This window comes from Nicotiana sylvestris, chromosome 3 (genome assembly GCF_000393655.2).
Source record: "Nicotiana sylvestris chromosome 3, ASM39365v2, whole genome shotgun sequence".
In the NCBI taxonomy this organism is placed as follows: Eukaryota; Viridiplantae; Streptophyta; class Magnoliopsida; order Solanales; family Solanaceae; genus Nicotiana; species Nicotiana sylvestris.
In genome coordinates, this window is record NC_091059.1 from 38,157,846 (window position 1) to 38,229,934 (window position 72,089).

Below are 72,089 nucleotides of genomic sequence, written 5' to 3' on the forward strand. Positions count from 1 at the left end.
ATGGTAGCCTTATGCAATGTAGAAATGCAGATGGAGATAGAGGTTAGTGTCGGAAGGCAGAATAGTAGCCTTATGCAATGCCAGAATGCAGATGGAGGTAGAGCTTAACCTCGGAAGGCAGAATGGTAGCCTTATGGAATGTAGAAATGTAGATGGAGACAGAGCTTAGTCTCGAAAGGCAGAATGGTAGCCTTATGCAATGCAATAATGCAGATGGAGACAGAGCTTAGTCTCGGAAGGCAAAATGGCAGCCTTATGCAATGCAAGAATACAGATGGAGGTAGAGCTTAACCTCGGAAGACAGAATGGTAGCATTATGCAATGCAGAAATGCAGATGTAGACAATGCTTAGTCTCGAAAGGCAGAATGATAGACTTATGCAAGAAATAAAATGACAAATGGTGATACAGCTTTCTTAGCTGATAGCAGATTGCGGTATCATGACTGCTGGGGATATTGTGACACACGAAATATCATCGATGTGCGTGGATAGAAAATGTTGGTAAGTGCGATAGTTCTGGGAGTTATATTCCTGAACAACGTTTGTCTCATGAGTGTATAGTATGTATGATGCTTTCGCAATCCTAGTGGCTGCATCCAAAGAAAAATCGTGAGTTTTGTAAAGGGGGAAGGTTAGTTAGTATCCCCACTAGCTCCACTTGACTTGCTCGACTTTGATCTGGTGATACTATATGTATCATTGGGGTAGCGTTGCTAAACAAGGCAATTTCAGCAATAAACATGCATGATTTTGTAAAAAATATGACATAAGTATATAATCAAGACATTGCAACCTCTCTTGCTACAGAATTTTAAGGGTCCTCCTCAAAATTCTGCCCTAGTTTAATAGGTTGAATGCTTCTGACTGTTGTTTGCGACGATTGACTGAAATCACTTCGGAATTTTGAGGGTCCTCCTCAAAATTCTGCCCTAGTTTCCAATTTCGGGGGAAATGAAAATTTTATTGAATTATGACCGAACCCATAAGGCTGTCTACGTATCCCCTCTTAAAAGGAAATTAGGTCAGGCATAGTTCAATTTACATCATATGGGAAAGCATAAGAATACACATAGTAACGCTTGACTGCATCTGAATTGATCGGCTTTGGCCAGACTTCTCCGTCCATTTCTGCAAGTACGAGGGCTCCTCCTGTCAGGACCCGATAAACCATGTATGGACCCTATCAGTTGGGAGAGAACTTTCCTTTGGCTTCATTTTGATGCAGGAAAATTTTCTTTAACACCAGCTGCCCCGGTGTGAACTTCCTCGGCTTGACTCTTTTGTTGAAGGCTCTGGACATTTTGTTCTGATAGAGTTGACCATGCAAAATTGCATTCATTCTCTTTCCATCTATAAGGGCTAGCTGTTCATAACGACTTTTCACCCATTCTGCTTTGTCGAGTTCTGCTTCCTGTATAATTCTTAAGGAAGGAATTTCTACCTCAACGGGAATGACTATCTCTGTGCCATAAACTAGCATATTGGGAGTTGCCCCAGTTGATGTGCGGACTGTGTTGCGATATCCCATTAAAGAAAATGATAACTTCTCGTGCCACTGCTTATGTTTCTCTATCATTTTCCTTAGTATCTTCTTGATATTCTTATTGGCGGCCTCTACAGCCCCGTTCATCTGAGGTTTGTAGGATGTAGAATTACTGTGTCTGACCTTGAAAGTTTCACACATAGCTTTCATCAAGTCACTGTTGAGGTTGGAGCCATTATCAGTAATGATTGATTCTGGAATCCCGAATCGACAAATGATGCGGTCGCGGACAAAGTCTGCCACGACCTTTTTAGTTACTGCTCTGTATGATGCTGCTTCAACCCATTTGGTGAAATAGTCGATCTTTACCAGGACCTATTCTTATTGGAAGCGGCAGGCTCGATCGGACCAATAACATCCATTCCCTAGGAGGCGAAAGGCCATGGTGAGCTCATTGCATTAAGCTCATTTGGACATACCTTTATCATGTCGGCATGTATCTGGCAGTGGTGACATTTCCGGACATACTAGATGCAATCTGTCTCCATAGTTATCCAAAAGTAACCAGCTCAGATTATCTTCTTTGCTAAGACAAAGTCGTTCATATGTGGGCGGCAGATCCTAGCGTGAATTTCCTCTAGTAGCCTGGATGCTTTCTTTGCGCCGACATACCTTAGCAATCCTAAATCAGGAGTCCTCATATATAGGATTCCTCCACTGTGAAAGAAGTTGTTGGACAATCTCCGAAGTGTGCGTTTCTGAGTAGGATTCACAAGCTCCAGGTACTCTCCTTTTGCCAAATATTCCTTGATATCATGAAACCAAGGCTTTCTATCTGCTTCTTCTTCAACATGGGTACAATAAGTTGGTTGATCATGGATCTTTACTGGAATGGGATCAATGAAGTTTTTGTCTGGATGTTGTATAATGGATGATAGGGTAGCCAATGCATCGGCAAACTCATTCTGGACTCTGGGAACATGTTGGAATTCCGTCTTTGTGAACCTCTTTCTTAATTCCTGTACATGATGCAGATACAAGAGTATCTTGGAGCTTTTAGTTGTCCATTCTTCTCGGACCTGACATATAAGTAGGTCCGAATCTCCGATCACTAGCAACTCTTGAATGTTCATGCCAATGGCCATCTCGAGCCCTAAGATGCAGGCTTCATACTCGGCCGTGTTGTTAGTGCACGGGAACCTGAGTTTGGCCGACACAGGATAATACTGACCAGTTTCTGATATTAGGACTGCTCCTATGCCAGTTCCTTTGAAATTTGCTGGTCCATCGAAAAACATTCTCCAACCATTATAGGATTCTGCAACGTCCTCTCCTATGACTGATACCTCTTCATCAAGAAAATATGTTTTCAGGGGTTCGTACTCTCTATCCACGGGATTTTCCTCAAGGTGATCTGCCAATGCTTGTCCCTTGATCGCTTTCTGAGTTACATAAACAATGTCGAACTCACTTAACAGGATTTGCCACTTGGCTAGCTTCCAAGTGGGCATGGGTTTTTAAATGATGTACTTCAATGGATCCATCCTTGATATGAGATATGTAGTATAGGCACAGAAGTAGTGCCTCAGCTTCTGAGCTAACCAAGTCAAAGCATAATAGGTGCGCTCTAAAAGAGAATACCGAGCCTCGTATGGGGTGAACTTCTTGCTTAGATAATAGATGGCATGCTCCTTCCTCCCCGTCTTATCATGCTGCCCTAGAACGCAACCGAAAGCTCCATCCAATATTGCAAGGTAGAGTAATAAAGGTCTACCTAGCTCGGGCAGGACCAAAACTGGTGGTGTTGACAGGTACTCCTTGATTCTGTCAAAAGCTTTTGGGCAGTCATCAGTCCATTAGGTAGCGGCATCTTTCTTTAATATTTTAAAGATTGGCTCACAGATAACTGTAGACTGTGCTATGAACCAGCTGATGTAATTGAGTCTCCCCAAGAAACTCATCACGTCCTTTTTTTTGGTGGTGGCAATTCTTGAATAGCTTTGACCTTTGATGGATCTAGTTATATTCCTCAGCGACTCACAATAAACCCAAGTAGTTTTCTGACAGGAACCCCAAATGCACATTTTACGGGATTCAATTTCAGGTTGTACCTTTGCAGTCTGTTGAAAAATTTCCTCAAATCTTCCATGTGATCAGTGGCTTTCTTGGACTTGATAATAATATCATCTACGTACACCTCTATCTCCTTGTGTATCATATCATGGAAAATGGTAGTCATGGCCCTAATGTAGGTGGCTCCTGCATTCTTTAACCCAAACGACATCATCTTGTAACAGTACATTCCCCACGACGTAATGAAAGCCATTTTCTCAGCATCTTCTTCATCCATCCAGATCTGATGATACCCAGCGAAACAATCTACAAATGATTGCAACTCATGCTTGGCACAATTGTCAATCAGGATGTGTATGTTTGGCAAGGGGAAGTCATCTTTCGGACTGGCCCAGTTGAGATCTCGTCCATCATTGGTACTAGCACGATGTTGGCTAACCATGTCACGTATTCTACTACCTTGAGAACCTTAGCTTTGACATGCTTAGTGACCTCTTCCTTGATTTTCAAACTCATATCAGGCTTGAATTTCCTGAGCTTTTGCTTTACCGGCGGACATGTTGGATTACTGGCAGTTTGTGAGCCACAATAGACGTACTTAGACTAGTCATGTCATCATACGACCAGGTGAATATGTCCTTATATTCCCTTAGAAATTCCGTGTATTCCTTCTTTTCTGACAGTGATAAGTAGACGTTGATTCGTGTTTCTTTGACATTTCTGTATCTCCCAGGTTAACGACTTCTGTTTTGTATAGGTTGGACTTAGGTATGTTCTCAAAATTCTCTACTTCTTTAACAATCTCTTCTGGTATGTCATCTTCCTTTGAATCTATGTCCGTTTGTTGCGTTGTCTCGTTGCATATCACAGCCCTCGGCAACAGGATAAGTAATAGTAATACTGTATAAGTAAAGTAATGAAAGAAAACGATAGTAATAAGTGTTGATTCATAAGAAAAGTCAAAATGCTTTGATAAATTGCATAATAATTATTTTGAACATTGGATATCTTATTGCAAGAATTGAAAACATGCGAAAAATAAAAATCTTTTAGTAAATCAAAATAGTGCTTGTTTTAGCCTTGTTACCCCAAGGCTCGTCGGGCCCTGGTTGTCCTGATGGTCCAGTTATTGAGGCATGCTCCTCTGCTTACAGCCTGTACGGAAAGGCCTTCCTCCCTTCTTCCTCGAGAACAACACAAGAATCCATGTCATTGTCCTCTAAGAACACATTTTTCACAACTGCCAGTGTTTCCTCTTCTTCTGACCCATAGATAACATCGGCTGGTTGGAAAGTCTGCTCCAAATGTAGTAAAGTCTACTCCAGCAGATAGTAAGGACCGCGCCATGGTGGCGACCAGTTTTTGAACTCTTCCCAAGTGTACTCATATCCTAGACCGAAAGTGGTTCCATTCTTCTTGAGATTTATGGGCTTAGCGATTCCTTGGAGGTTCTTGCCGAGCCCTTTGCCAGGTTCGTACCCACTCTAATTCAGTATACTTTCGATCTTGTTATCCCACCATTTGTCTTTGTCAATAGCATTTACCCGCTCGATGTGATGGTAAGTCTCTCCTCCCAGCTTCTTTCTCCCCTCGATTGATGGAATGGTCTAGCGAATGTATATAGGATTGCTACCATCGCCGTAAATGATCACTTCCTGGTGATTCCATTCAAACTTTACTGCCTGATGCAGTGTTGATGCTATGGCTCCGGTAGCGTGAATCCATGGCCGTCCCAACAGTAGATTGTAAGATACCGGCACGTCTATCACCTGGAAATCAACATCGAACCAAGTTGTCCCCATTTGTAAACACAGACTAATCTCTCCAGTGGTGGACCTTTGGAAACCATCGAAAGCTTTCATGTTGATGGCACCATCCTTTATCTCGTGCAGTCCCTTACCCAACTTCTTGAGTGTTACCAGTGGACAGATCTACGCCGGTGTTTTGTTCAACTGGTCGATGACCGAGTATCCCTTGTCTTGTATCTTTCTCCAAAGATCGGCTGGACATGTCTCAATGATGGGCGACCGATTGGAGGCCTGCTTGCTTGACTCAGCTAGATGTTCTGGGGTATAGATCTTACCAGTCCTCGTCACACCCTATGCGGCAACAGTTTCCTCAAACCTAACCTTGCCTTTCCTCCTTGCCTCAACTGTATAGTCTTATGGTATAGCCTTTGTGTGGAATGGTGTCATGGTCAACATCGCCACTGGGATCGGCGTGGCTATCTTTTCTCCGAATGGAACATGGGCCTTGGGTGGAAAAACTGCAACTTCAAATGGCGCTGGAGACATGAATTCGACCTCAATTGGCGATGGTGTATTTCCAGATGACGTTGTTTCAAACTCAAGTGGCACATACATATTTACCTCGGTGCTCCCAGAGGGTTGAATCTGGACCATGGTCGGATTAAGAGTAACTATTGGCTTCTTTGGGTCATCACCTTCTGCGATCAACCCGATAGACCCCTCGGTATCCTAATCATCCTCTATTTCAATCATGTGAATGCCCTCACCCTTATGGTCTGGCAGAGGGTTGTTGCGGACATTCGGAGCAGGTTCCTTTGCAACAATAATTTTGTTGTCAATCAGAGCCTAGATTTTGTCCTTTAGAGAACGACATTTGTCGATGGTGTGTCCTTTCATGCCAGAATGGTATGCACAGGATTTGTTTGGATTGACTCACTGAGAAGGGTTCTTAGGAGTTATAGAAGGGATAGGGGTGACACAACCAGCAGCTTTGAGTCTCTCGTACAACTGGTCAATGGGTTCAGAAATGGCTGTATACTGTTTAGGATGTCTGCGGTAAAAATTTGGTCGAGGTCTAAAAAAGTTTTGGCGTGTAGGAGATGATTGATAGTGGGATGGTTGGGCATTTTAGGCTTGGTAAACATGTGCGGGTTGGGAATATCTGGGTGAAGTAGGGTGATATATGAGTGGTGGAGATGATTGATAAGTGGGTGGTGGAGTTTGGTAAGAGGGTGATGGTGTTTGGTAGTTTGGGGTAGGCTGATATGTGAGTGGAGGCATTGGATAGGTTTGGTATTTGATGGGAGATTTGGTTCTCTGTGCTACCATTACGCCTCCTACGTCTCTTTTCTTGGACACACCACTGGACTGTAAGGCCTTATTTGTAGCTTGCAAGGCCTCGAGGTTCGTAACCATACCACTTTTGATGCCTTCTTCAATTCTTTCACCCAGCTTGATAATGTCGGAAAATTTGTGGCTCTCAATCATCATCAGCCTTTCATAATACTGCGGGTCCTGAGCCCGGACAAAGAATTTGTTCATCTATTCCTCTTCTAAGGCAGGTCTAGCTTTGGTAGCTTCGGACCTCCAGCGAGTGGCATACTCGCAAAATGTTTCTGTAGGTTTCTTCTTTAGATCCTGAATGTAGAACACATCCGACACATTCTCCGTGTTGAACCTGAACCTATCCATAAAATCGGACGCCATGCCTACCCAACTTGACCACTTATTCGGATCTTGGCTAATGTACCAAGATAGAGCATCTCCTTTCAGACTCCTCATGAAAAACTTCATGCGGATTCTCTCGTCTTTCCCTACTCCAACCAGCTTGTCACAGTATGTTCTCAAATGGACCCTTGGATCCCCTGTACCATCAAACATCTCGAACTTAGGAGGTTTGTACCCCTCAGGCAGTTCGACATCGGGCTGTATGCAAAGATCTTCGTATCTCAGCCCTTCAATTCCCTTGCTTCCTTCAACACCTTGAATTCGGCTAGTTAATTTCTTATGTTCCTCAACCAGGTTCCTAATGAGAGAGTCTTTATCATCAGACTCAGGTGTGTTTGAGATGGGTTGGGTGGAATGTGGCATAGTCTCCAAATAGATGGGGGTGTTATGATGGGTGTGGAAGTGGTCATTTGTGGAGTTTTGGGGTTCCGGGATGAGCAGTGGAGTATTGTTGGAAGTATGGTAGGTGTTGCAGTGGTGGCGAGGAGCGGGATGGTTTTGTGGCTTCGGGATATTTTGTGGAGGTGTGTGGTTCTAAGCATTTGGGAAATTGATATCTGGAGTGGTGAGAGAAAACGACAGATTTGCCAGATTTCGAATCTGATCAAGTTCTTCTTTAAATTTCAGCAGCTTTTGTTCGAATTGGGATGCATTTTTTCTGAAAACCTGAGTACTATGACCGTGAGTGACCTCTACCCGTTCAGTTGAGTTCTTCTTTCTGGCGTTATTCAAATCTTCCTTCTTCCCTTTGTTCTTATTTTTGACAGGACTAAAAGGAGTAGTGGGTGGAGGGCCCCTGGATCTCGTGGAATGAGATGATGTTGCCAGAATGCATGAACTAACCTTTGGGGAGGGGAATAATGAAAATAAAAACAATAAAAACAGAAGGTAACCAAGTTAGTGAGGATTATAAAAAGGTATTGCAGTATTTAAACATATAATGCGAGAATGTAAACCGTGTCCTAATTTGAGGAACCTCTTTGTGCTCGAGGTAGGCCTAGTGACAAATTAATTTGGAGAACTTAAAATGCTAAATGCCTCATTTTATTGATAAAAGTAGACGGATCCCAATTCGACACTAAATAACAAGAAATAAAATGTCATTAATGGCCATTGGCCTTATTACATTTCATAAAGCAAAAAGAAAACTTCTATCTATTTGGTCCCAGAAGGACCTTCCCGAGGTTCGACATCCTTGGCTCCGTCGAACAGCTTTCCCAGCTCGCGAAGTCCCAGAAATAGGTAGGCTCGGGCTAGATGTCTGCCTTCGTTTCCTTCAACATTTTGGCAGTCCTCGACCCTCTTAAGAAACTTCCTTTCTAGCTCCACTATGCCTCGCTCCAAGTATCACAATCGCTTGTTAGCACTGACAGCCATGTCCTTCCAATCCTCAATCAGATTTTGGTTGGCTTCTTGTATCTCACGGTGCTCGCTTTCGTACTCCTGGATCCTCTTGTGCAGTTGATTGTATTTAACTTATGCCTCGGCCCTCTCATCTACGATCCTATGGCCCATAGCAAACCCTGGTTGACCCAGACCATCGTGATTATCTTCCAACCAGCCTGAATAATAGGGAGCATAACTAGAGTGGTATCTGTCTGGCTCGATGGTATCTCTCCCCATGACGATCTTGCAGTGCTGTATATGTTGAGCTTGACACTTATAAGGACCGTCATCAGCCTAGAAATCAGCCCGGAAATGACTCATCTTGTCAACCCTGGGTATAACCTGCTTCCTACCAGCTTGCCTCGTAACCCGGAGAGGGACGTAAGGGTATGTTCTTCTCAAACCGATCAATATCAGAAATTATGCGTCCCTGGATCGGGCGATGAATTCCTCGGTAGGGAACCACTCAAACATCCATTGTACTTGACCCTCAGTTAGATTATCGAATAACTCTACCCATCCTTTGGCATCTTCTGGCTGGGTGAACATGTTGGGCATGTAATTCATTCGCTTCGGATGATGGAAAGCGATATGATCACCCCAATCCCTTCGCTGAATTTCTTTTCGCTATTTACCCCGTTGGAGATGCTCCATGAGCCAGAGCTGAAGTAGCAAATTGCAGCCTTCGAAGTGTTTGGCTCCTCGTTGGCATTTCTCCATGGCTCGGTATATTTCTGCAATGATCATGGGCACAATGCTGAAAGGTTGTCCACCTATTCCTTCCATTAGAGTTTTAGTTACCATAGCTAACCTGGTGTGGATCCTTGCTTTCTTCATGGGAAACACGATCATACCCAGGAAACAAAACATGAATACAAAGACCCTTCGGTGAATATGCCCTAATGAGGTGATAGCAAACTTGTCCGGATAGGCACGGTAGGATTTGCTATGACCGTACCTCTCGTACAAATAATCAAAAGGGATATAGGATTCTTTCAGACATGTCAGTTCTGGATTCTTCTTTAAACCCATCATTTTGAGGAAACCTTTGCCCTTGCGGTTCTAGGACATTAACAAACCCGGAGTTTCCCATGGTATACCCGCCAATCCTCCTATTTCTTGTAGCAAGTGTGTCATTTCAATGTCCCCAAATCGGAACACAGATCTCTCACAATCCTAGTACAATGTGGCAGCTTCTATGATCTTGTTGTTGGGTTGGATTTCTAGGAGAGAAGGTAGGCTGCCTAGATATTTACGGACAAAGGTTTGATCACTAGAGTGAAGATACTCCCACCATCTTAGCAATTTTGGGTGGACGTTGGTGACCATGCCGAATCTGGGGACTTCGTGCCTCATATTTCTACAAGACAAAAAGGGTTAGGCCCTTACCCCCACCAGACTCGACTATTTAATATCAACAATCGGTATAAAAACATCTAGTGCTCCAAATTAATACACAGAATGTGGTAGTGTCCGTTTGGGTTTTGGGGAAACCCAGTGGACTTTGGACAAGGCGATCTTAAAGAGTCATTATGCGGACAACATAACTGACTCGGCTAGGTTTGACCAAGATGCATGCATAGCTTAAACAGAGTAAGGTTTCTATGGGGTTTTAGACTGGTACCCTTGAGCGGACAACTCAAGGGGAAAGGCACGAAACCATCGACTGCACCGTATCAACTAGTTTTACCACAAATACACATTTTCCGGATTTAGGGGTGATAATATCGGAAGAGCGCAAGCACTCATTATAAGCGTTGCTATGGGATTTGTCTGGCACAAGTGGAATATGATGTTGAGCATGATTATGCAACAATTAAAGGCATGTTGTCACGTATTTGCACGTTTAAGAAAGCAGTAAATATAACAATTTCATAATTTAAAGTGTTAATGAAGGAAAGCAGTAAAGGAAAGAAACAAAAAGATAAGTCAATTTCGCAATTGAAAAGAGAATTGAATGCTTAAGATATTAAACAAGTAATTGCACATAAAGAGGTATAAATTCACAATAATAGTCTGAAGTGGTAAAAGCCTAAAAATCCCCAGCAGAGTCGCCACGCTGTCGCGCCCCCTTTTTTCCATAAGAGAAAATCGAGGTTATGACATTTGGAAGGACAACTCGTTCATTTTGGGAACTAGGTTTGAAGAGTCGCCACCTAATGATTAAGGTGAATTAGGACACCAAGAGAGATTGATTTAGATAACCAGAGATAGGGTAAGGGCTTGAAATTATTCTAAGGGGAAGGTGTTAGGCATCCCTCAGAATCTACTAGTGTGGTTCCTGGCCAAACAATTATTGAATTTGGGAGCAATTAACATATAACCAAATAAGGCTCAAATGAGAGGGGATTTCAATACATAATGGTTTGAAAGTAAACAAAGCTTGGAAAAACAATTAGAAGGGCTGAAAAAAAATGTAATGCTAAAAGAATAAAGAATAAAGGAGAGGGGGGGGGGTCCTAGGTTTATTAGAAATATGGATCAACCCACACAACGTCCGGTAATCACTCCTCAATGAGGGGCTACACGTGACATTATTGCATGGTCATCATATCCATATCTACCTGTCCCACCCCGTTAAGGTATTAAAGCGCGGATTGGTCTCGATTACTTATTGCATGCTATTACTTGTCCCATTCCTATCAATCCCGGAGGCACTTAGGACTACTAATCCTAATAGGGAGGGATGCTGGGCTTATTTGGAGTTTCAAAGGTAAAAAATTCTAAAACGACATACAAAAACACATATTGCATATAAAAGGGGAAACACATAAGCATATAGGCTCAAGTAACCCCCTCAAACAAACACATAAAGTAGCATGTCTTACACATACTGCTTAGGTCTGATTTAAAAGCATTAAAGACGGGGGAAATGATATTGTTGAGGCAGTTTTAGTTTATTGCATAACTCATATAAGAAGTCCGAATCAGGCCTGCCTGTTGGTTATAATGATTAACAGAAGCAGATTCAGTTTACAGTTATTACCCTAAGGCTTGCCTAAGTGTTTAGACGGGGTTCTATAGGCATGATATTTACTGAATTCAGAAGGTGGTGAGATAGTAGAAACTTGAAATAACTTATTTGAAATCCTATAAGCATGTTTGCTAGACATTGTTGAGCGAGAGAATTAGGTTATTAAAAGAAACAGAATGTACAAAAATTGGACTAGTTACAGGTGCTGCAGGTGGTAGTATCTACTATTACTGATTTTATATCTATCATTGACTGTGAATGAAAAATGAATCAGATTGATTTAAGAAACCTTTATAGGCATGATTTCTATGCATTACTTGTTTTTAAACCTTATAGGCATGACATCTAAATGACGTTTGAATATGCATAATTAAAAGTACCCTATAGGCAGGTTTTCTAGATGAAGTTGTATATGCAGAATTAAAAGGCACTCTATAGGCATGTTTTCATGTGAAGTTGAATATGCAGAATTAAAAGTATCCTATAGGCATGTTTTCTAAATGAAGTTGGAACATGCAGAATTAAAAGTACTCTACTTGCATATTTTCTACCCTTGCATGCATAATTACCCAACCTTTTTCACTAGCCAACCCCAAGTTTTTATTACAACTTATTACAAACCAGAATAATAGATTACATTAGAAAAGAATACAAAGAAAGTACAATCAGAGGAGGCCTGATTCTTGACTTCCTCTCTAAGTTACAGGATAAACCAACTCAAAGACCATTGATCCAAAGCCTTTCTCCAATTTGAGTGTGTCAGAGTTCGCTAAGAGCCTCAATGGGACTCCGGGAAGTGCTCACACCCAAATTGTATTACCGGAATAGGGACAAGTGCAGTATGGAAGTGCCAGCCCTCAAGTGTCCAAGTTCAGAGGGAGCTCATGGGTCCCAAGGCAAGTCTCACAAGAGGGGGGCAGAACTTAAGTCTAAGAGAGAGTGTAGGTGAAGAAATAGAGTAAAGAAGAGGGAAAGAGGTGCTGGGAAACAGTTATAGAGTTAAGGACTTCAAATAAAAGGGTTCAGGGATTGGGGATTGCAAAAGGGCCTATGCACTTAGGCATTAGTTAATTCTGGGCATGCTATTACTTGTCCCATTCCTATCAATCCCGGAGGCACTTAGGACTACTAATCCTAACAGGGAGGGATGCTGGGCTTATTTGGAGTTTCAAAGGTAAAAAATTCTAAAACTACATACAAAAACACATATTGCATATAAAAGGGGAAACACATAAGCATATAGGCTCAAGTAACCCCCTCAAACAAACACATAAAGTAGCATGTCTTACACATACTGCTTAGGTCTGATTTAAAAGCATTAAAGACGGGGGAAATGATATTGTTGAGGCAGTTTTAGTTTATTGCATAACTCATATAAGAAGTCCGAATCAGGCCTGCCTGCTGGTTATAATGATTAACAGAAGCAGATTCAGTTTACAGTTATTACCCTAAGGCTTGCCTAAGTGTTTAGACGGGGTTCTATAGGCATGATATTTACTGAATTCAGAAGGTGGTGAGATAGTAGAAACTTGAAATAACTTATTTGAAATCCTATAAGCATGTTTGCTAGACATTGTTGAGCGAGGGAATTAGGTTATTAAAAGAAACAGAATGTACAAAAATTGGACTAGTTACAGGTGCTGCAGGTGGTAGTATCTACTATTACTGATTTTATATCTATCATTGACTGTGAATGAAAAATGAATCAGATTGATTTAAGAAACCTTTATAGGCATGATTTCTATGCATTACTTGTTTTTAAACCTTATATGCATAACATCTAAATGAAGTTTGAATATGCAGAATTAAAAGTACCCTATAGGTAGGTTTTCTACATGAAGTTGTATATGCAGAATTAAAAGGCACTCTATAGGCATGTTTTCATGTGAAGTTGAATATGCAGAATTAAAAGTATCCTATAGGCATGTTTTCTAAATAAAGTTGGAACATGCAGAATTAAAAGTACTCTACTTGCATATTTTCTACCCTTGCATGCATAATTACCCAACCCTTTTCACTAGCCAACCCCAAGTTTTTATTACAACTTATTACAAACCAGAATAATAGATTACATTAGAAAAGAATACAAAGAAAGTACAATCAGAGGAGGCCTGATTCTTGACTTCCTCTCTAAGTTACAGGATAAACCAACTCAAAGACCATTGATCCAAAGCCTTTCTCCAATTTGAGTGTGTCAGAGTTCGCTAAGAGCCTCAATGGGACTCCGGGAAGTGCTCACACCCAAATTGTATTACCAGAATATGGACAAGTGCAGTGTGGAAGTGCCAGCCCTCAAGTGTCCAAGTTCAGAGGGAGCTCATGGGTCCCAAGGCAAGTCTCACAAGAGGGGGGCAGAACTTAAGTCTAAGAGAGAGTGTAGGTGAAGAAATAGAGTAAAGAAGAGGGAAAGAGGTGCTGGGAAACAGTTATAGAGTTAAGAACTTCAAATAAAAGGGTTCAGGGATTGGGGATTGCAAAAGAGCCTATGCACTTAGGCATTAGTTAATTCTGGGCATGCACAACAATAGGAAGTGCTGTTATGCTTACAAAATCAACCAGAATACACAATCACATAATGATAACATAGAGGTTATGATCCTAAGGGAATCACGTTTGAGTCAGAGACAACAATACTTAATATTGTCATGCCTCAAACAAACCATCAGTATCAAATACATTGGGGTAGGGGTTTAGGACACATATAGATTCAAAACAGGTAGGAGGAAATTACAGCATGCTAAAATAAGTACTGGACTAAACACAAGCAGTAGGCAAACAAGAAGGCAAAAGTATTAAGTAAACATATTGTTGTGATGCTAAAATCTTAAACAGAACATACGAGTTCAAAGAAGAAAAATATAGTAAAAGTAGGTAGCAGGACTTTGAAGATAGGCCACAGTACGAGTAGTAAGAGAGAATATTTTGAGTGTAAGTGATTTCAGAACTAAGTATGTTCGTGTGTGTTAATGAAAGAGCAGAGTATTTATAGTTTGAAAACAGGCAGAAAATAAGGCAAGGATTATAGTTTAGCAGTAATTATGGAACTATGTACCAATTAAATCAAATCTGTATAAGGATTTCCTTTAATTAATGAGTTAAAATCAAACGGCAATGGGCAGAAAACATTTAAGGAAAGAAATCAAGTAAGCATCATGTGCAGAGTAGACAATTAGGGGTAAGTGCATATAGGTTCAATTAAGTAAACAACTAATGAAGAATCAGTAAAAAATACTCGATTAACCAAATAAGGTAAGAGACACAATAGATTTGCAAAATATGGAGACAATCTGCTCATAATAAATCACGGAGTCAAGGGTTTGAAATTACTGATTTAAGAAGAATCACACGGGTTCCCAAGAATAAGCAAATAAACCAAGTTAAAAATAGGAGAATCGAAAGTCTAAGGAAAGTTTTCCAATCAGGCCCAGAAACAAGGAGCTCAGAATCAATCAAAGAGAGGACCATGAGTCTTTTTTTAGCATATAAACAGAATGCACAAAAATATTAGGCATGTGAGGTTAAACTATGGCAAAGAGAAGCAACATGCAATAATAACTACAAAGTCAGTAGACAGTGAAACATGGTAGTCACATAGGTCAACTTAGTAATAGAGAAAAGAGGGTATCAGAAGCATGCAAAGGGACAAGTAAAAAGGCCCTTCTGAAAAGTATAGTCTAGTTTCAATGATTGCAAGAAACCAAATCACATAGAGAAACAAAAGTTGAAACAAAAAGGACTTCGAATCCAGTCGAGCTAATTCAAACAGATGAAGCAGTTTTCAGAAGTTCGAATAGGTCCAGAGAAATTAGGGTTTTGAAATCAATCGAATTCAGAGCATGACGAACAAGTAAATCACATAGCAAGTAGTCTCAGGACTCGAATGAACCCAAAATTTTAGGGTTTTCACCATCAATCGAGTTCTAGATATGAAAAGAAAGTAAATCGGACAAATACTAACACAAAATATATTCAGAAACCTCAAAAGAAACTAAGAGTCTTGACATGAAAACTCCAGTAAAAGAACGACATAAGGAAATAAAGTAGAACATATTGAAAATCAGAGAAAGTTTCGAAATAACTTAACCAAAACCTAAATCGGAAAAGATAAAGGGGTTTCGAAGGTAGAGTTTTGAAAGAAACCTTGAGAAAACATTTAGAAGTTTAGAGCAAACATAGATCTAAAAGAAATCGGAAGAACCTTAAAGGTTAGGGTTTCAGAAGATCCCTAGATGGTGAGAAGGGCTTGGAAAATCATCGATCTAAGCAGGAGAAGTCAAGAGTCAGGCTGAAATAGCCATGGCTGGCTAGAGCGAAGTCATAGATGACCGAAGATAGCCATAGAACTAAAATCAACCAAGGTCTGGACCAAACTTTTCCAGGATCTAGCCTTGAAACCATGACAATCGAGCATGTAGAAGCCAAAGGAGGTAGATACAGGCCTCCAATGACCTTGGAAGCAATGGATTTGGGAGGTTTTCGGGTAGTGGTTGTAGGCGGCGGCTAGGGTTTGAGAGAGGATGGAGAGACGAAGGGGGGTTTGAAGGCGGCTGCGGGTGAAAAATGACTAGGGTTTGGGGTAGGTCGGGATTAAAAAGGAAAGGGCTAAGATTAAAAGGAAATCCGAGCGGGTTATTTAAAAAGGGTCGTGGGTCGGGTAGATTAGGATTTGGGATGGGTAATTGGGTTTAAAAATTGATGTTCAATTCAGGCTACAATTGAAACACAATTGGGCTATATTTTAAATATCCACTCTTCCCTTATTTATTTTATAAAAAATAATAGAATAATTTCTGAAAATAAATTAAAGGTACTAAAATAATTAATAGTACATAATAATCAAATTAAAAATATTGGACCTACTTTTTATAGACATAAACGTAATTAAAATCTAAAAGAGGCTAATATTGCAATTATATGCAATTTAGCTTTTAATATACTAAATAAATTTGTAAAAATATGCAAAAATTAAATTAGCTATATTTTAGTATAAATATGAGATTCCAATAAAAGAATCACCAAAAATGATAATTTTGGGAATAATTATTGGGTTTTTCTTGATAAAATAGGGCAATAAATTGATTTAAAAATCTTTAAAAATTAAAGAAATATAATAAAATATTGGGACATACTTATAAATGCATATACATGCTATTTTGAAAGTATTTTTGTATATTAAAATATACAGAGAAAAATTGGGTATCAACAGTTATAATATTGAAATTTAGTCAAAATCACTTACCCAACAGTTAGATGTGAAAATTCTCACCAAAATCGCCTCTCACAAAGTCTAGGGTTCACAATATGAAAGAGTGAGCTGAAATCCCAAAATTCCAACTCTTAACCCAGCTGTAGATGTCGAATTTGTGATAAAAATTTCGCAATTGCGCGCTCGCAATTGTGACCAGAATTTTGCAAATGCGGTAGTTCGCAATTGCAACAAAATGTTCATAATTGCGAAGTACCAGCACTAGCAATCCCAAACATCACCAAAATGATCTAAAACCACCCCGAAACTCATATGGAACCCCCTCGGACACAAACCTTATGTGCATTTCAATCATAAAACATGCTACGGACCTGCTCGCATACTCAAAAAACTGAAAAGCGATCGTCTTGACCCGATCGTGACCATGATCAAACTCAACATTTCTTAACTTAACTAGTTTCACAACCGATGATCCAAAATACACCCAAGCCCCTCGGGACCCCTCATATAACACGGACCTACTCGAGCCTTCAAATGCCGCAGCATAACATCAAAACCACAAATCGCACCTTAATTCAAGCTTAATTAACTATTTCAAATTTCAAAATTTCAAACTTATGCAGAACACCTCTAAACAAACTGGAATCACCATAAATTTTGCACACATGCTTCAAATGACACGACGAACATTTTTCAACTTCCGGAATAACAATCCGAGCCCGATAACTCCAAAGTCCACTCCCTGTCAAACCTATGAACTTGCCAAACCTTCAAATTGCTCACATTCGCCAAATAGTGCCAAAACCTTCTAGAAACATCTAAATGCAAATTCGAGCATAGGTCCAAGTCCAAATTCGCCATCCAGACTTAATGTAACCATAAAAACTCCAATCTGAGGTCAATTTCACAAAAGTCATACTTAGTCCACCCTTTCAACTTAAAGCTTCCAAATTGAGAGTCATTCTTCCAGATCAATCCTGAATCACTCAATCACCAAAACCGACTATACACATAAGTTATAATACACCACATGAAGCAACCTATGACCTCGAACCGCTGAATGAAATAAAACACGCAAAACGACCAGTTCAGTCATTACAAATTATCCCTAATACAATTAAGAGAATAAAGTGCATCGAATGTAGCTACAAGTAGTTCAATCATATCCCTAGGTAAAATCTATAAAATAAGGATTAACACCTCAAGTTCTTGTTAATTAATCATTCTTAACCCCGGGTTTGCCTTTTCCAAGTCAAAATCGAAGTAAATGGACGAGTCCTAGGGTTAGTTAATCCCTTAAGAATCATTAAAGAACAAGATTAATTGTATAAATAATCAAATCACTCATAACCAATCAAAATCATTAAATACATAAGCATAATAAGAGATTTTGTCATGACCCCAAAATCCTACCTTGAGAATCGTGATGGCATTTAGTCTATAAGACTCGGTAAGCTCGGCACATAAAGTGATCTAACAAAAAATAAACAACTTAACTATAAAAGACATTAATTAATAAATAAGATAACATTAGAAAAACCAAACAATAGTTATACAACCCCAAAACCGGTAGTATAGAGTCATAAGCTCTACTGAAATATACTAGAATCTCTAAATACAGTACTAATCTAAAATGAATGTAAACAGTAATGATGATAATATCATAAGGTCACTTCAAGGCCTTTGAGTGTCAAGCAGGTATACCCTGAAGTCTCCAGTTGTAAGGACACTCCCAAAACCAATACGATCTAAAGTATCTGGATCAGCACAAAAATGTGCAAAAGCGTAGCATGAGTACATCACAGTGGTACCCAGTAAGTATCAATACTAACCTTGATGGAGTAGTGACAAGGTAAGTCAAGACACCCACTAAACAATAACATGTGTGACCATATAAATGTAAAGCTAACGGTGGAAGGAACATGAATATAAGTCTAACAACAGAATAATGGAAGCCACAAATGGCAACAAGAAATAAACAGGTAATAAAACGGCAAAGCAATCAGAACACAGTCAAAATTTGAATGAAATCCATTTGGGAAAAAAAATGACAATTCAAGTAATCAGGTCGTTCAAACACATAATTTATAACAAGATTCACTCTGAGACACCACACCTCATAATCACACATCATAGGCCACAATCACGAATTTGTCACCCATGGAACCTCGTGCCCACATTATTAATCACCTTCTCATGGCAAAGTTCATGTGCTACCACGTATGTTGTATCTGTGTCAATTTTCAACTAAAATATTTGAGAGATTTATTTAAATAAATTAAGGCATAATAACAATTTTGAATAAAGTAAAGCGTCAAATGAAATAATGAGTTTATTTTAGGAATCAAATAAAGTAAAATAAAATACAATTTATATAAAGTAGGGTATCAAATGGAAAAATGAGTTTAGTTTAGAAATCTTAGAAGGTAGGGTAAAATAATATTTTTAAGTAAAGTAAAACATAGAATAAGTTAACAAATTAACGTAGAATCATTTAAAGTAAGGCGTGATAATAATTTAAGTAAAGTAAAGCATCAAATAAGGTAATGTATTTAACTTGGGAATCATCTATAGTAAAGCAGTGAGTGAGATGATGGGTTTTATCTTAAGTGTCAAATAAAGTAAAGCATGTTAATAATTTGTTATTCAAAATCGTTACATGACCAACAACTCCACAAAATATGAGATGATGACTCCACCCAAGTAAACTCACCTTGACAATCAATACATCAAGTAACAACTGCGGCACAAGTTGATATATTAATGCAACACATCAATTCATGTAGAAGGCATGACTCACACAAGAAGTCACAATCATTTCAACACAAGAATAACAACAAATAACCAAATACAATCAAAATACAAGTGAAATGATTTAAGAAAAAAAATATTCGTCCAAATCAACAAGTCGTTCCAACATAGAATGCACAATAAGAATCACACCGAGGTACCATACCTAGTATTCACATTTCACAAATCAAAAACACAGTCTTCCTTGTATCACTGCATGAGCCTTGCAAATATTTTTAAAAATATTTTTTCCGAAATAGCTTCACGCACTTTAGCCCTGTTATCTCACCGTATGGGTTCAAGTGATTCCCTTACCAGTAGCACGTGTATAAATCCCACCTTATCTCACTGCATGTGCATCAACCCCTATCCTTATACCATTGCATGTGCATAAATATCACAACACAATAATCAACTCACACCATACATGCCCATTGCCACAACATTGCCAAAATTAACAATACAAATGTTACCACAATACATAGCCCACAACTCAGTCCCAATATGTACAATAATCTCAATAACAACAAAATGAACGAGAAATGCTAAACAAGGAAAGGTATTCCAATAGCCAACAACTTCAACCACAAAACTTATTATTAGCTCTCAATAGCTACCACTTCAATATACTTAACACTGAAAGGTATTTCCATGAAATGGTGTCACAACCAAAAATCCAACCCGCATAATGGCACCTAACCAAACCCGCTAGGTAAGCCAAATAATAAGAAAACATAATATAGTAATAATTATAAGAGTCAAAAATGAAATAACTAAATTTTTATACAACTCCACAAGGACTGGTAGTACAAGTCATGAGCCACTAAGGCTTAGATTTACAAAACTAATATGTAATAAATGCAACATATGCTTGAAATGCACATGAATAGAATTCAAATCTATAGCTACCAAGGACAAGTGATAGCCATAACTGGAACACATGTACAACTTCAATGCCATCCCTCGCCATACACGATAGCATCAACACCAAGATTTGCGCGCTAGGTTGCAGAAGTGCAGTATGAGTACAACCGACCCCGTGTACTCAATAATTATCCTAACTAACCTTAGCGAGGTACACAAAGCAAGAACTATAAATGATACTCACCAACGCCTGCACAGTTCATAATTTTAACAAATATATAGCAGATATATGATCAAATTGGAAAAATCTCAGGTATAACCGCTTTGGTGCTCAAAATTCTTTGTTTTAAAGTGTTTTACTCAGTCAACAATCTAGCATATAAGGAATATACGCAAGTACAAAAGGTAATAATCAAGGAAATTGCAAATAATGGTGAAATGCAATAACCAAATAATAGTCCATTGCAGCGCGCAACCCGATCCAATAACCATAAGTCAATAAGACATGTTGCGACATGCAACACGATCCAATAACAGTAACCAGCTCTCCTATAGCTCACATCAACTAGAAATCAATCGGTTTCTCACAATCAACATGTACACCATCAAGAGAGAAACATAAGAGGGTGACCCTAGGGGGATGGATCCGTATCCACATATTGCACAGACAACTCATGTGCTAATAATATCAACTGCACGGATAACTCACGTGCATTACAGATAACTCACGTGCTATAATATCAATATTTGAATTTGTACGGACAATTCACATGTTAACAATATCAATTTGTGAGGCATGGTCACAGGCACAATATCATAATCTGCCCGGCATGGTCACAGGCATAAAAACACAATCTGCCTAGCATGGTCACAGGCTTTGTTACATCCCATATTTTTGTACGTGGAAGTACGCCATAAGTAAATTGACATAAGATCGAAAATGAGATATTATATTTCGCATTTTCATACATTAAGGTTTCGTCGTAAGTTAATCGACGTAAGTTCGTGAATGAGATTTATTTTTGGGTTTTAATTATTATGCCATTTCAAACAAGGAATAAGTAAATTCGCGAATGTGAGAGGGCAAGGAAATCGAAGAAAATGAGTTTTATCGAAGCTTGTCAATTTGGAATAAATTACAGTTCGAGCTATAATACCCGATATTTATGGACTAGTACCATATAAGGTACCACATGACCATGATAATGAGGTGTATAAGGTGTGTTAAAAGTGAGTAATATAAGTAATTTGAGATAATTCTTAATTATGTAGGTAATTGATTACTTATTTAATTAGAGGGGGATTAATAAGTTGATTAAGGAGAAGGGGTAAAATTTTGGATAAGTATGGTAGTAACGTGGCAGCACCCCTCAAAATCACATGGTGACTCTTTAAGACACTATAATATGTGGCTAAATAAAAGACATGACACTTGGCACTAAGTCACAAACTATGTCTTGGAAAGGCACGTAAAAGGAATTCAATAAAGGAAAGTCTTGGAAAGTCTTAGCTAAATATAAGGCATTATCTAATAAAGGAAAGCCACCAAGTCTTGAAAGTGCAAGAATCTTATCCATGTAAGTTACAAATTTGCATATGAAAAGAATTAAAGGAATTCAAACGTAAAATGTTTGAGTGTTACAAGCTTAAGTCACATAAGCAATGCAAGGCTTCAACAATTCAAATCAAAGTGAGACTTTGCAATTTTAACGAAGTACGGTGATATCTTCTTAGGAATATCATACTCTACTCCGATCTTATCGTTACGTGCTGTCATAATTGATGTGTGTTAGAGAGATTTCCAAGAGAATCGATTCAGGTATGTTAAAGCTATTCCTTCTTTCTTTTGGCATGATCTATACGACGCAAACGAAACGAGCAAATACACAATTTCCATAAATGACTCTATTCGTAGAAATACTAGAGGTGCTTATGTTCTTGATTCCCCATGTGTCATATTATTTTATCATCTATTCGTGGGTCTTAAAAATATGTAAGTTGGTAAAATTTATTTCATGATATTAGTCAAAGGCATAATGGTCTTATGACGTACCGAGAGATTTTATTAACATATTTTCACATGCATTTCATGCATTTACAAATGCACATCGACCAATGACCAGATGGCGTTATATACTTGTATATATATATATATATATATATGTATGTATATATATATATATATATATATATATATATATATATATATATGTATATATATATGGGATATGGGAAAGGTTATGGCGTTATATACGCACCACTACCTGATTAGCTGCTATATGTTGATAATTTTGCCTACAGTGGCCAAGATGATATGATGGGATTCCCTCAAAGGCTTGATGATATTATGGACACATGTACCTATGCACGACATGACATTTATACATATATGCATGAGATTTTAAATATTAAAGGATTTCACAGAGCTATTCAGATTTACATGTCTATTGTCTACTGATTTTCATTCCTTACATACTTGGTACATTATTTGTACAGACGTCACTTTTGCCTGGGAACGATGTGTTTCATGCACGCAGGTCCCAATAGACAGGTCGAGAATCATCCAAGTAGGTGATCGGCTCAGCAGAAGATGTAGGTGCACTCCATTTGCTCCGGACTTGCTTGTTTGGTCAGTATAATTTCGATGTATATTGTTTGGTATGGCGGGGCTCTGTCCCGACCTTTACGATACTATGTATTCTTAGAGGCTTGTAAACAGATATCATGTACACTTATTCTTATATGGCCTTGTCGGCCTGAGTATATAAAGGATCATACCGGCCTTATAGGCCCATATATCATATGTATAAGTTTGGATTACATGTTGGATCGTCCAATGTCGAGTATTTTTCCATGTTTTATTCTACTTATCTCATTATAGCCTCTCTGGCTCATTTACCTATGATAGTATGATATGAAAAGATACATTACATTGGTACTCGGTTGAGTAAGGTACCGGGTGCCCGTCGTGGCCCATCAATTTGGGTCGTGACAAAAGTGGTATCAGAGTAGTTCTATCCTAGGGGTCTACAAACCGTGTCTAGTAGAGTATCATTTATGAGTGTGTCGTGCACCACACTTATACTCATGAGGCTACATGACATTTAGGACTGTCACTCTTTCTTCTTACGCTAGATCATGTGGTAGAGCTTAGTTGTAAGAACTCAATTTCCTAAACTCTATCTTATTCGTAATACAACGATGCCTACATCCAGAAAGACAGTTGGTAAAAGAAATAGATGTGGAAGGGTTGAGTCAGAGGAACTCAATTTTTGCATCATACTTATGATAGATAAATATGAGGTATTCAGAAGATTATGTGTATACTAATATATGTAAGTTCCTTGGTAAGGATCCCTAAGACAAAAATACTTATCCACTCTTACGGTAAAAAGAAATAACAGAATCAGAAAGAAGATACAAGTTTCAACAAGTAAAATAAGCAAGGTGAAGAAGGGTACGGGGTACCCAGTTAATAAAGATTATCGTTGCTTATCATTCAGGAAGGGAGTTATAAGCATTTTGAGTTAGCTTCAACACCGATAGATATACGTACCATCGGCTACACTGATCTCAGTTATGCCCAATGGGAGCTAATAGATATTGTTTAAAGTATACAGTTGGGTTTAGAGTAACCCAAAATAGGGGATGGATTGGTAGAGTTAGTTGATATTTCTGAAGGATAGTGTAAATGTGTTAATAGATCTCATTGTGGGACACCCAGATGGGCACTCTAACATAGTACAACAAGATATGAGTACTACAAAGATATGCACTGGAAACCTGGAAGGAATAAATATTACCTTAGTGTGACTCGCGTCCCTAGTGGAGCGAGAACGTTAAGCAACCTGAAGAGCCACTAGATGGAGCAAAAGGGAGCTAAAACAATAGAATGTCTTGTCCGAGTTTTCAGAATAAAGTAATAGACATAAATGTTAGCGGGAAATAAGAAAAGAGTTCATGAAGCATTATGAGTAAGATATGATACATGGATGACAATGGTAGATCAAAAGATGATAGTATTACAGAATCTATAGTCAAGTGAAGGAAGAGACAAGAGGTGACGTGCCTTAGGACAACAAAGGAGTATAGGCCATAAAGTCATATTCTCACTTCGAAAAATAAGTTTGTGGCTCCAACGCAACTACCGGAAGAAAAAGTTAGACCCTAGAATAATAGAAATCAGTATGGGCTGGTGAACAAGATAAACTAAATGTGAACTGGGGACTGAGTGATATGATAATAGTCGACATCATAAGAATTTTAGAGATTATGTTCCGGTGATAATAGAATGGACGACAAAAGAATACCCTTTAAAGGTCATTCAGGAAGACACTTCTCTAAAGCAAATAATATGAGCAAAGTTAAGCTTAAGAGACTATGTGCGCCAGTTACACTAAGTGTCATCCTCGCGAGTAAGGAATTTTGTTATCTTTGGTATAAAAAGCATTACTATAAGGGGAGTAAGGGTAATCGATGATGTGAAAAGATGCCAACGATGAAGAGGTAAAACATCTATAGGTAGATCGTCGTAGCTCCAGCTCTTAGTATTCCCCTAAATGGCGGAATATGGAGTTATGTGGCGTGAAGTCAGAATTTAGTGGTTCTAATAATCATGGAGTGGTAAAGGAAGAATGCGGTAAAATAAAAAAGGGATGAGATTGCACTTATCCAAATCCTAAAGATATGCTAAGATTCCAAAACATTATATAAGCATGACATCAACGAGGGGAAGTAAGGGTTTCGACCCGTTATAAAAAAAAGAGCCAGTACGAGAGGTAAGTTAAGACAAAGGAAATTACCCGAGAAAGTTTTCGTGAAATATTGATATGAGAATGGGCCAATGAGCAGTTAGCAGTTGATTCAGGAAGAGCCTGGTTATGGCTAGAGAAGAAGATACAAATAAATTAATAGATCATGCAAGATAAACATAGTAAAACCCAGTATAGTGAATTCAGCCTTGCAGTTATGACATTGTGACCCTTGAGAAATATTCAGATATGAGTTTGGGTAGTCAAAGGTACCAGATGAGTATTATGGAGATAAAAAAGAGTGTCAATGGGAAGACAACCAAAATATCAGTTCAAAAGAAACCCTACAAGCACTAGGGTGTGGAGATAAGTAACCACGGGTAATTATAGGTGAGGAAGAACATCAAAAATTCCATCAAGCATACAATGTAACAAGCTTAAAGCTTTACAAAGGTTAGAGGATCCTCCCTAAGTACTACAGTGAAAGACTAGCTGAGGAAGTAAGAAAGAAGGCTTCAACCCAAGCTCAGTGACCCAAAGAGGGAATGCTTTTATAATTACAGTCTCACAATAATATTGTACGCACTCCATTAGAATGTGGCACCCACCATGGCTACTGAACAGAAAGAAGAATTAAAAGTAATATTCGAGATCATATGAAGTTGCACGAAAATTCTAGCATTTGCGGGAACTAAGATAAGATAAGTATGCACGCAAGAAGGGGGAAGAAATATTATGAATAGTAATTTCTTACATTTATAGAAAGCTGAGAAGGAACGAAAAGAATTATTCAATTAGTGACCCAAAATACGTTATGAATGCACTTTAGGAGTTCATATTTTTATATATGCAGCATATACGTTGATAATCATACAGCCATAGAAGATCTCTGTGTAAGTTAAAAGAAAGAATTGAGTCTAGGTCATAGACAAAGCATTGAATTGTTAGGAGATTATATCATGGATATTCTATAAAGTCCATGAAGTACTAAAATAATAACTAATACCATGAGCCACATATCGGAATATAGCTTAAGACTATATAAAGGTTGATGAAAGGGAAGAGGAAACTAAAAAGTTGCATCAACTAAGTAAATCAGTATCCTGATTATTGGACCTAGAAAATAATAGAAATCATAATCGAGAACATTGCATGACCAGCCTTAATATCAGAGGTACAAGAGAGATAGTACAACAACCATAGTCTGTAACAGCTCTACGATATAGCCAGTTGGAAAAGTAACAGCCTCATAATAAGTTAGTATGAAGCTCCCACTGGATTGTAGTATTATAATAAAGATCTAAGTTATGGATGTGACTCAGCCTATATGGAAGGCAGGTTATGAAAGAAATAGAAGATGTGATGCGATATATGAAGGTAAGTAAGGTAAAGGTGAATAGCGTAGAAGATACTCAAATGAAGAAGGATGTGAATAGTCCATACTTCGGATAGAAGGTTAGAAACATAGAGATTCAATATCCAGGAATGATAGCAGTATCATCAATGGTATATTTTCTAGCCTATGGTTTCTAGGTACCGAGAGACCTAGCCAAGAAAGTAAAGAATAGATAAAGACGATGAGATGTCTCGCTTGATGTTCCATAATAATACAAGGAAATCTATGGTAAAGCAAAATTACGAGCAATATAAATGGATATATGTAGGTCCCAAGCTAAAGAATGATAAAGCGACAAGGTTTTAGGAAGACAAGAGTAACAACGAGAAAGGGTGAGTGAGAAGGTGATGAAAATGAATAAGTTCTCACGATTAAGCCCACGAAAACAAGAGAGTTGATGAGTTCTCTATGTTATAGAAAGCTCAGTATAGCCGAATGAACTCAAAGGAGTCTAAGACTAGCAACATTTAAAAGATATGGAATGCTACTCTGGTAGTGGAATGAAGGTGTAATTGTGACAAATAAAAGTAACGTTTGGGACTTCGATTTAATAATGATTTGAAGGAAAAAAGGGGGAGCAGGAGAAAAGATTTTGCGGACGATACAAGATCATAATAGCCCCATAAGGTGAATCATGTCGCGATACTATCAAATACGATTATGGAAATCACATCAAATATTCCTCGATGCAATGTAAGCCCTAGTGGCAAGGTTTTAAGTATGAAGTTTCAAGGTATCGGTGGTATATTGTAGGTCAATATTGCGGAAAATCATAATGGATGGACAAAAGTCACCAAGTATGAGCTAAGATTAGGTCGCCATTCTTAAGATGAACTGTAATGATGAAGCATTAAAAGATTTGGATTTATACATATGGGATAAGCAACAAGAGTAAGATGAAATTTAGTAGTAGACCTCCACAACGATAAATCGAAGTAAGAATTATGGTATGGTATGGCCTACGTAGATGTAGTAAAGCAAATGACGCACAGAGGGACAACATGACATAATTTTATAAATATTCACAAATTGAAGCCTAGAGATTGGCTAAAAGCTGGAGGAAAGAGAAGAGAAGAGTCGCATAAGCGCACATACAAAGTTATAAGTTGTAAAGGCTGCATGATAGAAGGTAGAAACAGTTACGAGATTAGAACGATTACCACTACAAGTCGTGGTATGAGAAAGAGTCTTAAAGGGGAAAATGCCCTGGTCTTTCGGATTCATTCACACAACAGTCGCCTAGATGGCAAGAGGAATACTAAATTATTCACGAGAGCTATGAGTTATAAAAATGATAAGTGCATCAGTCAACATTCGAGGATGAATGTTCCAAAGGGGGGAATGATGTTACATCCCAAGTTTTCATATGTGGAAGTACTCCATAAGTAAATTGACGTAAGCTCGGAAATGATATATTATATTTCGCATTTTCATACGTTAAGGTTTCTTCGTAAGTTAATCGACGTAAGTTCGAGAAGAAGATTTATTTTGGGGTTGTAAGTATTATACTATTTCAAACAAGGGATAAGTAAATTCATGAAGGTGAGAGGGCAAGCAAATCGAAGAAAATTAGTTTCGTCGAAGCTTGTCAATTTGGGATAAATTATGGTTCGAGCTATAATACCCGTTATTTATGAACTAGTACTATACAAGGTACCACATGGCCATGATAGTGAGGTGTATAAGGTTTGTTAAAAGTGAGTAATATAAGTAATTTGAGATAATTCTTAATTATGAGTGTAATTGGTAAATATTTAATTAGTGGGGGATTAATAAGTTGATTAAGGAGAAGGGGTGAAAATTTGGATAAGTATGGTAGTAACATGGCAGCACCCCTCAAAATCACATGGTGACTCTTTAAGGCACTATAGTATGTGGCTAAATTAAAGACATGAGACTTGGCACTAAGTCACAAATTAAGTCTTGGAAAGCCACGTAAAAGGAATTCAACAAAGGAAAGTCTTGGAAAGTCTCGGCTAAATATAAGGCATTACCTAATAAAGGAAAGCCACTAAGTCTTGGAAGTGCAAGAAACTTATCCATGTAAGTTACAAATTTGCATCTAATAAGAATTCAAGGAATTCAAACGTAAAATGTTTGAGTATTACAAGCTTAAGTCAGATAAAAACACAAGGCTTCAACAATTCAAGTCAAAGTGAGATTTTGTAATTTTAACGGAGTACGGTGCAATCTTTTCAAGAATATCGTACGGATTTTTCTCTACTCCGATTTTGCCATTACGTGTTGTCACAATTGACTTGTGGTAGAGGGATTATCAAGAGAATCTACTCAGGTATGTTAAGACTATCCTTTCTTTCTTTTGGCATGATCTATACGACAGAAACGAAAAGAGCAAATACACAATTTCCATAAATGACTCTGTTCGTAGAAATACTAGAGGTGCTTATGTTCTTGATTCCTCATGTGTCATATTATTCTATCATCTATTCATGAGTTTTAAAAATACGTAAGTTGGTAAAATTTATTTCATGATATTAGTAAGAGGCATAATGGTCTTATGACGTACCGAGAGATTTTATTAACATAATTTCACCTGCATTTCATGCATTTACCTATGCACATTGACCCGTGGCCAGATGACATTATATATATATATATATATGTATGTATGTATATGGTATATGGGAATGGTTATGGCCTTATATATGCACCACCACCTGATCAACTGGTATACGTTGATAATTTTGCCCATAGTGGCCGAGATGATATGATGGGACGCCCTTAGAGGCTTGATGAGGTTATGGACACATGTACCTATGCACGACATGACATTTATATATATATGCATGACATTTTAAATATTAAAGGATTTCACAGAGCTATTCAGATTTACATATCGAGTCTTTTACTCCATGTTTCTCTCATGTCTATTGTCTACTGAATTACATTCCTTACTTACTCGGTACATTATTTGTATTACTATCCCTTTTGCCTGGGGATGCTGCGTTTCATGCTCGTAGGTCCTGATAGACAGGTCGAGAGTCCTCCAAGTAGGTGATCAGCTCAGCGGAAATTGTTGGTGCACTCCATTTGCTCTGGAGTTCCTTGTTTGGTCAGTATAAGTTAGATGCATATTGTTTTGTATGGCGAGGCTCTGTCCCAACTTGTACAATATTATATATTCTTAGAGGCTTGCAGATATATATCATGTATACGGATTCTTGTATGGTCTTGTCGGCCTATGTTTTGAGTATATAAAGGATCATGTCGGCCTTAAAGGCCCGTACGCCATATGTATAAATTTGGATTACATGTTGGATTGTCCAGTGTAGAGTATTTGTCCATGTTTTATTATACTTATCTCATGATAGCCTCTCTGGCTCATTTAACTATGATAGTATGATACGAAAAAATATATTATGTTGGTACTCAGTTAAGTAAGGTACGGGTGCTAGTCGCGGCCCATCGGTTTGGGTCGTGACAAAAGTGGTATCAGAGCAGTTATGTCCTAGAGAGTCTACAAGCCGTGTCTAGTAGAGTCTTGTTTATGGGTGTGTCATGCACCACACTTATAAGTAGGAGGCTACGAGGCATTTAGGACTATCACTCTTTCTTCTTACTCTAGATCGTATGGTAGAGCTCAGTTGTAAGAACTCAATCTAAACTCTATCTTATTCGTAATACAACAATGCCTACATCCAGAAGGACGATTGGTAAAAGATATAGCCATGGAAGGGTTGAGTCAGAGGAACTCAATTTTTGCATCATGCTTATGACGGATAAATATGAGGTATTCAGCAGATTATATGTATACTAAGATGTGTAAGTTCCTTGGTAAGGATCAATAAGGCAAAAATACTTATCAACTCTTACGGTAAAAAGGAATAACATAATAAGAAGGAAGACACAAGTTTCTGCAAGTAAAATAAGCAAGGTGAAGAAGGGTACGAGGTACCCAGTTAATAAAGATTATCGTTCCTTACCATTCAGGGCGTTTTGAGTTACCTTCTATAGTGACAGATATATGTACCATCGGGCACACTGATCTAAGTTATGCCCTATGGGAGCTACCAGATATTGTTTAAAGGATTCGACTGGGGTTAGAGTAACCCAAAATAGGGGATGGATTGGTAGAATTAGTTGACATTTTCGAAGGATAGTGTAAATGTGTTAATAGATCTCCTTGCGAGACACCCAGATGGTGCACTCTAACATAGCACGACTAGATATGAGTACTACAAAGATAGGCACTGGAAGCTTGAAAGGAATAAATATTACCTTAGTGTGGCTCGTATCCCTAGTAGAGCGAGAACGTTAAGCAACCCGAAGAGCCAATATATAGAGGAAAGGGGATCTAAAAGCAAAAAGAATGCCTTGTTTGAGTTTTCAGAATAAAGTAATAGTCATAAATGTTAGCGGGAAATAAGAAAAGAGTTAATGAAGCATTATGAGTAAGATATGATACATGGATGACAACGGTAGATCAAAAAATGATAGTATTACTGAATCTATAGTCAAGTGAAGGAAGAGACGAGAGGTGACAGGCCTTCAGACAATAATAGAGTATAGGCCATAAAGTCATAAGCTCACTTCAAAAAATAAGTTCGTGACTCCAACGCAACTACTGGAAGGAAAGTTAGACCCCAGACTAATATGAATCAGTATGGGCTGGTGAACAAGATAAACTAAATGTGAACAGGGGACTGAGAGATATGATAATAGTCGGCATCATGAGAATTTCAGAGATTGCGTTCCGGCGATAATAGAATGGACGACAAAAGAATACCCTTTAAAGGTCATTCAGGAAAATGCTTCGTTAAAGAAATCAATACGAGCAAAGTTAAGCTTAAGGGATTATGTGGGCCAGTGACACTAAGTGTCATCCTTGCGAGTAAGTAATTTTGTTATCCTTGGTACAAATAGAATTACTCTAAGGCGAGTAAGGGTAATCGATGATGTGAAAGATGCCAAAGATGAAGAGGTAGAACATCTATAGGTAGATCGTCGTAGCTCCAGCTCTTAGTACTCCCCTAAAGGGGAAAATATGGAGTGCTATGGCGTGAAGTCAGAAATTAGTGGTTATAGTAATCATGCAGTGGTAAAGGAAGAATGCGGTAAAATAAAAAAAGGATGAGATTGCACTTATCCAAATCCTACAGATATGCTACGATTCCAAAATATTATGCAAGCACGATTTCAAGGAGGGGAAGTAAGGGTTCCGACTCGGTATAAAAAAAAAGCCAATACGAGAGGTAAGTTAAGACAAAGGAAATAACCCAAGAAAGTTTATGTGAAATATTGATATGAGAATGGGCCAACGAGCAGTTAGCAATTGATTAAGGAAGAGCCTGGTTATGGCTAGACAAGAAGATACTGATAAATCAATAGAACATGCAAGATAAACATAGTAAAACCTAGTATACAGAATTTAGCCTCACAGTTACGACATCGTGTCCCTTGAGAAATATTCAGATAGGAGTTTGGGTAGTCAAAGGTACCATATGAGTGCTACAGAGATAAAAGAGAGTGCCAATGGGAAGACAATCAAAATATCAGTTCAGAAGCAACCGTACAAGCACTAGGGCGTGGAGATAAGTAACTACCGGTAATTATAAGTGAGGAAAAACATCAAAAGTTCCGTCAAGCATACAATATAACATGCTCATTTTTTATTTCTCTCGGCTCCCGTCGCCTTACGGTGCTCGTGTGAGTTTTCACCAATAAGACTCTCTCATTTTTGATTTCTTTTCCTTGTTTGGACCAGAGTGTTGCCCCTGATATGAATCATCTCTACCTGCTCGACTTGGTATTTCTCGAAGACTGATCGGAAGGTCTTTCTTTGGACCGTAATGTGGCTTTTGGATGGCGTTAGAAAGAAAAGGTATAAAAGGCTCAAAACAATTCGAATGGGTTTAAAATTACAACTTTCGGCATCAGATTTTCTTACAACAACCACAACTTCTGTCCCAGTTTCTTGTTTGGGAACTTTTGGATTTTATTTTGATGGGACTGTACCGTGAGGCTGCCTACGTATCCTTAAAAGGAATCAGGTCGAACGTAGTTCATGTCATAGAAATTACTTTGTTGTTGTGATTTTCTCTTTTCTCTTTCTTTTCTTTCACTTTTGCTTTCTTTTTCTCTTTTTGTTGTTTTTCCCCTTCTTCTTTTTTCCTTTTCATTCTTTTCTTTCTCTTTCCATTCTTTTCTGTCTCTTTTTCTTCTTTCTTTGCTCATCTTTCACGCTTGTGTTTCTGATATTCGCTACTAATTTCGAAAGGGGGGTATGAAATAAAATAAATAAGGTTCAAAGGGGGTGACAAAAGGATAAAGTGTTTTAGATAGCAGAACAAAATGCTTTCGTCATTCCACATCTTCAAAGATATGCCAAGTACAAAAAAATATAAATTAACCAAAGAGAATATTACATAGTATCTCTTGACTACATCAGAGTTGATAGCTATTTCTACACATTTTCCTTCTACATCTGTCAAATACAATGCACCATTGGACAACACTCTAGTTACAACGAACGGCCCCTGCCAGTTTGGGGCAAATTTGCCTTTTGCTTCAACCTGATGTGGAAGGATACGTCTTAACACTTGCTGACCTACTTCAAACTTCCGTGGTCGCACCTTCTTATTATATGCTCTTGCCATTCTTTGTTGATATAGTTGGCCATGACACACTGCTTCCAATATTTTCTCGTCGATCAAACTCAATTGTTCCAAGCGGGTTCTAACCCACTCATCATCATCGATCTCAGCCTCCGCGACAATTCGAAGGGATGGAATTTCCACTTTTGTGGGTATCACTACTTCAGTGCCATACACCAACAAATAAGGAGTCGCCCCTACTGAAGTACGGAGAGTAGTGCGATAACCTAGCAATGCAAACGACAACTTTTTATGCCACTTCCTAGAACCCTCCACCATTTTTTAAAGTATCTTCTTTATGTTCTTGTTGGCTGCCTCGACTGCTCCATTCGCCTTGGGGCGGTATGGGGTGGAATTGCGATGTGTAATCTTAAACTGTTGACACACCTCTTTCATCAGATGACTATTGAGATTAGCACCGTTATTTGTGATGATTACCTTCGATATCCCGAACCGGCAAATGATATTTGATTGCACAAAATCAACCACCGCCTTCTTGGTTACAAACTTGAATGTTTTAGATCCTCAACCCACTTGGTGAAATAATCTATGGCCACCAGAATGAACCTGTGCCCATTCGATACTGATGGCTCAATTGGCCCAATGACATCCATGCCCCACGCAACAAAAGGCCACGCTGCAGACATCATGTGTAATTCAGATGGTGGAGAATGAATCAAATCTCTATGTACTTGGCACTGATGACATTTACGCACGAAACTAATACAATCTCACTCCATAGTGAGCCAATAATAACCTGCCCGGAGAATCTTCTTTGCCAGCACATACCCACTCATGTGTGGTCCACAGACTCCAGAATGTACTTCAGTCATAATATCTATGGCCTGCCTAGCATCTATGCATCTCAACAATCCAAGATCTGGAGTCCTTTTGTACAAAACCCCTCCGCTGAAGAAAAAGTCGTTTGCCAATCGTCTAATTGTTCTCTTTTGATCACCTGTGGCTTGTACTAGATAGACCCCCATCCTAATATATTCCTTGATATCATGAAACCAAGGTTCACCGTCAAGTTCTTCTTCAACCACATTACAATAAGCATGCTGGTCATGGATCTAAATCTGCAACGGGTCAACATAAGCCTTATCCGGATGATGTAACATTGATTCCAGAGTAGCCAAGACATCAACGACCTTATTATGAATCCTCGGAATATGCCTGAACTCTATTGATTGGAATCGTTGACAAAGATCACGCAAACATTGTCGGTACGGTATGAGTTTTAAATCCCGTGTTTCCTATTCTCCTTGAATCTGGTGCACCAGAAGGTCCGATTCACCCAAGACCAAGACTTCTTGGACAGCCATGTCTACGGCTAACCTCAAACCCAGAATGCACACCTCATACTCAACCATGTTGTTAGTACAATAGAAACGAAGCTGGGCTATAACATGGTAGTGATGCCCTGTTTCAGAAATAAGTACCGCTCCTATCCCAACGCCTATCATATTAGCAGCCCCATCAAAGAAAAGTTTCCATCCTGGCTTTTCAATTTGCTCCAACTCATCAACATGCATTACCTCTTCATCAGGGAAATACGTCTTCAATGGTTCGTATTCTTCATCCACAGTATTTTCAGCAAAATGGTCGGCCAGCACTTGTGCTTTTATCGCAATCCGAGTCACGTAGACAATGTCAAATTCTGTGGGCAATATCTGCCACTTTGCGAGCCTTCCCGTGGGTATAAGCTTCTGGAAGATATACTTCAACGGGTCCAAGCGAGAGATGAGGTAAGTAGTATAAGATGATAAATAATGTTTCAATTTCTGGGCTACCCAAGTTAGGGCGCAACACGTCCTCTCAAGATGAGTGTACTTAACCTCGTAAGATGTGAACTTCTTGCTGAGATAATAGATGGCCTACTCTTTCCTTCCAGTGATGTCATGCTGTCCCAACACACATCCAAATGAATTGCCTAAGACTGTCAAATACAGAATCAAAGGTCTCCCTGGTTCTAGCAAGACCAACACAGGTGGGTTTGACAAGTACCCCTTTATCCTATCAAATGCTTCCTGTCATTCATCTGTCCACTTAACCGTAGCATCTTTCTTTAGCAGTTTGAATATGGGCTCACAAGTTGTCGTGAGCTGAGCAATAAACCTGCTGATGTAATTCAATCTCCCCAATAGACTCATCACCTCAATCTTGTTCTTTGGGGGTGGCAACTCCTGTATTGCTTTGATCTTTGACGGGTCGAATTCAATGCCTCGGCGGCTGACTATGAATCCCAACAACTTTCTAGACGGAACACTGAACATGCATTTTGCAGGATTGAGCTTGATATTGTACCTGCGAAGCCTTTGGAAGAACTTTCTCAAATCTCTGACATGGTAAGACTACTTTCTAGACTTTACAATCACATCATCCACATAAACCTCGATCTCCCTGTGTATTATTTCATGGAATATGGTCGTCATTGCCATCACGTAGGTTGCTCCAACGTTTTTCAAACAAAATGGCATGACCCGATAACAGTTCGTTCCCCATGGCATGATGAATGCTGTCATTTATGCGTCTTCCTCATCCATTAATATCTGGTGGTAACCCGCATAACAATTCACAAAAGAACCAATCTCATGTTTGACACAATTATCGATCAATATATGTATATTCCACAGTTGGAAGTTATCCTTGGGACTTGCCTTGTTGAGATCTCGATAATCAACACACACCCTGGTCTTGCCATCCTTCTTCGGCATAGGTACAACATTGGCAAACCAGGTGGGATACCGGGTGACCCGGATAACTTTGGCCTCGAACTGCTTGGTGACCTCTTCCTTAATCTTCACACTCATATCAGTTTTAAATTTCCTCAGCTTCTGCTTAACCGGGGGGCATGCCGGGTCAGTGGGCAATTTGTGAACCACTAAGTCAGTGCTTAGACCCGGCATGTCGTCATATGACCATGCAAAAATATCTTTATACTTGAACAGTGCTTTCATTATCTCTTCTCTGAGTGGTGGTTCAAGATGGACGCTTATTTTAGTTTCCCGGACATTATCTTGGTCCCCTAAATTTATTGCTTCCATATCACTCAATTTAGGCTTGGTTTTTTTTTTCAAAATGGCTTAATTCTTTACTAATCTCTTTAAAGGCTTCATCCTCATCATATTCTGATTCAACATCACATTCTATTTCTTGAATTACTATTTCAGAATTAGATTGGCTTTTAAGACTGGGCCGTAGATTCCGCATGCATGTCATATCGTTGAAGCCAGCATAAAAAGAACTGTACAAGGAAGAAAAGAAAAACAAAAATAAAACTATCAGGAAGGGAGAAAAAGGGAAATTGCATTTCATTGAAATTAAAGATAACAAGGCTTATACATCCAAATGGACGGAACATAGAATCTAAACTACAACCTTGGGATAATCCAGATAAACTGAAAGAAAATCAAAGCACACTACCAAAACTCCTTCCTGGTGGGGAGAGGAGTAGCTTCCCAATTGTTAATCTTTGCACTGGGCTCAACAAATTGCACATCCCCCTTGATAGAACCCTCTCCAGCTTCCACCATGTTCACTTCGTTGAATATCCTCTCAAACGTTTCCATCAATCTCGATCCATATCAACCACCGAACTGGGAACCGTCGTCACTGGGCACTTTCTAATACCAGGCCTGACAAATGATCTGGAAATACGCGGGACTCGCTTTGGAAGGGCCCATGCTCTCTGTTTAATTTTTCTGGCTCTTCTCACGTCTGTGACTGCGGGCTTGAACCCCAGACCAAATGTATCCAAGTTTTTAGGAAGAGAAACCGGTTGTACGATGCCTTGCAGAGATGCACCCAAACTATTGCCCGGTACAAAACCATTTTTCAACATTTCAACGGCTATCATGACTAATGCAGCAGCTACCTTGGGAATTAAAACGCACTTCCTTTCTGGAATGTTCTCTACCGATACTGTGTCAAAAACCTGATAAACCCATGGCCCCTTGTCGTCTTCAACCTCTATGAGCGGGGCAATGACATCATTGGGAACACATAAATTATCTTTGCCGTGCACAGCAATTTCCTGTCGATCCCACTCAAACTTGACCATTTGATGCAGAGTAGAGGGAACCGCTTTGGCAGCATGAATCCAGGGGTGTCCCAACAAAAGGTTATAAGAGACTGCCACATCCAACACTTGAAATTCCATAGTGAACTCAACGGGATCTATGGTTAACTCTAGTATTATATCACCCACTGAATCTTTTCCCCCGCTGTCGAACCCCCGAACACAAATGTTGTTCGTGTGAATTCTATCATCGTCCACTTTTAGCTTGTTCAACGTGGAGAGAGGACAAATGTTCGCACTAGACCCATTGTCAACCAGTACCTGAGTAACCACAGAATATTCGCACTTCACCATCAGATAAAGGGCTCTATTGTGCTCAGTACCCTCCACGGGTAACTCATCATAAGAAAAAGTGACTCTGTTTACCTTAAATATCTTGTTAGCTATCTTTTCCAAGTGGTTTACTGAGATTTTGTCAGGAACGTGGGACTCGTTCAAGATCTTCATCAAAGCCCGACGGTGCTCGTCTGAATGGATCAATAATGATAATAGTGAGATCTGAGCCAGTGTCTTCCTTAACTGCTCCATAATGGAATAATCCCGCACTTTCATTTTTCACAAGAATTCCTCTGCTTCTTCCTCAGTTAAAGCTTTCTTTACCAACACTAGGTTATCTTTGGAGGTCTTAGCTTTTCTCAACTCTTCGGGGGCAAAGCATCTCCCCGATCATGTCAAACCATGGGTCTCACACACTTCTTCTCTAAACTCTTTCCCCTTGTAAGTCACTATCACTCGTTCATAATTCCATGGGACTGCCTTGCTGTTGATTATCAGTAATTGAGTTACTGGTTTGATAATGACATGATCTGTGCGGGCATCCTTCACAATTACCACAGGCTTGTTTGTCACTCCTAGCACAACCAGTTTCGCTCTTTCATGATTCCCTGCAACGTCACTTGAGGACCCCTTCTTGACCTCCATATATGGTTCATTATTTTCCCTATTCAACTTGATCATAGACTTCTCACTTGTTGCCTTTTCACGTGGCTTAACTTCACTGGTCCGAATCATCATGACAGTTTGCGAAGTCTTCTTAGGCTCCCCTCTCTTATGCACTATCTCAATCATATTCGTCTCATGATGGGCTAGCAATGGGTTCTGGTTTATATTGGGTGCCTCTGGAGCTTGTAACTCAATCCGATTGGTGTCAATAAGCTCTTGAATAGCTGTTTTCAATTTCCAGCATTTCTCTGTGTCATGCCCCGGGGCCCCTGAACAATACTCAACTCACCGAGCGGTCAAGATTTCTTGGAGGGGGATTTGGCAATTTAGCCTCAATCGGATTCAACATACCCAACTGCCTCAATCTGTGGAATAGATTGGTATATGATTCTCCCAATGGAGTGAAAGTCTTCTGCTTCTGCAACCTCTCATTCTTAAAGGCTTGATTTGGCCGAAAACCTGATCCAGGGGGATTTCTGTAGGCTCTTGGGAGTGGATAGGTATTTTGTGGGGCTGGGTATGGATTTTGTGGAGCTAGCGCACACCATTGTGTGTGAGCAGGAGGTTGAGTATAGGTTTGTGCGTGATGGACGGAAAAATGGGGATCTGACGGTGGGTAGTAGTGTTGTGGTGGGCTATATGGAGTGTGGGGGTATGTTTGATGATAGGGTCGAGGCTGGTTGTAGTAATGTGAAGGGACCCTGGACCCAACCCAAGCTCCCGACTCGATTTGTCACAACATCCTCTTTATTCTTCTTCCCGAGTTCACCCCAAGTACCGTTTTGAATGGCTTGGGTAGTCCCTTTGATTGCGGAATAACTCATAATCTTGTTGGACTTGAGTCACTCCTCAACCATGCCTCCCATTTTTACAACCTCATTAAAGGACTTGCCCACTGTTGATACCAAATGACCAAAATAAGTGGGTTCCAAAGCCTGCAAGAAATAATCAACCATCTTTCTTTCTTTCATCGGAGGGTCAGCCCTCGCTGCTTGCTCTCTCCAACGGAATCCTTATTCCCTTAAACTCTCACTGGGCTTCTTCTCAATCTTCGTTAATGACAGACGGTCTGGGATAATTTCAAGATTGTACTGAAAATGGCAGACGATGGCTTGGGCCAAATCGTCCCATGTGTACCACCTGCTGTTATCTTGTCTAATATACCATTCTAATGCCGATCCACTCAGACTTTGGCTAAAATATGCCATTAGCAATTCGTCCCTTCCGCCTGCTCCTCTCATCATGCTACAAAATCCTCTTAAGTGTGCTACTGGGTCGCCATGCCCGTCGTACAGATCAAACTTAGGTATCTTGAACCCTGCTGGTAACTAAACATCTGGGAACAGACATAAATCTTTATAAGCCACACTTACTTGACCTCCCAGCCCCCTCATATCTCTAAATGACTGTTCTAAGCTTTTGACCTTTCTGATCATCTCCTCATGTTCGGGATTTTTGGGTGGCTTCTCGGTCTCTGCCGGGAGATCAAGATGAGGGGTGTAAGAATATGGTTCCGGAACTTTGAAGGTGGGTTCAGGGGGATAATACTGGTTGTCGTGAGTCTGAAACAAAGGTTCACTGGAAGACCGGTGTAATGCAGCAGGTGGGGGTGCCACAAAAACAGGAGTGATTGGTGGAGGAGGGTATGAGACTTGTTTTGGTGGTGGAGCTTGAAAAGTATGGGAAGTGGTGCCATGACATTGTTGGTAGAGGGGAAAGGCTGGAGATGAGTTCACAGTGGGAGTCTCCTAAGGTTGGGCCGATGGTGGGATATAAGCAGGGTTGACGGGATAAACCGGTGGTAGATTCCCCTTTGCCAAGGCTTGGTACATTTCAGCCATTTACTGCTTTAACTTATACATCTCTTCCATCATCGCATTAACATCCAATTCTTCCACCTCTTTTGACGGGTCAACAATACTTGCCTCCAATTCTTGGTTGACCATGTTTAGCTTGTCTTTTGATCGGGTGTTGTATGAGTGAGTTGCCAGAATGCCAATCAACTAACCACCTGCCTGGACTCAATACATCAGCAACAACCTTGTTAGTGATTAGGGCTTTAACAAATTGGTAACCGCACATTTGGGGAATGAATGCACCTAAGCAGTTAACTGTTTCTATCAGGCATTTAATCAGCTGTTTGCGTCATCCCGGCTTTTCCATTTGCAACTTCCTCCCTTTTTTTCTCTTTTTCATTCTGGCCTTTGCTTTTCTTTGTTTTCATCCTCCCATTTCCCTCTAGTTTTGCCATTGCTTCTTTCTCTTAGTTTTCTTATTTTTTCTCTCTTTTTTACTCTTTTTCTCTCTTGTTTTTCCTTTCTTTTTTCCTTTTGTTTATGGTCGAATCTTATGGAGATTGCCTACGTATCATGACCCCGCATGAATCAGACCGAGCATAGTTCTAGAAGATAAGTGTGAAAGTAAATAGTAAAAATATTTTGGGATTTTTAGTTTTCATAAAAATAGGTGCTTCGATTACAAAGACTCAAACTAACAAATTCCAAAAGAAACTAACAGACCCTGATGCAAAGACGAAATACAGGCTCCGAATATAAACTATCATACTTCAACAAAAGAAAATACAGACTCGAAAACAATTGACAAACTCTAGCAGAAAGAAAACACGGACTCAACACAACTGACAGACTCTAACGGAAAAGGGAATACAGACTCAAATGAAAAATCATGAATACATCAATGCTCCTGGTGCCCGCGGGACATCATTCGGTCTCGCCGCGGGCCTATATGCAAGATCCCTTTGAAGTCGATCCAAGTCATTCATTATCTGTTTAACAAATGTCATCACTGCCGCGAAGAAGGTGGTGCGAGTCATATCCTCACAGACTTGGCACTTCACAACAATGTAATCGGCAATGTTTTTAATTCTTTCTCTTATGACACCTTTTTCTTGTAACAGACGCCCAATCTGCTGGGCCCTGGCCTTCAAAGTTTGCTCAGCCACATGGTTCTGCTCCTGAAGTTGTTGCAAATCTAGTTCTAATTGTGCCAATGCTGTATAGCAATGTTCCCTTTCAATCTTGAAGTCTTTCGCCTGTTTGATCATTTTGTTTTCCGTAGCGATGACCCTTTTCTTTAATCCCATGACCTCATTGTTGTTTTCTTTCAACTTCTTAATCAGGCGTGCTCGTTCATCTGTGTTTTTAGCCAATTACTTTCGAGCCTTGGCTAGTTCACTTTCTGCTTTGTTAAAATCAAAACTATAATCATTCACTTTCTGCCTCAGGTTATCTATGAGTTTTTCATCTTTGGCACTTCAGGTGGGGTTTCCTGCCGCAATTTTCATTTTCTGAATTTGGGCTCGAAGGGCCTCATTTTCTTTGGCTAGCTTTTTATTTTCTCCTTCATCCGCCGCGACTTGCAAGCCATTCTCGAATTGACGTTCTCTGACTTGCTTTTCCAATTTTCCTATTGTGGCCCTGTACTTATTCTCCTTATCCAACCAAGCCCACTGTTCTTGCGACGCCTCAACGAATTCCTGAATGTGAGGCTTTTTGGCTAGTCTTTCTAGTTCAGCCCTTACAGTGTTCTTCTTTCTATACCAGGCAAGGTAGGTGGGTGAGACTTCGCCTCTATATAGGTCACGCACTCGAGTGTTCACCGTCAAATACTAGCATTCGTTCCAAATAGAACAAAGTGTTTCTTCATGAAATTGACCATCAGAACTAGCCTCGACCGCATAAACACTAAGATCTTCATCTGGGTGCATCACCTGACATCTTCCCAACTGTCTCATCGCTCGGTATGGAGCATAAGATTGAATACCTCGCAGACCCATCAGGAGGAAGTAAAGACCAATGACGGGCATATACAAAATTTCTTCAATAGGAAGCCAACCCAATGTCCATTCTATTTGTCCCGCAGTAATGGAACGAAGGCGGGATACCCAATCTCCAAACCCCTCTGGCAGCTTGAACCCTGAAATCCTTGTGTCAAACTCTTCAATGCAACTTTTCTTTGTAGATCCATAACTCATATACTGAGGGTGATGACACAGGTGCTCAATCATCCACATCTGTAATAGCAAATTGCATCCCTCGAAGAAATATGCCCCAGCTTTACATGCTGTGAGAGCCCGGTATATCTCAGACACTATCATAGGGGCAAGAATGCTCTTAGTGTTGGCAATCAGGACCTTGACGACTCCAGCCACCCGCAAATCGATATTCCCGTCTTTTTGGGGAAACACCACAAGGCCTAGGAAAGCTACCATGAAGGCGAAACGCATATGCTCATCCCATTTTGTTCAGTTTCCTTTGCTACAAACCCCGCTTTCCAGATCGTTGAACCCTCCTACATGCCCGTACCTCTGATATATAAAGCGTAGAGTGGAAAAACCACCCTCCAACTTGGAGTACGAGACTCCCTTGCTTATCTTTAACAAATCTATGAATTTGTGAGAGTTAACGGCTCTTGGAGCAATCAGATACTTATGTCTCATCCCTTCAGTACTTCCCATATAACCTACTATCTCTTCCAAAGTTGGAGTGAGTTCAAAATTCGAAAAGTAAAATACGTTATCGGTCGGGTCCCAAAACGTAACCAAAGCCTTTATGACATCTCCTCTGGGTCTGATTTTTAACAACCCGGTGAGACCTCCCAAATGTAGATTGACCTTATCTTGCTCCGATTTTCCCAGATCCTCCCACCACATATGTAACTCCAAAGGGATCTTGGTCATGACTGTTATCGGCAAGCTTGGACTCGTGCTCATTCTGCACATTTATTAGGGTGATTAAGCAAAAATCAAGACTCATTTGACTCAAAGACAAAATTGACACTTTTTTCCCTCTTTTTTTCATTTCAAAACTAAAATCCGGTTTTGCAAGTATGGCCTTTCAGCACCTCGGAGACGAAGATTTTAAGGCTGTGTTGGCTAACCAATGAAAACCTTGAAAAAATGACCATAGGCGGCTGTTCTTGCAAAAGCAGTCTTCCGGCGCCCTTTTAGGGACATTCGGCTATTTCTAACAAGAATGGCACCACCCTAATTATTTTCAAATAAAAGTAAAATTTTTGTTCTTTTGGGCTATTTTTGCAAAAAGGAAGTTGAACCCGATGGGGGTTGCCTACGTATCCCACATCCGGTAGGAATCAAACTGGCGTAGTTCGGGCAAATAAAACAAACTATTTTTGAAAACAAAACTCCTTTCTCATTTTTCAATTCGTTTTCTTTTTTTTTTTTCAAAAGGTTCGGCAGAGTTTCAACGCTATTTGGACACTAGTTTTTCTTAAAACAGGTGATTCACTCCGTTAACCCTCTACACTGCTATTTCTTTTCCAAATTCTTTCCTTTCATTCAAAAGCCGGTCAGTATGCTATTCCGAAGCAAATAAATGCGCAAGTAGCAGGTAAAATGCATCAGAATGGTCTTTTTATTTCGGGTGCACCTGTCCTAGACAGACCCAACCCCTGTGTTGAGTCTTCAAAGTCAAAATGCACATGATGCAAACAAACGTTCCTACTAGGGATCCAGCATGAAGTATTATTATACTAGGTTTAAAAACCTAGATTTATTTGTTCTAGACCTGGCTTACCCGAGCGGACAACTCGAGCCAAGGGGGGGGCTGCGTACCGGTAACCAAAAGATCATCCGGCTTTGTAACTTGTCCGAACCTCATTCTATTTGGGATTTGACACTAACAGAAAGAAGTCACGACCAGCGTGCACTCCTCAGGAGGGAGAAGAGAAGGGTTTCGTAGCAGTTTATATACAGTTCAGATAATATCAAAGCGGTAAAAGCATCGCTTAACACATTAGGCCCAAACATGTAGCAAAATTAGATAAAGCCAAATATAACAATTTACCTAAGCTCGAATTCTGAACATGAACAGATATTCTGGGTTTGATCCCTAGCAGAGTCGCCAGAACTGTCACACCTCCTTTTTACCTACATCCCGTAAGGGAGTATATAAAGGACTTTTTTCCAATTTAAGTGACAATCAAAACGGGATTATTTTTATGTAAAATTTAGAGTCACCACTTGGGATAATTTATGGTGTCCCAAGTCACCGGTTCAAATCCCAAGTCCGCAAACCAGAAATCCAGGTAAGGAATTCTGTTAACCCGGGAGAAGGTGTTAGGCATTCCCGAATTCCGTGGTTCTAGCATGGTCGCTCAACTATTACAATTGCCCTATTATCTGATTTTAGTACATGTTTTAGCCTATGATACAATTTTAACTAATTAACCGCTTTTAATCAATTATATCTTTTTAGGAAAATTTCAACGTTGTTCAAAATATGTCTTGAACCGCGTCACATAAATGCACCCGTGATCCTTGACACATTTCATCTAACATTGTTGAGATTTGGATTTGGGTCGCATAAATGCACACCCGAGTTGAAGAAGGTAAATTATTGAAACAATGCGCATAAAGCAACTACGCATTTTTAACTTTGCGAGGGCCATGTAACTTTGTTAAATGGCGCGCCTCGATTTCTAAGAGTAAAACAAAATTAACTAAGCGAGGGCTATGCAATTGAGATTTTGTTTGGCACGGCACACCTCAATTTATTCCAACCAAAAGGTTTCTAAACTAACTGATGAGGGCCATAAATTATTTGTGTTATCTAGTATGGCTCACCTCCACTATTCGAAGAATTTTAATTATCCGAACATTAATGGAGTTGGGATTCTGTTACTTCCTAAGCTAACTAAAATGACATTGCCACTAGAAGGAAAGGCTAATTATTTAAAGACTACTTGGGCTGGGCGCGAGGCCCAATAACCTACGAATGCAAGGCTTCCCCAGATTGACAATTTTATAGTAGAATCACGTCGGGCCCAAATGAGAGCCCAGACTAGGGATAAATCGGCTCCAACAGACTTAGAGACTCGAGATCGAGTCTCCACATATTGCAAAGCGTAAGGCGTTCGAGTTTGAGGTTGCAAGTCACATTGTTGCCTGAGAGTCAAAGCAAATGTTGATCCTCCTTTTCACAAATACCATGGCATATTTAATCCCAATTGATTCCTATGCGAAAATACAATCAGACAGTAGTCCTTTTTATCTAGAATTCATTATTACTCTCAATCTACAACATGCATAACATCATAGTGACAGAATATGAGAAACATATGCTATTCTATACTCCTACAGGAACTCATACTTCAACCTAAAAATTGGACAAAGCTAAAATAAAAAATATAATAGCCAAGATTAAACCCTATTCAAAATCTTTTCAAGATTAAAGATGCTCATTCATTAGCAAAGGCAAAACTGTACTATATGTTAATCTATGCAGAAAACAGATCTGAAATGAACAATGGAGAATAAACTGAGGTTTGCTAAACCAACATCGGGAAGGGTCTAGCATTGCAATTCAAATCACAACTATGAAACATGCATCTAAACCAACATCTCATTATACATAATTCCATCTAACAAAATTAACTGCCATTCACCAAGGTTTTCAGACTCGAGATTTTATATGTAGGAAAGAACCAAACGACAAGATAGCATATAATGTTCAGAATCCCAATTGATAATCACCTATTCAAAGTCGGAAAGATAATAAGTGAACCTCTTTAAAAGATGCATATAGGACATCAGTCATCTAACTTAACTCATCAAGTGCAAGATCAAATAAACTCTTATCCCTAATTTCAAACCTAACACAGCCTACAACATAGTATCTGTCAACAGCTAACAAAATGTCATGTACCATAAAACTAGGAATTAAACAAGTAAACGAAGTAAACCAAGCTATGAACACAACTAATTGTGACTACTACTCAGAAACTCCAGATTCCCATTTCGATTCCAACTCAAGCTCTACATTAGGTGAAATGCAGAAGTGTGTACCTGAATAACAGCAAAATAGACCAAATATTAGTCTGAAACTAAGAGGAAGTAGCAACAATAGGCCAATAGCAACAGAAACCAGCCACAACTTATAATTCAAACCATTTTTCAAACCCAGATGGATCAGAAGCTGATTCAAAAATTGAAAACCTCCAAAATTCATAAGAGGTTCAATGAAAACAGTAATTTTCAGTGAATTTCTAGTTGCCTTTGTTTTTCTGTATTTTTAGCTCTCAAACCCTACCTTGAAAGGCAAGAAAAGATGCCTTTATAGGCAAGGCAAGTAGGGCAGCCATAAGGAAATAGTTTCTGCACTCAGGCCTTTTGTGAATTTTGGTTTTTGCTACTTAGTCCTTGACTAGCTTTTTTTCTTTTTTCTGAACTACCCTTAATGTATTTATTAATTAACACAAACAACCCCTACCCCAGCTTCTAGGAAGCTTTCTAGTTCAGTTAGCATGAGACTCCCTAGGCCAATTTCCTAGACTACCCCTTCATGACCCTGAAAATTACCCCTCAAAACAAATACGGGTCAAGTTGACCCAATAGATTGAACCAGCCCTGGGCTCAAAAGCCATTCGAATCATTTCCCACTTGGGCCTTGTGATTCCACAATTCGAATTCAATCTTGGCCAAACGGCCATATCTTAATAGACTAATCAACATTTCTTATAAGACCAAAAAAACTGTTGAAATGAGGCTCAAACAAAGGAAACATAATAAACGGACTAATCGACTAAACAGAAAAACTACCCTGTCCCTAAACTTATCAATCAAATAAGAAAGAGAATAAAGGAAAGAAAAGTGAACACATCATGAAGAAATGAGGGGAGAAGACAGAACAACACATGTAGTTGAGCCGAGTCAAAGAAAAAGAAGAATGATGCAATAAAAGAAGAGAGAAAGGCCGGAACAGTACCTAAAACTGGACAAATGCAAACTTGAAAACTTCGACGGAATCTTCGATTTGTTGACCGGAATAGACCTTAATCGTGTGTTCTCAATGTGAAAACACACGAATAAAGTCTATTACAATCTTGAATCTTCAAACAGGCCCGGCGATTTGATCATTGGGATTTAGGGTTAAATTTCGATCTAAAATTCGAGAAGTTCCAAGATGATTCAAAGGCAAGTGTTCAAGCATTTGGAATGAGAGGAATGTGGTGGTTCTGTAGTGTATTTTTGGAGTCGATTGGGTAAACTAGGGTTCTGGTCTAACTTTCGATTGAAGATTCGAGAGGCTAGGTTGGGATTCGAGAGTGGGGATTTGGAGATTTGGAAAGAGGAGAAGGAGAAGAGTCGATGGTGTAAAAATGGGGTTAATCAGAGCAACGCCGCCGGCGGCGGCGATTTCCGGCAGGCGGCTCACGGCGGTTCGAGGTGGCGTCTGGTTGGGGTCTCGGAGGGTTTGAAGGAGATGAGAGGCGAGACAGGGAGGGGGTGCGTTAGGACATTTTAATATCAGAATATCCCAGTCTCTCCACTGTTGGATCTGGGAAACCTTGACGGCCAGGATTTGTTTTTAAGGAAACGACGTCGTCTGGTCGCTAGATGGGGCGGAACGGATTGGGGCGGGTATGGGCCAGACATGGGACGGGTAATGAGGCATAATTGTTTGGGCCTAGGGAATTTTAAATAAAAATGGCCCAAACAGACTTCTTATTGAAATTCTTTTCTTTTTCTTTTTCAGTTTCAAATCCTTTTTCTTTTCAAATTAAAATAAAACCCAAAATTAATTTTTAAAAAAAAATTAACCTACCTAATTAGATTAATCACTCATTATAGTATTTACAATAATTAATTAAATCCTAAATTTAGAGAAAAACTATAAAATTCAAAATTAAAGATTTAAAATGCAAAATGAACTATTTTTATGATTTTCATATCTTATAAAACAAACTAATTTACTAATTAATCTAAAAAATGTAAAATTAAATCCTAATTCAGATGCAACATATTTTTGTATTTTTCATTAATTAAACAAAAAAAATGCACAGACCAATACAAACAATTATCAGAAAATGCCACAAAATCCACAAAAATTGCAAATAATGAAAAGAAATTATTTTGTTTTGAATTTATGGGAGTAATTCATATAGGGCAAAAATCACGTGCTCACAGCGACCATTTTCGACCCCGTGGTCATGTACGCCATGCGGTTCCCGCGCCAGGTTGTCGTTTCCTCGAGGGAGATTTGATCGAATAGGTCTGTGGCATTCGGCATCCCTGGTTTCCCTTATGGTTATCACGATGTTCGGTATAGCAATGCTGTGATTATACTCTGACGGGCGAGGTTCCCCTGCTGACCATGCCTCGCCTAATCTGTCTATGCTGAAGATTCCTCGAGGATTTTGCCCTCGAGCTATTTCCCGCTCGTTGCGAGGTAGATTGCATCTTGGGGAGTTCCTCCTATCTGTGGTGCATGGAAGGTACCTCCATCTCTTTGGCGTAAGGTTCTTTGCTGAGAACCTGCTTGGGTATACCGAGCCCGATGAGGCTCTCGGATGGTCATCAACGGTCCTGATTCGTGGCTGATGTTGGGTATGGGCATCCAACCAGATCTCAGCTGGGTATATGATCAAGCTTCATTTGAAATGCCCCAAAGTCATCGGTCATGGTCCGTTTAGGCTTTGGGTAAAGGCCTGTGTTTCCTAGTCATCCGAAACTAGGGGCGATATCGTTCGTTCTATCAGGGAATGAGGCACGACTTCCCGGGGCATTTCGTTCTCCCTTTGTTCGGTCTTAGATGTGTCGGGCTCTCCGAACTCTGCTTCGATGGCATCGGCGTGTGCCTCTATAGAGGAATATGCTAGTACGATAAGCGAGTTCGTGAGGTCAGGTGCTAGGCTATGGCACCACATCATGGTTCCTTTTGAGAGTGTTTCCCTGAACTTTTTCAACGAGACGGGCTCGAACTCATCATCTTGAAGGTTGCTGCCTATTCCCGCACACGTGTAAGCGGTGGTGCACTCATCGGGATCCGAGGTCCTGTCCTACTAAGGGAGTTTCGACATTCCGAACTTCAGTGAAACGGGTTCCGGGACCGCTTTTTTGGTGGACGACTGTTGCATGAACTTCCACGAACCTGACTTGATCCTTTTTGAGAGATCCCCAAGCATCTTCGCTATGGTAGGTTTTGTTACCGATCTATTGTTGCTTGATCTCTCGGGTGTTCGTTCGGGTCGGGGAGATGTTTCTGGTGCTACTGCACTGGGAGTCTTCGGATGGCTTTGCAATTGAGCGATGGCCAACTGTTGTGCCTGCAACATTTTACAAATATTGTAAGGACTAACTTCATGTGTTTCTCGAGCCGGGGTTTGTTGGGCTTCCTATGGGTCGATATACTGTATGCTCCCATCAGTGTGCGAGGCTTCGTCGACTTGTTACGCGCTTTGCGAACCCGCGTGCGCTGGAATCGGCCCAGATGCGTTATCGGGGTTCCGCAGCGTCGCACAAACCACTGAAACAACTACACTATTTTCGTCATGATTTTCGAGGTAGTCGTTCACAACTCTATTTACCGAGCCAGACATTTTGACCTAAAATCAAGAGATCTTTGGACAAGAAAAAGTGTGAAAGATAACTCACGTTTGTGCAATGAAACCAACAAGGAAATAATTACTATTATTTTTAGCCCCACGGTGGGCGCCAAACTGTTTACCGTGAAAATGGTAACAACAATTACATTTGTAAATGGGATTCTAAAAATATGTGATCTATTATCGAGCTAGTTGTTTAGAGCAGTTGATGCTAAGAATACAAAGTTTAGCGATGAAATGCAAGCTAAAAACGGGGCGATAACCTAACCTATAGGTTTATTGCCCAGGTTGTTTTACCAAGGGGATACATGCTAAAACGAGGGGTTGAATGAGCCGAGGAACCTGCTGCCCAGGTGTAGGATCGGTCGATGAGGGGCCTCGGGGTTGACGCCTGGGTCGAGATCGGGCTATCGGGGGCAGTCGGAAATGCGACAACAGTTAAGTATATGATTAAACAAGGCTCTTTATGGCCAATACCAAGTAATATAATGAAGAAAAAGTAAGAAAACAATAAATGCTAAAGTGTCCTCGGGCCAGTGAGGACGAGCAGATTAGAAATAAGAGAGAGAGAGAGAGAGAGAGAGAGAGAGAGAGATAAAGAGAGATATTATTGCACTTGTGGATAAATGGAGCAACATCAGCCCTTCACAAGGTAGCCTGAGTTCCCTTTATATAGGAGGGGAACTCGACTATAGTACAACATGCATTAATTGTTTAAGTATGGAGATGGGACGACTAGACGTGGCGCTTCGACGTAGGCCTTGTATAGGCCGGCTTTGTTAGACTTAGTCGCGTGCATTGGGAGCTTTCCCCTCTGTCCTGGCTTCGATTTCCGTCTTCTATGAGTCGGGCCTTGACGGGCCCCGAGGGAGGGGACTTGGCCTTGGCTCCCCGTCCTCGGGGTCTCGAGGCATTCTTCCAAAATGACTTTATAGCGAGAAATTAAGTCCTCTGATTTCGCCTCGTAGAAGTTCACATATAATCTAGTGCACACACTCGTTACCTCATGTACACACCATATATATAAAATTAATACAATCAAATACAATCCCAAGGAGTAGTTCACTCACACAAAGTTAGACTAGATACTAACCTCAACTAGGACAAATCAACACTAAAATATAGCCTTTCCCTTTAAATTCACCTCCGCTCGGCTCAAATATTGGCAAAAACAACTTAATATCATCAAACAATTCAAGATAAACCACATTCGATTAAAAAAGTTAAGATTTTTACATAATTCCCCAAAAGCCAACAATAGTCAACCTCCGGCCCGGCGGTTAAAACCTGAGTCGAAGAGTAGGTCTCGACTACCCATAGCTCCATGAGTCCATATATGTATTTTTTTTCAAATACGAGTTCAATTCGACTCTCAAATCTCAAATTTTCATTTTTCAAAACATAGTAAAAAATCCCTAAACCTTCCTTTCAAATCTCATGATTTTGATGTTAAATCTCTTAAATAATCATATCATACAATTGAAAATTGATCATAATCACTTACCTAATACTTTTATGTGAAAATACCTCTTCGAGATCGCCTCCTACCAAGTCTACGGTTCAAAATATGATAAACTGAAGCGAAGTCCCAAAATACTCAACTATAAACAAGCTACAAATGTTGCATTTGCGACATGGGATTTGCAAATGCGATGTCCGCAAATGCAACCCCTGATACTCCCAATGATGATCGCATTTGTGATCAAAAGTCTCGCAAATGCAAAGCCACAACCAGTCCCAAAAATAATCTAGAACATCGCTAAGGCGGACAATCCTAGAGTCGCAATTGCGATTCCAATATTGCATTTGCTATAAATGCCCAACTTTGGAAAATTGAGAAGAGACTCGCAAATGCGGTGGTCTCAAATGCGACCATTTTCTCGCAAAATGCGTGGACAACACACTAGCATAATTCTGAACCTTACCAAAAACTCTCTGGAACGCATTCGAAACTCACTTGAGCCCTCGAGGCTCCACACCAAACCTCCACACAAGTCTATAAATATCTTACAAACTCGATCACGCAATAAAAACACAAAATTAACATCAAAACTCATGAATCAAACACCGAACTACATGAAAATTACAATGAACTTCAATAATTGCTAAAAACACAACCACGTGTCTAATTCCTATCAAACTAACTCCAAATGATGTCAAACTTTGCAGACAAGTTCTAAATGACAAAACAGACCTATTCCAAGTCCCAAAATCAAAATCTAAGTTTGATAGCCATAAAGTCAACTTACGGTCAAACTTAAGGAATTTCTAAACCTTCAAATTACCAACTTTTGACAAAACAAGCCAAATCAACCTAGGAACCTCCAAATTCACATCTAGGCATACACCTAAGTCCAAAATAACCATCTGGACCCAACGAAACCATCTAAACTCTGATCTGAGATCAAATATGCAAAGTCAAACTTGATCAACTTTTCAATTTAAAGCTACTAATATGGGAATCATTCTTCTAAAATAATCCTAAGTCGTCAAAAATCAAAATTGACTATGCACACAAGTCGTAATACATGATATGAAACTTCTCAAGACCTTAAATTACCGAACTGAATGCAAATAATCAAAATGACTGGTCGGGATGTTACAGATTTTATCCAAACTTTAATAATGAATATTCCTATAAACAAGATTCATGTAATAGAATTAATGCTACACACTTAGATATTCAATGCAAATCATGGAATTGAATAAATGAGTAAAAAGGATAACAAAATCTCATCCAAAATCTTCAAATCTTTAATCCCCATGTATGGTGCAAAACCCTAGCTCCAAAACCTTGTATTTGCAATCAAGAATGACAAAGATATCTCCTAAAATAAGGTGATTCGAGTATTAAATGTTTTGGGTGCCAATAAAAAAAATGATGGTTCTGTCCAGATTTCTTGTCCAGTTATCTGAATCACGATCACAAAAATAACTATTGCAATTTCAATGAACAATAACGCAAAGATACACAATCGCATACTGCACCTTGCATTTGCAAAAAAAATTTGACCAGCCACTGAGCAGGCTTTCCTGAATCGCGTTCGTGTAACAGTATTCACGTTCGTGATGGATATCTTCTAGGTTGACCATGATTGCATCACTACACCTCACAATCAGATAGAGTACTTGACCATCCTCTGACCAACTCTTCCTTCTTCACATTCGCAGCCCATCCTCAGTGTTCACGACACCAATTTTTCTTAATGTTCACTATCGCATCATGTCCCTCCGCGATTACGAAGAGAAATGACTAGAAGCAGTAAACATTTCCATTTTAACTTGTTTTGACTTGTTTTCTTCCGTATCTTCTCTAAATCATGTATTATCTGAAATACGCTAATAAATCTCAACAAATGCCTTAGTTTCTCAACAAAATCATATAAAAGTATAAGTATTTGGAAGAGTTAAGTTGGTAAATTACCAACTTATCTACTCTACATTGGAAGTGCACTGAATGAAGACTGCACATAAGCTCCTTGACAAAGATGACTCAAAGGGTCATCTTTTGTTTTAGAATCCGGATCCGAGTTCCTAGGCCATGAAAATCTCATTATCTTTCTCTTCGGTTTGCGTACGTAGTCCAGGTGTATTTTCGGAAATCCTTAATGTGAAATTTAATAAAAATATTGAAATTTGCCTTTAAAATTGATTAAAGTTGATTTCGATCAACCTTTTTGGTAAACGGACCCGAACCCATAATTTGACGATCACATAGATTTCGTAGTAAAATATGAGACTTGGGCGTATGCCCAAAATCGAATTCCGAGGTCCCTAGCCCGAGAAATAAATTTTTGAGGAAAAAATTGTTTGGTGGAAAATATAATGATTTTTAGAAATGGAATAGTATCTGATCTTGTTTGTATCGGGCCCGTATTTTGGTTCTGAAGCCCGGTACAAGTTTGTTATGGTATTTAGACCTTATCTATGAAATGTGGTGAAAAACGGAAGAGATTTGATGTAATTCGGACCCTTGGTTGAGAAAATAGAAATTTTAAACTATCTTGAGAATTTCATGGGTTTTGGTGTTAAATTCGTTGCTTAAGATGTTATTTTAGCAATTTAATCGTATGAGCATTCGTATGATATTTTTAGACTAGTGTGCATGTTTGGTTTGGAGCCCAGAGTGCTCGGGTGAGTTTTGGATAGGCCACGGGGTGTTTTGGACTTAGGAAAAATATTGTTGGTATGCTTCAGCTTTTGCAGGCCTCTGATCTCGCAATTGCGAGATCAGGCTTCGCAATTGCGAGCTTCACATGCTTTGTAATTGCGAGCCTTTGCCGAGTTTACTGTTGAAATGAGATTGGTTATTGTTGATTCTGTTGTCGGGATGTTATTGTTTCAATTTTTTGGGTGAGGAAGAGTGTAAATTACGAATGGTGATGTCGTGCATGATATTGTGAGTGAGTGTTAATGCACGAAGGGTGATGCCATGCCATATTCTGTGAGTGTTAATGCACGAAGGGTGATGTTGTGCCATGATATTGAGAGTTAATGGACGAAGCGTGATGCTGTTCCATGATTATGAGAGTTAATGCATGAAGGGTGATGCCATTCCGTTTCTGTTATTTCTTATGGTAAGGATGAGAGTAAAAGCACGAAGGGTGATGTCGTGCACGTGTTACTATTTCATTATTTATGTTGGTTCAAATATGGTTTTTACATTGCTTCTCTATTGAATTACTGTCAGAATTAGATATTCTCGTAGCATGCTTCCCCTTCCCGTCTTTATCTGTTACTTTTATGTTATTATTATTCATCTCGTATGTGATTTAGCTACACATGTTTATATTATGGTCGTGTCCTAGCCTCGTCACTACTTCACCGAGGTTAGGCTTGACACTTACCAGTACCTGGGGTTGGTTGTACTGATACTGCACTTTGTACTTTTTGTGCAGATTTTGGTGCCGGACCTTGTGAGTAGAGTTGAGGTTGCTGCCTTCAGTCCAGGGAGACCCAAGGTAGATCAACGTTCGCAGAGCCTGGAGTCCCCTTTCTTATATTTTAGCTTTTCCTGTCTCTTTCTATTTTGAGAACAGATGTACTTCTTTCAAACCAATATTTGTTGAATTTCTTAGACGTTCGTGGATTGTGACACCAGATCATTGGGGTAGTTATGTATTAGAGTTGTTGAACTGTTATATCATTTCCAAATTTTATCTATGTTTGGTTTTTAGCTATTGTCTATTTCTGTTTGATTAATGATAAATGGGGTAAAACTGTAATTGTCGGCTTGCCTAGCTTTCAAGAGTAGGTTCCATTATAATTCCCGATGGTGGAAAATCCGAGTCGTGACAAGTTGGTATAAGAGCTCTAGGTTGCCTAGGTCTCACAATTCACGAACAAGCTAGGTAGAGTCTGAGGGATGGGTACGGAGACGTCTGTGCTTATCTCCCAGAGGCTATAGAGTTTAGGAAAAATATCACATCTATTCCTTTCTACCGTGCGATTTGATTTCTCACTGCTAATTGAACTCCCACTATGTTCCTTTGCAGATGGTAAGAACACGTACCGCTTCATCAGCTGACCAGCAGCCCAAGCCCCTAGTGGTAGCTCCTACAAGGGGAAAAGGCCGAGGCCATGCTATAACCGAAGCAGAGGCAGGGCTCAGCCCAGAGCTTGAGCAGCAGCACTAGCGGCGGAGCCTCGAGTAGAGTTTGAGGATGAGGTTCCGGCCCAGACCGTTCCAGCGGGGCCAGCTCAGGTTCCAGAGGGTTCATCGCCACCCTGGTACTCTAGGATGCTCTAGTCCATCTAGTGGGCCTTATAGAGAGTGTCACTCAGGCGAGCATACTTCTTGTAGCACCAACTATCTCTCAGGCTGGAGGAGGAGCATAGACTCCTGCTACTCACACTCTGGAGAAAATGGCTCCCTAGTTTCAAACTCCAGCAGCTCAGCTAGTTAGGGTAGTTCCGTCGGGTGTTGTAGCACAGACCAGTGATGGGTCAGACATGTCTTCTGATGCCTTGTGGAGGCTGGACAGGTTCACCAAGCTTTTTACTACTACCTATGGCGTTAGAACTTTAGAGGATCCCCAATATTATTTGGACAATTGTCACGAGGTTCTACGGAACATGGGGGTAGTGGAGACCAATGGGGTCGACATTGCTCCTTTTCGTCTGTCAGGTTCCACCAAGAAGTGGTGGAGGGATTGTTGTTTGGCAAGACCAGCTAGGTCACCAACTCTAACATGGGACCAGTTCTCTTAGCTATTTCTCGAGAAGTTTCTTCCTGTCACTCAGAGAGAGGACTATCATAGGCGGTTCGAGCATCTTCAGTAGGGTTCTATGACTGTCACCCAGTATGAGACTAGGTTTGTTGATTTGGATCGTCATGCTCTTCTTATACTCCCTACCGACAGGGAGTGAGTGGTGAGGTTCATTGAGGGACTCGCTCAGCCTATTCGATTACAGGTGGCTAAGGAGACAGGGAGTGGGATTTCTTTTCAGGGTATGGCCAATATGGCTAGGTGGGTTGAGATGGTTCTAGCTCAGGGGAGAGGTCAGGGGTCTGATAAGAGGCCTCACCATTCTGGTAGGTTCAGTGGCACCTCGTTTGGAGGTAGGGATTCTTTTGGTAGGGGACATTCTCCCAGGCCATTTTATTAAGCACTTTTTGCTTCTCACGGTGTTCCAGATGACCATGGTTCTCATATGCAGTATTTTGATCAGCTACCCTATAGTGCATTGCCAGCTCCTATTAGTGCAGCTCTGCTTTAGAGTTTTTAGGGTGGCTACTCAGGCCGTCAAGGTCAGTTTCAGGGCCAGTAGTCCTAGCAGCTAAGGACTTGTTATACTTGCGGTGATTCGAGGCACATTGCTAGATTTTTCCCTCGAGCATCGAGCAGTTCTCAGCATCAGGGTTTCGTGCCATGGTTCAGGCACTAGGTGTCCCACCGACCACTCATCCAGCTAGGGGCAGGGGTCATATAGCTAGAGGTTGAGGTAAATGTGTTAGAGGTGGAGGTCAGGCCGCTAGAAGTGGAGGCTAGCCAGCAGGAGGCTATCCTAGGGATGTAGTTCAGAGTGGTGGGGCCCAACCCCGATGTTGTGCTATTCTAGCTAGTCTTGAGGCTGAGGCCTCCGATGCAGTTATCACAGGTTCGGTCTCAGTTTGTATTAGAGATGCTTCAGTTCTAGTTGATCCAGGGTCTACATACTCCTATGTGTCATCTTATTTTGCCCCATATCTTGTTGTGCCTCGTGATTCTTTGAGTGCTCCCGTGAATTTGTCCACGCTAGTATGGGATTTAATTGTTGTAGACCGTGTCTATTGTTCGTGCGTGGTAGTTATTGGGGGTCTTGAGACTAGTGTAGATCTCATACCTCTAGATATAGTTGACTTCGATCTTATTTTTGGGATGGATTGGTTGTCACCTTATCACGCTATTTTGGACTGTCATGCTAAGACTGTGACCTTAGCTTTGCCGGGGTTGCCTTGATTGGAGTAGAGAGGGACTCCTGGTCATTCTGTCAGTAGGGTTATTTCTTATATGAAGGCTTGACGTATGGTCGAGAAGGGGTGTTTGGTTTACTTGGCATATGTTCATAATTCTAGTGCTGAGGTTCCTTCTATAGATTTTGTGCCAGTTGTTTGGGAGTTTCCAGAGGTATTTCATGCAGACCTGCTAGGGATGCCACCCGACAGGGATATCAACTTTTGCATCGATTTGGCTACGAGCACTCAGTCCATTTCTATTCTGCCAAATCGTATGGCCCCGCTAGAGCTGAAAGAATTAAAGGAGAAGCTGCAAGATTTTCTTGACAAGGGCTTTATTAGAGCTAGTGTCTTGCCCTGGGGTGCACGGTGTTATTTGTTAAGAAGAAGGATGGATTGATGAGGATGTGTATAGATTATCGGCAGTTGAACAAAGTCACCATCACAAACAAGTATCCATTGCTGAGGATTGATGATTTGTTTGATCAGCTTCAGGGTGCCAAGGTATTTTCGAAGATTGATTCTAGATCTAGCTACCACCAGTTGAGGATTAGGGCATCCGATGTCCCTAAGATAACTTTTTGCACTCGGTAGGGGCATTACAAGTTTCTAGTTATGTCATTTGGGTTGACAAATGACCTAGCAGCGTTTATGGATTTAATGAGCTGAGTGTTAAAGCCCTATCTGGATTCCTTCTTGATTGTTTTCATTGATGATATTTTGATCTACTCCCGCAGCCGAGAGGAGCATGAGCAGCATCTTCGAGTCGTTCTTCAGACTTTGAGAGACAGTCAGTTGTATGTTAACTTTTTAAAATGTGAGTTTTGGTTGAGTTTAGTTGCTTTCTTGGGTCACGTTGTATCAGCAGAGGGTATTTGGGTGGATCCTAAGAAGATTGAGGCAGTCAAGGACTAGCCTAGACCCATATCAGCTATAGAGATCCAGAGTTTCTTAGGTTTGGTCGGTTATTACCGTCGATTCATGGAGGGGTTTTCATCTATAGCATCCCCGATGACCCGGTTGACCCAGAAGGGTGCCTCATTTAGGTAGTCGGACAGGTGTGAGGTGAGCTTTCAGAAGTTCAAGACAACTTTGACTACGACACCGGTGTTGGTTTTGCCCTCAGGTTCAGGGCCATATAAAGTATATTGTGACGCATCTCGTATTGGACTTGGTGCGGTGTTGATGCACAATGGCAAGGTTATTGCTTATGCTTCGCGACAGTTGAAGATTCACTAGAAGAATTATCCAGTTCATGATTTGGAGCTAGCAGCCATTGTTCACACGCTGAAGATATGGAGGCATTATTTATATGGCGTATCATATGAGGTGTTCACGGATCACAAGAGTTTGCAGTATTTGTTCAAGCAGAAGGAGCTAAATTTGAGGCAGAGGAGGTGGTTGGAGCTATTGAAAGACTATGATATCACTATCTTGTATCATTTTGGGAAGGACAATGTGGTGGTCGATGCTTTGAGTAGAAAGTCAGCTAGTATGGCTAGCCTTTCATATATTCCAGTCGATGAGAGACCGCTTGGTTTGTATGTTCAGGCTTTGGCCAATCAGTTTGTGAGGTTGGATTCCTCTAAGCCCAGCCGTGTTTTAGCTTGTATAGTCGCTCGGTCTTCATTATTTGAGCGTATCAGGGATCGACAGTATGATGATCCTCATTTTCTTGTCCTTAGGGACACACTGGGGCCCGGTGGTGCCAAGCAGGTTACAATTGGAGACGACGGAGTTTTGAGGATGCAGGGTCGTCTTTGTGTGCCTAATATGGATGGACTTCGTGAGTTGATTCTAGAGGAGACCCATAGTTCCCGGTATTCTATTCATCCGGGCACCGCCAAGATGTATCAGGATTTGCGGCAGCATTATTGGTGGACAAGGATGAAGAAGGATATTGTTGCATATGTAGCTTGGTGTTTGAATTATCAGCAGGTAAAGTACGAGCATTAGAGACCTGGTAGTTTTTTCAGAAGATTGAAATTCCTGAGTGAAAGTGGGAGCGTATCACTATGGACTTCGTTGTTGGACTCCCATGGACTCAGAGGAAGTTTGATTTAGTATGGACTATTGTTGATAGGCTGAATAAGTCAGCATATTTCATTCCTTTGGTAGTTTCCTATTCTTTAGAGCGATTAGCTGAGATCTATATCCGGGAGATCGTTCGTCTCTATGGTGTGCCCGTGTCTATCATATCTGATCGGGGCACGCAGTTTACCTCGCATTTCTGGAGGGCAGTTCAGCGTGAGTTGGGTACACGGGTCGATTTGAGCACAACATTCCATCCTCAGGTAGACGGACAGTCCGAGCATACTATTCATATTTTGGAGAATATGCTCCGCGCTTGTGTTATTGACTTTGGAGGTTCTTGGGATAATTTCTTGTCGTTAGCGGAGTTCGCCTACAACAATAGCTATCAGTCGAGCATCCAGATGGCTCCTTATGAGGCATTATATGGTAGGTAGTATCGATCGCCAGTTGGGTGGTTTGAGCCAGGGGAGGATCGGTTGTTGGGTACGGATTTAGTATAGGACACTTTAGACAAGGTTAAGATCATTCAAGATAGACTTCGTACAGCTCAGTCCATGCAAAAGAGTTATGATGATCGTAAGGTTCGTGATGTGGTATTAATGGTCGGAGAGCGAGTGTTGCTTTGAGTGTCGTCCATGAAGGGCGAGATGAGATTTGGGAAGAAGGGCAAGCTAAGCTCTAAGTTCATCGGGCCTTTTGAGATTCTTGATTGAGTGGGAGAGGTGGCTTATAGACTTGCATTGCCACCAGGTTTATCAGTTGTGCATCCAGTGTTTCATGTGTCCATGCTTCAAAAGTACCACGATGATCCATCCCACGTGTTAGACTTCAGCACTGTCCAGTTAGACAGAGATTTGACCTATGAGGAGGACCCGGTAGCTATCCCAGACCGGCAGGTTTGTGAGTTTAGATCGAAGAGTTATCCTTCGGTTTGTGTTTAGTGGAGAGGTTAGCCTGTCGAGGCAGCTACTTGGGAGTCCGAGTCCGATATTGCGGACCCAATATCCCCACCTTTTCATCGACTCAGGTACTATTCTATATTCGTTCAAGGACGAACAGTTGTTTTAGAGGTGGAGAATGTGATGACCCAAAGGGTCATCTTTTGTTTTATAATCCGAATCCGGGTTCCGATGCCTTGAAAACCTCATTTTCTTTCTCCTCGGTTTGTGTGCACAGTCAGGGTGCATTTTTGGAAAGCTTTTATGTGAAATTTAAGAAAAATATTGAAATTCGCCTTTAAAATTGATTAAAGTTGACTTCAGTCAACGTTTTAGGTAAACGGACCCAGACCCGTGATTTTATGATCCCGTGGGGGCTATAGTAAAATATGGGACTCGGGCCCGAAATCGAATTCCGAGGTCCCTAGCCCGAGAAATGAACTTTTGAAGAAAATTACTTGTTCAAAAAATATAAGAATTTTTAGAAATGGAATAGTGTGTGATCACGTTGGTATCTGGCCTGTATTTTGGTTTTGGAGCCCGATATAGGTCCGTTATGGTATTTAGACCTTATCTATGAAATTTGGTGAAAAATGGAAGAAGATTTGATGTAATTCAGACCCTTGGTTGAGAAAATAGAAATTTTGAACTATCTTGAGAATTTCATGGGTTTTGGTGTTAAATTCGTTGTTAAAGATGTTATTTTGGCTGTTTGATCACACAAGCAAGTCTGTATGATGTTTTTAGACTTGTGTGCATGTTTAGTTTGGAGACCCAAGGGCTCGGGTTAGTTTTGAATAGGCCATGAGATGTTTTGGACTTAGGATAAATATTGCTGGTATTCTTCAATTGTTACAGGCCTCTGATCTCGCAACTGCGAGATCAGGCTCCGCAATTGTGAGCTTCATTGGCTTGGCAATTACGAGGGCCAGCATAGTTTGCAAATGTGAACAAACCTTCGCAAATGCAAAGGCAGTCTGGGAGGAGAACTGATCGCAAATGCGATCATTTGATCGCAATTGTGAGGTCTGTGATCGCAAATGCGGCACTTTCCTCGCATTTGCGAAGGCAGCAGGAATTGTGAAGGCTTCACAATTGCGATATCCCTTTTGCAATTGCAACCTTCGCATCTGCAGCTGTGTAAAACATATCTTAGACGGGATTTTGAACTCATTTCTCAAATTTTCAAACCCTAAGCTCCCATATGCGATTTTTCAAAGGAGAGTTCTTCCCCAAATCATAGGTAAATGACTTGAACTCATTTTCTTCAATCTATTTCATCTTTTTACCTGATTTCATCTCAAAATCTAGGGTTTTTTCACGAGAAATTGGGCGTTCTTAGGTAGAATTTAGGAATTTTGAAATTTGGGGATTTGGACCTCAAATTGTGGTCAGATTTCAAAACCAATTTCATATTTTGGTTCGTGAGTGAATGGGTAGTCGGGTTTTTGTTCGAACTTAGAGTTTTAACCAAGTGGGCCAGGGGTCGATTTTTGACTTTTTGGGGAAAACATTGGGAAATCTATACCCATGCATTAGAATTGGTTTATTTAGCGTTAATTGATGTTAATTAGTTAATTTTGCATAGATTCAGGTGATTTGGAAGTTGAAATCAAAGGAAAAATGGTATTTGAGGCTTGAGCTTGGTCGTGGAATCGAGGTAAGTGTTTAGTCTAACCTTAACTTGAGGGAATAGGTGTTGTTTTCCTATTTTCTACGTGTTAGTATTGAGTTTGACGTATAGGTGTGGTGACTAGTATCTATACGTTGATGTTGAGCATGCAAGCGAGTCTTATACATTGACTGTTGTGTCTCTTATCACGTATTGTTCATGCCTAAATTGATGATTCTCTATGTTGAACAAGTTTTATGATATTCTCTGGGTATTTGATCATTGTTGAGTATTGACTCAAGTTGAAACTTATTTTGTGAACTTAACTATTGAAATGAGTTTGGTTATTGTTGATTCCATTGCCGGAATGTTATTGTTTCTATTGATTGGGTGAGGAAGAGTGTAAAGCACGAAGGGTGATGCCGTGCACAATATTATGAGTGAGTGTTAATGCACAAAGGGTGATGCCATGTTATGATATTGAGAGTTATTGCACGAAGGATGATGCTGTGCACATGTTACTCTTTCATTATTCCTGTTGGTTCAAATATGGTGTTTACTTTGCTTCTCTATTGAATTACTATTAGAATTTGATATTCCCCACAGAATGCTTCCCCTTCCCATCTTTATCTATTACTTTTCTATTATTATTGTTCTTCTCATATGTGATTTAACTACACAGGTTTATATTGTGGTCGTGTCCTAGCCTCATCACTACTTCACCGAGGTTAGACTCGACACTTACCAGTACATAGGTTATGTTGTACTGATACTGCATTATGCACTTTTTGTGCAGATTTCAGTGTCGGGCTTTGTGAGTAGAGTTGAGGTTGCTGCCTTCAGTCCAGGGAGACCCAAGGTAGATCTACTAGCATTTGCAGAGCCTAGAGTCCCCTTTCTTCTATTTTAGATTTCCTTTCTATTTTCAGAACAGATGTACTTCTTTCAAAACAATATTTGTAGAATTTCTTAGATGTTCGTGGATTGTGACACCAGATCATTGGGGTAGTTATGTATTAGAGTTGTTGAACTGTTATATCATTTCCACCTTTTATCTCTGTTTGGTTTTTAGCTATTGTCTGTTTCTATTTGATTAATAATAAATGGGGTAAAATTGTAACTGTCGGCTTGCCTAGCTTTCAAGAATAGGTGCCATCACGATTCCCGGTAGTGGAATATCCGGGTTGTGACATTGCTTGGGTGATGGTGTATAATAAGATGTCCTATTAGAATGGCCTCTCCCAAATTGACCTCAAACTCCAGATGAGGCCCCACTAAAGAAACCTAAATTTCGGGACCTCTTGTCCCTACCATGCATCATCTCTCTAGTCTCGATGAGGATGCGCTCTATCAGATGCACTATCTCCACAACCTCATAAAATAAAGTCCTGGTCTCTACCTCTAGCCATAGAAAAGGAGAATACTATGGTTAAGACCATAAATGAATCTCCTCATAGGGAATCAAAATAGTAGCATAACGGGACAAATCAATAAACCTCATCTCATACTCGGTAACTGACATGAGACCCTGCTGAAGGTACTCAAACTACCTCCTCAACTCCTCTCTCCTAGTGAGGGGCACAAAATGATCCAAATTGCATAGAATCTTATGAAAATAATCCAAAAACCCCTAGGAATCCTTTGAAGGTTGTATACGGTAAAATCGGAGGGTCCAATTTTCCGTCATTACGATTCCTCATTAGCACGTTTTCAAAAACTTGAGGCTATGGTCGAGATTCACCCCCGAGGGGCTATTGACGCCTGACCTCGAGGCAGTATAAATCAGCGGTTATGGTAAAAAAGTGGAAAGTTCCAAAGGCACGTAGCTAGAGATGACAAAGTCTGTCAGGCTATTCTAAGCCCGCATCATGGCATTGACTGGTGGTACAAGCTCTATATCTTTGTAATAAATTTATTTGTACAATGTTAGAATTCCCCCTCATATAAAAAGGGGATGCTTGTCATTTTGTAGACACCTGATGCTCAATCTTAAATACATGAGAACATTCTCTCTGCTCTCTAATATATTCTCTTGATCTCATTACTTCTATTTATTGCTAATATTCATCGTGTTCTATTTATTGTTCTTCATTTACTGCTTATCATTTGTCATAAAGAGCCATCATTGCAGCTCTCAGAACTGTTCTTACTCCCTCGATTGTTTTAAGTCAGCCAGCTGTGTGATGACCCGACCAGTCGTCTTAAGAATTAACGCCCTGATCCCTTATTAACTGCTTCCCCGATTTTATATCTGCTATTTTGGTTTGTCGGGACGTTCAGTTTTGAGTTTTGGAGGGTTTTGGGACACTTAGTCCTTAAATGAGAGCTTAAGTGTTGAAAAGTTGACCGTAGTTGGAATAGTGTGAAGACGACCTCAAAATGGAAATTTGATGGTTTTGTTAGCTCCGTTGGGTGATTTCGGGCTCAGGGGCGTGTTTGGATTGTGTTTTGTAGGTCCGTAGCTAATTTAGACTTGAAATGCCGAAAGGTCGAATTTTGAACTTTCCGATGTGATAGTGAGATTTTGATCCGAGGGTCGGAATGGAATTCAGGAAGTTTTAGTAGGTCCGTAGTGATGAATGTGATGTGTGTGCAAAATTTCAGGTTATTCGAATGAGGTTTGATAGACTTTTTGATCGAAAGCATATTTTTAGAGTTTTTGGGATTCTTAGGCTTGAATCCAATAAAAAATAGGTGTTGTGATGTTGTTTTGAGCGTTCCGAAGGTTGGAACAAGTTTGAATGAAGTTATGGGATATGTTGGTTGGTTTGGTTGAGGTCCCGGGGCCTCAGGATGATTTCGTATGGTTGACGGAAGGATTTTTGGAGTTTGGGAGTTGCAGCTTCAGCTGGTTTCTTTCATAACTGCACGTGCGGTTTGGGTTCCGCAGGTGCGGAAAAGGAGGAAAGACAACAGGGACCGCAGAAGCAAGGTCTTTACCGTAGAAGCGGCCACGCATCTGCAAAAAGATAGCTGCAGATGCGTAAATTGAGCCTTAAATGAGAAGTCGCAAATGCGACAATGGTTCCGCAAAAGCAGGACCGCAGATGCGGTAACAACTAGGCAGAAATATGAAATTTCGAAGGTTTAGTTTCAAAAGTTGGAAATTCGATTTGGGACTCGGGAGAGGGCGATTCTGAGAGGAAATTGAAGAGGAGATCATTGGGTAACAATTCTTTAACCCTTTCTAGTTATATTCCAGCAATCTATAGTTAGTTTCATCATCGAGTAGGTCCCTGACCTTCCTCGTCACTACCCAATCGAGGTTAGGCTTCGCACTTAATGAATACCACTGTGGTGTCCTCATGCCCTTTCTACGAATGTTTTTCATGTGCAGATCCAGGTACATCGACTCAGTCCTACCACCTGTGAGGTGAGGCGACTACTCTAGAGACTTCGAGGTACATCTGCCGCGTCCGCAGACTGAGGAGTCCCTTTCTATTCTAGCTTTTAAATATTTTCCCTTCTGTATTTCTTTTCCTTGTTAGATATTTTGGAGTTAGACACTGTTAGACATTCAAAGACTTGTGGTTCTGCGAGTTTTCATATTTTGGGATAGTGTATTAGATTCTGAGAAGTTGTGTTGTATATGCCGAACTGCATTTTAAATATTGTTTCATTCGGATATTTTTTGGCTTTTGATTATTTCTTCTGCAAGTTTCATTTATTTCCTGCATTTGTTAGGCTTACATAGTCGTAGAGACTAGGTGCCATCACGACAGTTCACGGAGGGCGAACTAGAGTAGTGACAAGTTGGTATCAAAGCTCTAGGTTCATATTAGTCATGGATAACAAGCCGGTGTATTAGAGTCTCGCTGATCAGTACAGAGACGTCTGTACTTATCTACGAGAGGCTATGTAACTGTTAGAAAAATTCCACTTCATTTGATTTCCTTGTCGCGTGATATTTTGACATCAAAATTCTAAACTTCTGTCTTCTATTCTCTCACGGATGGTGAGTACTCGTACTACCCGAGATAATCAGACACCCACACCCCTACTGCAGCCGTTAGAGGCCGGGGCTGGGGTAGAGGCCTAGAACGCGCACGTGGTGCAGCTAGAGCACCTGCGCGAGCTGCCGCCAAGGTACCACCAGCAGTTCCAGCCGGAGTCCAGGCACCTGATATGCCTACTGCTACTACTACTCCAGCTCTTCAGGAGACTCTGCACAGTTCATGAGCATGTACTCCACTTTGGCTCAGGCCGGGTTGATTCCCCTTGCTACTACTACGTCTTAGGCCGGGGAAGGAGCACAGACTCCCACCGCCCACACTCTTGAGAAGCGCGTGCATGTTAAGTAGGTCCCTAAGATTATTCTTGTACCACCTGCAGTGCCAGTTCAGCCCGAGGGCAGGGTAGCGGCTACCGAGGAGGAGGAGCTGAGGCTTTAGAGGTTCAAGAGGTACAAGCCTCCTGTATTTAGTGGTCTAGCATCGGAGGATGCTCTGGGATTTCTAGATGTATGTTACCTCATTATCTGTACCATGGGTATATTAGGATCGAGCGGGGTTTCCTTCACTTCCTTCCAACTTCGAGGAGCCGCTAGAGTGGTGGCGCACCTATGAGTTAGACAGTCTGGATAAGGCTGCTTCACTGACTTGGACTCAGTTTTCAGATTTGTTCCTGAGAGAGTATGTTCCCAGAGCCTTAGGGACACATGGGGCGCAAAGTTTGAGCATTTGCGCCATGGTTCTATGACTATCTCAGAGTATGCTATCCGTTACACTAGTTTGGCTAGGCATGCACCAGCCTTAGTTTCTACTGTTTGTGAGAAGGTTTGCCGATTTATTGAGGGCCTTATTTTCACCATTAGGTTTAGCATGACTCGTGAGTTGGAGATGGATATTTCTTATCAGCAGGGGGTGAGCATTGCTAGGAGGATTGAGGGTATGCATTCTTGGGAGAGAGAAGAGAGGGAGGCCAAGAGGTCTCGAGAGTCGGGCCATTTCTCTGGTGCTCGTGCCCCAGTAGCAGGTCATCATGGTAAGGGTTATATGAGTTGCCCCGTTCATTCAGCTCTTCCAGCAGCCAATGGTATTACAGCTCCTCCTAGGCCTTAGGAGCCTTTTTATGCACCGCCGGTTTCTAGTGCGCCTCCTACGTGGGGTTCTTTCAGAGGTCAGTCCAGCTGACCTGACCCGTGCCAGTGACAGCCACCACATCCTCCCAAAGATTGTTTTTAGTGTGGTGACACATGCCATATGGTGAGGGATTTCCCCAGACTTGGGAGGTGTGCACCTTCATAGACTTCCCAGCCACAGCGTGCCCGCAGAGTTCTCAGGCTATGGTTACAGCTCTAGTTGCTACCCCACCTGCTCAGCCAACTAGAGGTAGAGGTCAGGGAGGTAGAGGTCGCCCTAGAAAGGGAAGCCAGGCCTGATACTATGCCCTTCCTGCCCGTACCGAGGTTGTTGCCTCCGATTCTGTCATCACATGTATTATACTGGTTTGTCACAGAGATGCATCGATTTTATTCGATCCAGGCTCCACTTACTCTTATGTGTCTTCTTACTTTGCTCCGCATTTGGGTGTACCTCGATATTCCTTGAGTTCCCTTGTTCATGTTTCTACTCCCGTGAGAGATTTTCTTGTTATGGACCGCGTTTGTCGGTCATGTTTGGCTGCTCTTAGTGGTTTTGAGACCAGAGTCGATTTATTATTGCTTAGAATGGTAGATTTTGATATTATCTTGGGCATGGACTGGTTGTCGCCCCAATATGCTATTCTTGATGGTCACGCCAAAATCGTGATGCTGGCTATGCTAGGTGTGCCGCGTGTTGAGTGGAGGGGTACTTTAGATCACACTCCCAGTAGAGTTATTTCTTTACTTAAAGCTCAGTGTATGGTTGAGAAGGGGTGTGACACATATTTAGGTTTTGTGAGAGATGTCAGTATTGATACCCCTTCAGTTGATTCAGTTCCAGTAGTATGGGATTTTCCCGATGTGTTTCCAGCTGATCTTCCGGGCATACCGCCTAATAGAGATATTGATTTTGGCATTGATCTGTTACCGGGCACTCAGCCCATTTCTATTCCTCCTTATCGTATGGCTCTTCCTGAGTTGAAGGATCAGTTACAGGAATTGCTTGATAATGGTTTTATTCGGCCCAGTGTATCACCTTGGGGTGCTTCTGTCTTGTTTGTGAAGAAAAAAGATGGTTTTATGCATATGTGTATTGATTATCTCTAGTTGAACAAGGTTACAGTGAATAGCTGTTATCATTTGCCTCATATTGATGATCTGTTTGACCATCTACAGGGCACAAAGGTGTTTTCTAAGATTTATATGCGCTCAGGTTACAATCAGTTGAAGATTCGGGAGCCAGATATCCCGAAGACTACTTTCAGGACTTGGTATGGTCAATACGAGTTCCTTCTCATATTATTTGTGCTGACCAATGCCCCACTAGCCTTTATGCATTTGATGCACAGTGTGTTCCGGCCATATCTTGACTCGTTTATCATTGTCTTATTGATGATATTCTGGTGTATTCCTGGAGTCGGGAAGATCATGAGCAGCACCTGAGTATTGTGCTTCAGACTTTGAGAGAGAAGAAGTTATATGCTAAGTTCTCGAAATGTGAGTTTTGGTTGGATTCAGTGGCATTCTTATGCCACATGGTATCGAGTGAGGGTATTCAGGTGGATCCGAAGAAGATAGAAGCCGTGCAAAGGTCGCCCAGACCATCCTCAGCTACAGAGATCCGCAGTTTACTTGGTTTGGCGAGCTACTACCGTCATTTTATGGAGGGGTTTTCATCGATTGCAGCCCCTATGACAAGGTTGACCTAGAAGGGTGCTCCATTGCAGTGGAAGGAGGAGTGTGAGGCGAGCTTCCAGAAGCTCAAGACAGCTTTCACTATAGCCCCAATTTTGATACTGCCTACAGGTTCGAGGTCTTATACTGTCTATTGTGATGCCTCGCGGATTGGCCTCGGAGCGGTGTTGATGTAGGACGGTAGGGTGATTTCCTACGCATCCAGACAGTTGAAGATAAATGAGAAGAATTACCCTGTCCACGACCTTAAGTTAGCTGCCATTGTTCACGCATAGAAGATTTGGCGCCATTATTTATACGGGGTTCCCTGTGAGTTTTATATTGACCATCGGAGCTTGCAGCACCTGTTCAAGTAAAAGGGTCTAAATTTGCGCCAGATGAGATGGTTAGATTTGCTGAAGGATTATGATATCACTATTTTGTATCACCCGGGAAAGGCCAATATGGTGGCCGATGCCTTGAGTCTCCGAGCGGAGAGTTTGAGGAGTTTTTCATATTTACCAGCATCAAAAGGCCTACGGTGATGGATGTTCAGGCCTTAACCAGCCAGTTTGTGAGATTCAATCTTTCGGAGCCTAGTCAGGTTCTAGCTTGCGTGGTTTCTCGGTCTTCCTTATTTGATCGTATTAGGGAGCGGTAGTATGATGACCCTCATTTGCTTCTCCTCAAGGACAAGGTTCAGCACGGTGATGCCAGAGTTGTGACTATTGGTGATGATGGGGTATTGAGGATGCAAGGTCGGATTTGTGTACCCAATGTTGATGGGCTTTCAGAGTTGATTCTAGAGGAGGCCCATAGTTCACGGTATTCCATCCATCCGGGTGCCGCGAAGATATATCAGGATTTGAGACAACACTATTGGTGGAGGCGGATGAAAAAAGATATAGTTGGAATCGTAGCTCGGTGTCTCAACTATCAGCAGGTGAAGTATGAGCACTAGAGATCGGGTGGGTTGCTTCAACAGATAGAGATTTCGGAGTTGAAGTGGGAGCGGATCACCATGGACTTTGTAGTTGGGCTCCCACGAACTCTGAGGAAGTTCGATGCTATTTGGGTAATTGTGGATCGGCTGACCAAGTCCACTCATTTCATCCTGTGTGTACTACTTATTCTTCGGAGCAGTTGGTGTAGATTTTTATCTGGGAGATTGTTCGTCTGCATGGTATTTCAGTGTCCATCATTTCAGATAGAGGTACTTAGTTCACATCATGATTCTGGTGAGCCGTTCAGCATGAGTTAGGTACTCGGGTGGAGTTGAGTACAACATTTCACCCTCAGACGGATGGACAGTCCGAGTGCACTATTCAGATTCTTGAGGATATGCTCCGTGCGTGTGTGATCGAGTTTGGAGGGCCTTGGGATCAGTTCTTTCCATTGGAGAAGTTTGCTTACAACAACAACTATCAATCCAGCATTTAGATGGCACCGTATGAGACTTTATATGGGAGACGCTGTAAATACCAGGTGGGTTGGTTTGAGCTGGGTGAGGCTAGATTGTTGGGCACAGACTTGGTTCAGGATGCCTTGGAGAAGATTAAGGTGATTCAGGATAGACTCCATACAGCCCAGTCCAAACATAAGAGTTATTCGAACCGGAAGGTTCGTGATGTTTCCTATATGGCTGGAGAGCGGGTTCTGCTTCGGGTTTCGCCTATAAAGGGCGTTATGAGATTTGGGAAGAAAGGGAAGTTGAGTTCGAGGTTTATTGGCCCTTATGAGGTTGCCTTACCTCCCAGCTTGGCCGGAGTTCATCCAGTATTTTATGTTTCGATGCTCCGAAGGTATTATGGTGATATGTCGCATATGTTGGATTTCAGTTCAGTCCAGTTCGACAAGGATCTATCCTATATTGAGGAGCTAGTGGCAATATTGGACATGCAGGTTAGAAAGCTGAGGTCAAAGAACATTTCATCAGTGAAGGTTTAGTAGGGGTTCAACGGGTCAAGGAGGCAACCTGGGAGACCAAGCAGGATATGCGCAGCCGTTACCCTCATCTTGTCACTACATTAGGTATGTCTCTATGCTCGTTCGAGGACGAACGAATGTTTAAGTGTAGGAGGATGTGGCGACCCGGCCGGTCATCTTAAGAATTAACGCCCCGATCCCTTATTAACTGTTTTCCCTGAGTTTATTTCTGTAATTTTGATTTAACCGAGACGTTCGGTTTTGAGTTTCGGAGAGTTTTGGGACACTTAGTCCCTAAATGAGAGCTTAAGTGTTGGAAAGTTGACCGTAGTTGGAAAAGCGTGAAGACGGTCTCGGAATGGAAATCTGATAGTTCTGTTAGCTTCGTTGGGTGATTTCGGGCTTAGGGGCATGTTCGAATTGTGTTTTGGAGGTCCATCGCTAATTTAGGCTTGAAATGCCGAAAGGTCGAATTTTGAAGTTTCCGGTGCGATAGTGAGATTTTGATTCGAGGGTCGGAATGGATTTCCGGAAGTTTGAGGAGCTCCATAGTGATGAATGTGACGTATGTGCAAAATTTCAGGTAATTCGAAGGATGTTTGATAGATTGTTTGATCGAAAGAGTATTTTTAGAGTTTTTGGGATTCTTAGGCTTCAATCCAATGAAAAATATGTGTTTTGAGTGTTCCGAAGGTTGGAACAAGTTTGAATAATGTTATGGAATATGTTGGTAGGTTTGGTTGAGCTCCTGGGGGCCTCAGGATGATTTTATATGGTTGACGGAAGGATTTTTGGAGTTTGGGAGTTGCAGCTTCAGCTGGTTTCTGTCATAACTGCACATGAGGTTTGGGTTCCGTAGGTGCAGAGCCGCAAAAGCGGCAGAGTAACCGCAGAAGCGGAAAAGGAGGAAAGGAAGCAGGGACCGCAGAAGCGGGGTCTTCACCGCCGAAGCGGCCATGCATTTGCGAAAGGATAGCCGCAGATGCGAAAATCGAGCCTTAAGTGAGAAGTCACAGATGCGACAATGGTTCCGCAAAAGCGGGACCGAAAAAGCGGTCCCAGGACCGCAGATGCGGTAACAACTGGGCAGAAATATGAAATTTTGAGGGTTTAGTTTCAAAAGTTAGAAATTTGATTTGGAGCTCGGGAGAGGGCAATTCTGAGAGGAAATTGATGTGGAGATCATTGGGTAACATTACTTTAACCCTTTCTAGTTATATTCCATCAATCTATAGTTAGTTTAATCATTTAAATTCGGATTGGAGATGAAAATTGGGGAAAAGTTGGAAGAATGTGTTTAGACCTAGAATTCGACTTTTGGTTGGGAATTTGACATTCGATTTGGATAATTTTGGTATGTATGAACTCGTGAAAGTATGAAGATTTTGAAAATATAGATTTTATCCGATTCTGAGATGTGGGCCCGATGGGCATTTTGGTCATTTTACCTAATTTCGCGTATTAGCTTAGAATTTCTTTTTAGAATCAGTTACTTAAAGTGTTATTTACATTATGAAATTGAATTGAATAGATTCGGGCCATTTGGAGTCAAGTACTCGTGGCAGGAGCATGGTTTCAGATTGATTATTGAGCAGGTTCGAGGTAAGTAGCTTGTCTAACCTTGTGTGGGGGACCTCCCCTTAGGATTTGGTATTGTTGATAACTGAAATGCCTTGTACGTGAGGTGACGAGTGCGTACTTGTGCTACATGTTGGAATCCGGTTTTTCGTTAAGTAATTACTAGTATGTTTTCTCTCCTATTTTTATTACTTGCAGTATTAAGCATGTTGTTAGTTTAGGAAAGCATGTCTAACTGATTTAGTTGCTTTATTGGTCAAACTGCTTTACCTGAATTCTGTGCAGCATGCTAGGCTAGACTTATTTGTTTGCCTTAATATGAAATTTGACATTTCTGAATACCTTCCTATTGCTGCTGTGTATTTATATTGGGACTACGGATGTGGGATTCCAACAGCTCCCCCT